The sequence below is a fragment of the Nicotiana sylvestris genome, chromosome 3 (assembly GCF_000393655.2).
Source record: "Nicotiana sylvestris chromosome 3, ASM39365v2, whole genome shotgun sequence".
NCBI classification, from domain to species: Eukaryota; Viridiplantae; Streptophyta; class Magnoliopsida; order Solanales; family Solanaceae; genus Nicotiana; species Nicotiana sylvestris.
The window spans coordinates 1,685,511-1,757,599 of NC_091059.1; the positions used below are offsets into that span (position 1 = coordinate 1,685,511).

Genomic DNA, 72,089 nt, shown 5'->3' on the forward strand with positions numbered 1-72,089 from the left:
ATTCCAAATTTTTGAATCAATTCCTTCGTATACTTGGTTTGGCAGATGAATATTCCACTTTTCGGTTGATGGATTTGTAGTCCAAGAAAATATTTCAGCTCTCCCATCGTACTCATTTTGAACTCACTTTGCATAAGATTCGAGAAATCCTTGCACAAAAGAAGATTAGTACTACCAAATATGATATCATCTACATAAATTTGAATAATGAGATTACCTTCAGTAGATCTCTTGATAAATAAAGTAGTATACACCATACCTCTGATGAACCCATGATTAGTTAAAAAGGAACTCAATCTTTCATACCAAGCTCGAGGAGCTTGTTTGAGTCCATAGAAAGCTTTAGCTAGCCTATACACATGATAAGGAGATTGTGAGTTTTCAAAGCCAAGAGGGTGTTTTACATATACCTCCTCATCAATAAAATCGTTTAGAAAAGCACTTTTGACATCCATTTAAAATAGTGTAAAACCTTTGAAAGATGCATAGGCAAGCAATATACGAATTGATTCCAATCGTGCTACTAGTGCAAAGGTTTCATCATAGTCAACTCTTTCCTGTTGTGAGTAGCCTTGAGCTACTAGTTTGGCTTTGTTTCTTACTACCTTACCTCCTTCATTTAGCTTGTTTTGGAATACCCACTTTGTTCCGGCTACAGTAGCATTTGTTGGCTTAGGTAATTCCCAAATTTGATTTTTGTCAAATTGATCAAGTTCATCCTACATGGCTTATATCCAGCTGGAGTCTTTTAGGACTTCATCAACTTTCTTTGGTTATACTAGAGATATGAGTGCAATATTTGCTTTCTTTTTGAGAGACCCTATGGTTTTCATCCCTTCGTTTGGATCCTTTATGATGAAATTTTGAGGATATTTAGGTTCGTTTCTCGATTCATTTGGTCGGGTTCCAACTGCAAAAGTAGTCGAATCCTTTTGTGGTTCAGCAGGATTGATCACAGGTTCATTAGCTGACTCCGTGACTATGACAGGAGTATCATTCGACTTTTGTGGCTTATTTGTCTATGATATTTCTTGGCTGGTATCTTCATCACCTACAATGATTTCTTTCTCGGCCATAGAGTTATTTTCATCGAATATAACATGCACTTATTCTTCTACAGATAATGTATGTTTGTTATGAACTCTAAATGATCTACTATTAATTGAATAACTAAGAAAAATATCTTCATTACTCCTTGGATCAAATTTTCCAAGGTTATCCTTACCATTATTGTGAATGAAGCACTTACTTCTGAATGGGTGAAAGTGGGCAATATTTGGCCTCTTACCTTTCCATAATTCATATGGCGCCTTCTTTAAAATAGGTCTTATGAGGCACCTGTTGAGAATATGACATATTGTACTAACTACTTCAGCCCAGAAGTGATTTGGCAATGAATGTTCTAATATCATTGTTCTTGCCATATCTTGTAGAGTTCTATTCTTGCACTCAGCTACTCCATTCTTTTTGGGTGATCTTGGGACTGAGAAGTTATGGGTATACCCTTGATCATTATAGAATTTTTCAAAGGATCTGCTTTCAAACTCTCCTCCATGGTCGCTTTGGATGGTTGTGATAAGATACTTCTTTTCTCTTTTAATTCTTTTGCAGAAAATCTCAAAAAAATTCAAAGCTTCATCTTTATGAGATAAGAAAATTACCCAAGTAAAATGTGAGTAGTCATCAACAATAACAAAAGCATAATGTTTACCTCCAACGCTGGCAGTTCTAGTGGATCTAAACAAATCTATATGAAGCAATTGTAAGGGCTTGGTAGTGGACACAATGTCCTTGGTTTTGAAAGAGTTTCTAGTTTGTTAACCAATATGACATGCATCACATACATGATTCTAGAAAAGTTGAGTTTTGGAAGACCAATAACTAAATCATGCTTGGACAGTTTTTTTAATTAGATGCATGCTTGCATGACCAAGTTTTTTATGCCAAGGCCATGAATCATAAGAAATGGATGTTGGACAAATATGACTATCCAGATTTTCAATGCCATCAAGAATATAAACATTTCCATACCTTTTTTCCTGGAAGAATGATTTTACCTATTTCATCTTCAATGGTGCATCATGTTTTCTTGAATTTTACTTCATATTCCGAATCACATAGCTGACTTATGCTTAAAAGATTGCAGTTGAGTCCATCTACAAGATATACCTCTGTAATATCACAATTATTTTCAAATGGAATTGTACCGGTACCAACTATCTTTCCTTTTGAATTATCACAAATTTGATATTTCCTCTATTTATTTTTGTGACTTCTTTGAACAGATTTTTGTCACCCGTCATATGACTGGAACACGCACTATCTAAATACTATTTTACTTTGCAGCTCTTTATGCGGTGTTCCTGCAAAATAGAATTGTCACCTTTTTTTAGGTGCACAGGCTTGCTTGGGTCCTTGCTTGTTAGTTTTATTGAAATCAGGATTGTTTTTAGGTTTCTAAATCCATCCTGAAATATTAGATTTACAAAATCGACAAAAAGAATATTTATATCCAACTTTGTTACAGTAATGACACATAGGGGTTAATTTAGTTTTTGATCTACCACTTGTGTTAGTACTTGTGGACTTAGTTCTAACCAGTCCTTTTTCAGTTGACTTGTAAGTCGCCTACTTAGACTTGACTGAACTTTGACTGGTAGATTTGCACATGCCATTAAGTTTCATGTGCAATTCCTGAACTTCATCTTGAAGTATGACTCTTTCAATTTCATAGACTTCAAGCTTAAGTTCTCAGTCTTTCTTTTCCCTATTGAGTCTTCTTAGTTCATTCAATATCTTTTGAGACTCTTTCAGGGCAAGGTCAAGAATATCCTGCAATTAATGAATTGCCTCGCTTGTTATAGGATCTTACCTCGCTTGTTTCACCTCGTGCCATAAAATAGTTTTCAGTATCTTTCTTGCATTCATCGTCTGATGTATCTTCATCAGTCCAGCAACCAAAGTATTTGTTCATGTCATTTTTTAGGATGATCATGAATCATAGATTTACCATTTCTTCGTGTTCTGAACGATCCTCATCATTCTAACTTTCGAAGGATTTTTTTTCTGAACCCTCTTGAGACTTTTCTTTGAAAATCTGGGCATTCAACTTGAACATGCCCATACCTTCCATACTCATAACACTTCCCGTCATACTTGTCTTGTTTATTGTATCGCCCGGTTCGCCTAGATGGCATCCCTCCCCTTCTTGTGTTTTTATACCTTCTCATTAACCCATCCATGTTTCTTGATACCATGGCAATTTTTTCTTCAAGAGTTTCTGGATCATCATCAATATCATTCTCAAGTCCTTCAGTTGTAGATTTGAAGGCAATTGTTTTCTTTTTTTTCTTCCTAACTTGTTTTCTTAAGATGGATTTTCTCGAATTCTATAAGATCTCCTCTTAGTTCATCATATGAAAATTTGTTTAGATCTTGAGATTCGAGTGCAACTACTTTTGTCTGCCAAGTGGTAACTAAGCTCCTTAGGATTTTTCGAACTTGATCACCACTTGAATAGGATTTACCAAAAGGTTTCAAATCGCTTATGATTTTGCTGAATCTTGCGAACATTTCCTCAATGGATTCTCCTTCTTTCATCTGGAAAAATCCATAATCATGAACCAACATGTTTATCCGAGTTTCTTTCACTTTGTTGGTTTCTTCATAGGTGACTTCCAGTATGTCCCATATTTCTTTAGTTGTATCATAGCTTGAAATCTTCTCATACTTTTCTCCACTTATAGCATTACACAACAGGTTCCTTGCCTTAGCATTAACCTGAACAACCGATATTTGTTCGTCCGTGTATTCATCTATATCTTCAGAATCAACGGGTGGTTGAGCTGCTACTAGTAGTGGATAGTTTTCCTTTTTGATAGCGCCATACTTTCACATCATAAAATTTTGCATAAATTTCCATTCACTCTTTCCAGTGAGAAAAGTGTTGTCCATTGAATTATGGTGGTCTGACTTGTGACGTTCCTTCTTGAAAGAGTGCTCCAATAGTTATTTTATTTGCCATAATCTTTTCTAACAAGTTGTTAAGCAAAAAGTGTAAGACCTGCTCTGATACCAATTAAAAGTGCAAGAGAGGGGTGAATTGTAATTTTTCTCTTCTTTTTCGAGGTAGTCAACTAATTTGCGTTCTAGTCGACTAGACTTTTCAGGAACAGAATGTAAAAGATAAATTGCAGAAAGTAGATGATACAGTATGTTTTTATACTTGTTCGAATTAAGAGTGAATCCTAAGTCTAGTCCCCTTGGGTTGCAAGGGTGATCTCTTTCAAGTATGAAGTAGCTTAGTACAGATGAATTGATGTTGTTATACACCAACAGCTTTTGTCACTTTGTTCTTCTCTCTATAATTGATACAATGTTTCACCAGTATTCTTTTCTCTCTCTCATGTCTTCTTTGTTACATAAGAAATCTATAGCAAACTATATTGTTTTGTTTGAAGTAGAACAAAAAGAATGAAGTTGGTTTGATCAAAGTATATCTTTCCAAGGTTGGTGCAGTAGGTATTTATACTTCTCAAGGCCTTCAAGTCTTATGCATCTTTTTGAGAGATTGCGAACCCAAGGGAGTTGTATTCAGAGATTGATTCTTCTGTTGACTTGTCTTGACTCGCTGATTTGAATTATTTCTTCCTTAAATGAGAGAATATTCCCGTTGTCAAATCCCTTGATTGATGCTTCGATTGATGTCTTTATGTGGGAGAATCTTTAGCGAATGATTTCGTACGGTCAATCTCCTTTGATTGAGATCCTTCCTATAATATCTCTTTTAATTGATTTTGCCATCTTCCTTGATTGATTTTTTCTCTTCTCTTTCCTTTTTTTCGTTTGATCGTTTTTGCCTCCATATTATTGCTCAGAATCTGTTCCCGGACATAAGGAGTAATTGGTTATTTTGTATCATTTGAAGTTAACTGAGATCTAACATATACATATCTGCATTTATACCATTCAAATTATAATAATCATCCCCCAAAATATTGCTATTGTATTTGTTCCATTTTATCTGACTATATTCCTACTGAGAAAATCAAATGGTCTTTGAATTGTTTACGGGGTTTTTTCTTCTTTGCTGAAGTTGTTTACTTTTTATCATATAATTAATACTTACATTTTTTCTAAATTTAGTATTTTTATGTGGTTTTCATATATATATATATATATATATATATATATATATATATATATATATTATGGGAACATTGGTGTAATTTATGGAAACATGTAGATTTTATATTTGAGGATGAATTGGCTTTTGTAAAATGAATGGAAACAAAGCCAATGACTTCGACGATTATTCTTTAGGTGGATAACAAGCAATTGATAGAAACGCTTCACTTTAACGAAGAAAGAATAGTTTATCTCAGCTTATAATTAAGCCAGTCATGTGGCATTTCGTGTTAATTTTTTGCTTAAATCAATTTCTGTAGTCGTGTCACTTTTATGACATTGGTAGCCAAGATTTTCACATTGAACGCTCAAAAAACAAAAAACAAAAACAAAATTAAATACGCGAAGAAGTCCAGGGGATTCAACATTTTATATATAAATGAAAAAAATTACCTTATATACGCAGTATAATTTTTTAACGAAGATGTTCGAACCCTCTTTTTGTTCCCTTATTAGCTCCGCCACTGCTTGGTAGGAAGATTTTTAATTCATATGTTTGTGAAAAAAAATTACTATCAGTATATTTTAATCCACGTTATGCATGTGTGTTGTATATGTATTTCACGTGATTATGAAGAAATTATCTTATGAAAATTATTATTCAAAATGATCGGATATAATTTGAACTTGTAACTTTAAAAAAGAATATTCAATTAAATATTATATTGAGGGAAAAAAGATTAAACAGTATTGTGATATACTTTTATCACAATTCTTTGAAGAACAATTGAATGTCACAAACACAATGCATAAAATAAACTAAATTTTATCTTTAAAGTTCTGAAAAGACACTAAGAAATAACAACAATATATTTAAAAAAACGATGTATAACAGTATAGAACAATAAATTTACCATAATTGCAAGCATTCAGTAGCTCAAATCCAATGATCTCAGTGCTGCAGGGCAAACCAAAATACGATATTTTCACGGTAAATCTTACAAATATATTTAATACTATTCATCTTTTATAATATTTGCAAGCTTGTCATATGTATAAAATAGTTGGTCTCCTTATAATATTTTATGTTTTGCATGCTATCAGTTTCCTCTAGCAAAAGTGACCTTCAACTGGACAGACCTAAGTTGGCAACTGTCAAATGGTTTACCGTCAAAGGATGTGGTGCAGCGGATGGACTGTTTTTTCCTTAACCAGAGGTGTTTAGTTCAAGCTTAGGGTATGGAAAAATTCTTGGTAGATAGCGTTTCCCCGGAATGGGGCCCTACGCGGTGCGAATACGGATATAATCGAGCTCCAATGCAGGTACCGGACACCGAATGAGAAACAAAAACAATTATCAAATAGCTTTTCATAAGGTAAGATTTTAATAAAATAGTATCAACATGTACTGTGAAATTACAAAAAACAAAGCTAGATTGGATTACGTCAAATTCCTAAACGTTCTAGCAAATCATGCAAATTAAAGGCAGTATTCCCATCCTGATCATAAATAATAAGTGATACAGAAAGTTACAATTTAATCTGGATTTGCTCCTTTGTGCCTCAAACATCTTTTGTTCATTTCCTTCCAAATAGTTCATACTATGCATGAATAAAGACTCAAACTTTACACGACATCCTCTAATGTCCAACAAACATGTTAACAAGTCATGTACAATACATCGAATGGCATATGTAGTTAATATACATGAATGTAGCATGTAAAGTTACATGAATATGCATAAATGATTCACTTTAATAAAATAAAGCTTTCACCTTTATGCCCAAAATTTATTAATCTTATTCCATATCTCAAATGAACTAGAAACTCATCGATTTCTCACAAACCTGCACACGCACGACCCAATGTAACATGGGTAATCAAGTGAATCCGAAGGGATGGATCTAAATCCATGCCCCTCACAGCCCAACTCAACGTGCATAATATAATCTGCACTGACAACTCACGTGTCATAGTATAATTTGCATAGGCAACTCATATGCCATAACCATCTCAATCCGCACGGATAATTTATGTACCATAATCATATCAACCGCACGGACAACTCACGTGCCAAAACTTTAGTCCATATTGGAGAACCATATGTTGGGATGTGTGTATAACAATAACAACAACAACAACAACAACGACCCAGTATAATCCCACAAGTGGGGTCTGGGGAGGGTAATATGTACGCAGACCTTACCCCTACCCCGAAGGGTAGAGAGGCTATTTCCAGGAGACCCTCGGCTCAAAAAAGCAATAGAAGATGATATATTAGTACCATAAAAATGCGTAATAAAAATAACAACAATATATAAGAGATATGAAATATGAAATACAGAATACGAAATACGAAATACGAAATAGATGGCTGGTATAGTACAACTAGAAGGTAAAGCCCTGCATCAATAGACGACCAATGACATTCCTAGTCTAACTCCTAACTAGATAGTCTCCCTCTATTGTGCTGTAGAAATATTCACACTCTCCCCTAACCTACAACCTTAATGCTCGACCTCCATAATTCCCTATCAAGGGTCATGTCCTCAGTAATCCTAAGTCGCGCCATGTCCTGTCTGATCACCTCTCCCCAATACTTCTTAGGTCTTCCTCTACCTCTCCGCGTGCCCACTACAGCCAGTCGCTCACACCTCCTCACCGGTGCATCAGTGCTTCTCCTCTGAATGTGCCCGAACCATCTGAGTCTTACTTCCCGCATCTTGTCCTCCATGGGGGCCACACCCACCTTCTCTCGAGATAAATAACTATGATGCATATGAACAAAAGAGATAAACATGTAGGGATGTATGCATGTACGTAATGTATGACTATGGCTACAACATGTTACCAACATATAAATAGCACATCATATCCAAATAAGGTAACAAAAACCTAGATATGATCTCTAACATGAATGAGAAAGCTCAACTAATCATATAAATAAGTATAGCATATCACAAGCAGAACATGTACCTAACAAGATATAAAGAAGCCTAAAGTCTACCGCGAAATGGTATAACCTCGACCTCGCGTATACACTCGTCATCTTGCATATACGTTATCCCCAAATACGTAGCATGTACCACATAATTCTATTCTTGAAAATAATTTCCTCAAGTTAAGATTAAGCAAGATACTTATCTTTATCTAAGGCTAGCCCTATTTTCAAAATCCGCTTTTTCTAGCTCTAAATTTGTTAAGAGCCCAATCTAACCAAAAAATTAAACAGGGAAGTCAAATAAAATTTTAAAAGTCAGTTTCACATAATAAAGTCTCGATCTTTAATAAAATTTCAAAAGTTAATAAAAATCATTCCTGACCACTTGGTCTAAATCCGAACCCCAGTATATAGATTCCGTCAACCTATTCAACCCTGAGTCCAAATGGGGGTTCAAAATAATAAAATACACTTTCTTAGGTTTCAAGTCAAAAACCCTATTTTTCTAATTTGTTCTTTGTTTTCAAGAGAAAATTCAAGGTAGATTCATAATATATTTATAGATATATGTTAAAATCACTTAGCCAATATTGTTTTTGAAGATCTAGCTCAAAATCCTTCAAATGCGAGCTTTGATTACACTGTCATCCTTCATTAAAACAGTCATAACTCCTTGTCCAGATGAAGAATAGTTTGAACCGCTAGAAACTAGACTCAAAGGGATATAACTTTTATTGTATCTTGTTCTCCAGATTCTTTATAGATTAGGAGAAATACCCTTATACGATCATATTTATTTTATATTAACATTCCTTATCCTCTAACTCTTTTCAAACCACTCCAAGCTATTTGACTGTACAGTTAAGCATCCTTTTTTATAAAGATAACAAGTTATATATATGAGAAAAATAATTACAAGGATTGTGTACCACCACAACCAGAACCCAAAAAAAAAAAAAAAAAAAACATCTAGTCTATCGTTTACATTTCTTCTAGCAGATCAAGCAATGAACGTACATCCACCCTATAGCTCTTCTTACACAAAAAATGAAACAATAAAAAAATAATTTAGCTAATTTTTGGGTAAGACCTTTGCTTGTTTTCAAAAATTCTAGAATTTATTTCCTTTCCATATAGCCCACTATATGCAAGCAGGGATGCCTTTCCATCAATTCTTCTGTTGGATATTTGCCCTTCCATTGTTCCAGCTACTGAGAAGGTTAGCAGGATTGTTTGGTGTTGTCCAGGAAATACCAACTAGGCTTAAAAAGAAATGCCATAGTTGAGTAGTGATTGGGCAGTGTATGAAGAGGTGAAACACTGATTCCCCATCCTTTCCACATAGACAGTATTTAGCATGCAACTGCATTCCTCTCCTTATAAGATTATCCTAAGTTAAGACTACTTCCCTTGGTACTAACCATACAACAACAACAACAACCCAGTATAATCCTACTTAGTGGGGTCTGGGGAGGGTAGTGTATACGCAGACCTTACCCCTACCCTAGGGTAGAGAGACTGTTTCCAAATAGACCCCGGCATCCTTCCCTCCAAGAACTTCCCACCTTGCTCTTGGAGAGACTCGAACTCATAACCTCTCGGTTGGAAGTGGGGGTTGCTTACCACCAGAGCAACCCTATGAAGCATAAATGTCTAGACACCTTTCTAACCAGCATATTTCTCTTGTATCACCTTTCTGCATAAAGCATTTTCCTCCATATTATACTTCCACAACTATTTTGCTAGTAGGATATGAGCCTTTAAGTTTCAAATGTCTAGACCATCTACCTGTTTAGAGCATAAGAGAGAATCCCATTTGACTAGATGTATATTCTTGTTCTCTCTGCTTCCTTGCCAGATAAAGTTCTTTCTTAAGGCATCCATCCTTTTTCTTACCTTTGTCAGTATTGGAAATAATGACATTCAATAGGGGTAATGCATCTAACACATTATTCAGTACAGTCATCCTTTCACCTAGTGATAAAGTATTGTCTCTTCCACCTTGGCAGTTTTTTCTCACACCTCTCAATCACCTCTTGCTAGATTTCTTGTGACTTATTTTTTGAGCCCAAAGGAAGAACTAGATATGTAGTAGGTAGGGTCTTTACTCCACATTCTAGAATATTTGCAAGGTTCTGGATATTGGGAACTTCATTAACTTGATACAAATTGCTCTTTCCCCACTTAACATAAGTCCCGCAATAGCTTCAAATGTTGTTTAGATTAATCTGAGGTGTAACATCTCTTCTAGTTTAGATCCCACAAAAATGAGAGAGTCATCTGCATACAGGAGATGAGAAATTTCCAAGTTGCAATTTTCTCTATCTGTCACCTTAAATCCCCTGATCCAACCATTCAAACTTGCAGTGTTGATCATCTTTTTTAGCTATTCTATTGGTGTTAGAATAGTTATGTGAATATATGTAATTAGTCCTAGTCTATTATGTAATAGGAGTAGGTTATGTGTTATGTATACGTATAAATGGTTCTCATTGTAACATAGAATATAAAGTAATAATACTTTCTCCCGTGCTTTCTCACATGGTGTCAGAGCACCGGTGAGAAAAGATTGGTGTGCGTCATTCCAGTGACATCCAGGAAGAAAGAACTCAGTCAACGTGCAATTTTTCGATGACGTAAGTGACTATTTGGGTCAAAGTCACTAATTATCAGTGTTGTGCGAAATCCAACACCACCAAAAGGTTATCAAGAGATAGGCGACCAAACCCCAGAAAGATTCACCTGAAAAAGCTCACTCATGTGCCCCCACGCCCCTACCGGAGATATGCCACCGACGGCACGTCTGTCCCATACGCCGGCATGTGAGGGTTGTTCCGGCCAGAATTTGAAAAAGTTTCTTTTGGACAGTGTCATCGCCTTGTAATTCCAAGCCTACCCATCCAATTTAAACCAAATTTCGACCACTTTTATATTTTTTTCGGCGTGAACAGTGATTTTTAGAAAATTTCTGACTTCTCTAGCATTAATAGTAATTTCCAAAAGAGTTTCCAATTTTTCGGGCGTGAACATTATAATCATTCATATTAGAAGTTGTTGACTCAAAATTCGTTGAATCTAATGCATTGAATCCAATCCAGATGGTTTCTTTACCGAATTATACTGAGTTTCTTCAGTACAATAGATATCTTCAGGGATAGCCTCCATTATTTAAACAGATAGTAGCGTGACTTGTGTCTCCCAATCTTCAACCTCTGAGTCTTGGGTCATTGATTCAGGTGCATCTGATCATATTTCTGGTAACAAATCTCTTTCACTAGTATTTCATATTCTCAATCTCTTCCAACAGTCACAATGGCAAATGGGTCTCAAACCATGGCAACTGCAATAGGTCAAGCAAGTCCACTTTCTTCCTTACTTTTAGATTCAGTTCTTTATGTTTCCGGTAGTCCTTTTAATCTCATAGTCGTTAATCGCTTAGCAAAATCACTTAAATCTACTATTTTATTTCTTGATGACCTTATTTTTATACAGGAACACAATACAGGGCGAATCATTGGTACCAGACGTGAATCAGATGGACTTTATTACCTTATCCTTGCTAAATCACATGGACTCATATCTTGTCTTCCTTCAACTTGTCCCGTTACTGATTCACCAGATTTATTACATAAATTGTTGGGACATTCCAATTTGTCAAAACTTCAGAAAATAGTACCTGGCTTATCTCACTTGTCCACTTTAGAGTGTGACTCATGTCAGCTTGGTAAGTATACTCGCTCCCATTTTCCCCGGCGTCTTGATAATCGAGCAGAGTCACATTTTACTTTAGTCCATTCAGATATTGGGGTCCTAGTCGGGTCAGTTCTACCTTGGGATTTCGCTACTTTGTCAGTTTCATTGATGATTATTCCAGTTGCACCTGGATATTTTTGATGAAAAATCGATCTGAATTGTTTCCAGACCTTCCACACTGAAATTCAAAATCAATTTGGGGTTTCTATCCACACATCTTTTTGTGATAATTCCCTAGAGTATTTGTCTTCCCCATTTCAGCAGTTTATGAACTCCCATGGATTATTCATCAAATATCTTGTCCGTACGCATCCCAACAAAATAGGTTAGCTAAAAGAAAGAATAGACATCTTATTGAAACTGCTTGTACCCTACTCATACAATCTCATGTTCCACTGCGTTTTGGGGGGATGTAGTTCTTACATCTTGCTATCTTATTAATCGTATGCCATCTTCAGCTATCCACTATCAAGTTCCATTCTCTATCCTGTTTCCCCACTTACCTTTGTTCTCTCTTCCATTCTGTGTCTTTGGGAGTACGTGTTTTGTTCATAACCTTATTCCAGGAAAAGATAAGTTAGCTCACCGTGCTCTTAAGTGCATATTTTTGGGTTACTCGAGAATGCAAAAAGGATATCGATGCATTTCTCCTGACCTCCAGCGGTATCTTATGTCTGCTGATGTTACCTTCTTTGAAACTCAATCATACTTCACAAGTCCAGGTAATCACTTAGATATTTCTGAGGTGCTACCAGTTCCGTCTTTTGGAGATTCAATCACTATCTCACATTCATCTTCCTCCATGGATCCAGTTGTAGCTCCACCACCTATAGCTCTAGTTCCACCAACTATAGCTCCAGTGCCACCACCTAGTCCAGTTCAACCTTCTACAGCTCCACCACTCCTAACTTATCATCATCGTCCGCGCCCAGCATCAGGCCCAACTGATTCACGTCCTGCACCTGACCCTGCTAATACTGCAGACTTGTCTCCTCTTAGTCAACCGATTGCATTACGAAAAGGTATACGGTCCACACTTAATCATAATCCCCATTATATAGTTTAAGTTGCCATCGTCTATCATCATCCCATTGTGAATTTATATCATCTTTGTCCTCTGTTTCCATCGCTAAGTCTATAGGTGAAGCATTGTCTCATCTAGGGTGGCGACATGCTATAATTGATGAGATGTCTGCTTTACATACGAGTGGTACTTAGGAGCTTGTTCCTCTTCCTTCCGGTAAATCGAGTGTTGGTTTCCATTGGGTTTATGTAGTCAAAGTTGGTCCAGATGGTCAGGTTGATCGACTTAAGGCTCGTCTTGTTCCCTAAGGGTATGCTCAGATATTTGGACTTGATTATAGTGATAATTTCTCTTCTGTGTCTAAAATAGCATCAGTCCGCCTTTTTCTATCCATGGTTGATGTTCGCCATTGGCCTCTCTATCAATTGGACATTAAGACTTTTTTTCTTCATGGTGACCTTGAGGATGAGGTTTATATGGAGCAACCACCTGTTTTGTTGCTCAGGGGGAGTTTAGCGGCCTTGTATGTTAGTCGTCGGTCCCTCTATGGTCTAAAACAGTCTCCTCAAGCCTGGTTTGGTAAGTTCAGCATAGTTATTCAGGAGTTTGGCATGACTCATAGTGAAGCTGATCACTCTGTGTTTTATCGGCATTCTACTTCAAATCTCTGTATTTATCTAGTCGTTTATGCTGACGATATTATTATTACCGACAATAATCAGGATGGTATTAGTAAGTTGAAGCAACATCTCTTTGAGCACTTTCAGACTAAGGAACTGGACAGATTAAAGTATTTTCTAGGTAATGAGGTCGCTCAGTCTAGCTCAGGTATTGTGATCTTACAACGGAAGTATGCCTTAGATAAAGAATGACAGGTTGTAGACCTGTTGACACTCCGATGGATCCAAATTCTAAACTTCTTCCAGGATAGGGGGAGCCTCTTAGCGATCTTACAAGATATAGGTGGTTGGTTGGTAAATTAAATTATCTCATAGTGACTAGACATGACATTTCCTTTCTTGTGAGTATTGTGAGGTAGTTTATGAATTCTCCCTGTGATAGCCATTGGGATGCAGTTGTCCGCATTCTTCGGTATATAAAATTAGCTCCAAGCAAAGGTTTATTGTTTGAGGATCGAGGCCATGAGCAGATCGTTCGATACTCAGATACTGATTGGGCAGGATCACCTTCTGATAGATGTTCTATGTCCAGATATTGTGTCTTAGTAGGAGGAAATTTGGTGTCTTGGAAGAGCAATGTGGTTGCTTGGTCTAGTGTAGAAGCAGAACATCGAGCAATGGCTATAGCGACATGTGAGCTAATTTGGATCAAACTAGGGTTGTTCATTTGGATCGAATATCCAAAATTCGAACCGATCCATTCAATATCGGATTTCGAATTATGTTTATTAAAATTTCAGATTTCGGATCGAATTCGGATTGGTATATTTTAATCAAATCCGATCCAAAATTCAAAATTATTAGGGCATGTATAAATACTACACTTTAATTTGAGATAATCAGCACTTCCTTTATATCTTCCTCCAAGTTATTACCTTTACAATTGCTAGATTTAGCTATATTAACACCATAGTACTCTCATAATTACATAAACATGAATTTTTCTTAAAGTATTGCCTCTTTTACAAAGAAAATATACATATTAGTTTGCAACTTTGAGCCATAATAATACGATCCGAAATCTGATCCGATCCAAACTTTAAAATCTGATACGATCTGATATATTTCGGATCGGATTTGAATTGCATTTTGTAGAATCCAAAATCCAAATCCAAAATGTGTTAAATCTGATTTGATCTGATCCGTGCACAGCCCAAGATCAAACAGTTGCTCAAGGAGTAGAAATTTGGTGATATTAGTCAGATGTGACTTGTGTGTGATAATCAAGCTGCTCTTCATATTGCGTCAAATCCAGTATTCCATGAGAAACTAAACACATTGAGATTGATTGTCACTTTGTTAGAGAAAAGATACTCTCGGGAGATATTGCTATAAATTTTGTGAAGTCGAATGATCAGCTTGCAGATATTTTTACCAAGTCCCTCACTGGTCCTCGTATTAACTACATATGTAATAAGTTCGGTACATACGATTTATATGCACCAGCTTGAGGGGGAATGTTAGAATAATTATGTGAATATATGTAATTAGTCCTAGTCCCTTATATAATAAGAGTAGGTTATGTGTTATGTATACATATATATAGGGCTTATTGTAACATAGAATATAAATTAATAATGTTTTCTCCCATGCTTTCTCACAATTGGCATGAGAAACATGAATAGGGATAAGGGATCCTTGTCTTAACCCCCTTTCTGAAGAGAAGAAACCTTGAGGAGATCTATTTATTAGGATTGAGAATTTAATAGTGCTTATATAGGTGCGGATCTAATTTATCCACTTAGAATCGAAGCCCATATCATCCATTGGTCTAAGTAGAAACTTTCAATTAACATGGTCATAAGCCTTCTCTATATACAGCTAGCATAGAACACCTAGCAGCCTGCTTCTGATTCTGTAATTGATCACCTCATTTGCTATTAGTAAGGAATCCATGATCTGTTGACCCTTTATGAAAGCCATTTGGTGACCTCCAATGAGTTTGCTAATAACAGTCTTCAACCTTTCAACTAAAACTTTGGCTATGATTTTGTAAACACTCCCATCAAGCTAATTAGCCTAAAATATTTTAGTGCCTTAGCTTCATTCTTCTTTGGTATGAGAGACACATAGGACTCACTTAGGCTATTTTCAAAGTACTCATTGGTATGAAATGTTTTCAGTGATAGTCTGCCCTTGTACCTTCAACTTGTCTATATAATTATACCTCATGTGAAGATTTTTCATTTTGTAGAAAAATTTTGTAATTTTATTTTCATATTCCATCCATAATATTCTAGACCTTTGTCTTCAAGATGTTTCTTGATGTTTGGCTAGGTCTTGAATTTCTATCATGAGATAAGCTTTTCTAGTAACTCTCCTTCAGAGAGTCTTCTACTTTCTTAAATTTGATCAACCAATATGATTTTATTCAGAACTATCTTCTTTCTCTTTTTTGGAATGCCATAGTTTTCTCTATTCCACTCTTATAGTTTAGATTTGGGAAGCTTCACTTTGTTGGCTAGAAAAAATTAAGTCTACCTACAATCACAATGAAATTTCACTCGGTGTGTACTTTTCTTGTAAATTCTTCAACATCCAACCATTAATTTTCAAACTTGAAGTGTGAGTTTTTTAGGCCTCGTCCCCACATTTCAATAAGATTGGTATATGATCAGAGATCACTTTTGGAAGAAGATACTATTTGATATTACTAAATTCCTCATCTCACTCCATAGAGAAAAGGAATTTGTCTATTCTTAATGCACATGTAGAGTTGTCACCTTGGTACCATGAGCATATACCCTAGTTAAAATTTCATATCACTAGAGATCTTGTCTTTCCACTCTATGAGCATATACCCTAGTTAAAATTTCATATCACAACACTAAAATTGCGGGTAATAAAGAATCTTCCACCTCCACTCGACCCTTCAGCTTCTAGTTTGAGATGGTCAATCCACCTGCTGCTACCCAATTGTTTGGCTATGGCATTACAATCCCCCTCAATGGTTCTTGCAAACAATAGATATTTGCCCTCCACTTTTTGAAAGCTAATTTAATTAACTCCCCCCCCCCTCCCCTACATTTAAGCCCCTTACATTCCAGAAAATTATATGTATCTTCATCAAATTTTTATGTTGAGTAATCTCCCTCTATTTTTAGGAATTCCATCCTTGAAACTCATTACAAACTTCAAGTTCTTCCTCTCGTGAACTCTTTTTAATTTTGGTGAGGTACTAGTATTCTTGTTTTTCGTTCCCATTGAAGCTCTCATCTCCTTCTTCTTACTGTATATCTTCAAAAAAGAGGTCATAGCTTCCCATTTGCAGCCTTTAAAACTCACACATATTCTCTTGCTCATCTTCCTTATGTTTCTTTTGATCCATGCAGGGATATCAAGGTCACAGTTTTATAGAAGTATCTCGATAGGTTCTATCACATCAATTTGTTGATGATGAGCAATTGCATGTTACTATCATCATTATCTTTTTCAGAGAAATATTAAGAACAGTTTGTATTTCTTCTTCATCTGCATTAGCTTGTAACCAGTTAACTAGAGATAAATGAGATATTATATTATCCCTCGCCGGCCTTTCTTGTTGCTCCGTCCCTAAGGTTGACGGAGCACTTTTAGATGGGATTAAAATATTCTTGAGAGAGAGAGAAGCATTTTTTCCTAAGCTAAAAGTTGAACATCCATTTTCTGCTACTCTTCTCTGACTGTTTGTGCAATTAGTTATTTGATTTGTGATAGCAAACTCTCGAGATTACCTCATATGGCCTTTAAATTAAGAGTCACAGCACTATTTTGTTTAAAAGGACTTGGTTTGGGATTAAGAAAGCCTTTACTCTTACACACAACATGTCTCTTTTGGGTCCATACAAAGATGGCCCAACAACTTCTCATGCCCCCACGTGCATCTCACGTACGTCAATTATATGAACACTCACACCCATATCACCCTCAAAAAACCCTCCCTGTTTTAAGTCTAATTTTAAACTGGACTCAGCTCTGGCCCAAACTCCATCGAAAAATCCTGCCCTATTTTTTCTATCTACTCGATCCGTAAGGACCCTTTTGGTCGGCGAAATACTATTAATGAAGCTCTCAATATGCCTTGAATTTTCATTCCACACTATATTTATTACGACTTCTGGTAGAATAATTACAACTCCCATGTGACGTTGTACCGAAATTATGCATGTAAATCTACCAAATTTGTTGTGTTTTTAAGGAACCATAAATGTTTGAGATATGGTCCCTACTCCTCCAGGTCTTAAAGAACCCTCCCTGAACATTGATGATTCTTTAAGAAATTGGCAGACCCGCAGAGACAGCTTCCTACTTAGCATCAGCTTCGGAATGACATACTTGCTACTTTCCACCTATTTGAACCAGGTCTCGGCACCTTCGCTATAAGCTCGATTACAAATGATTTTCCCCCTAATCGAAAACAAATTCTATGATCAATGAGCAGTTCAATATTGACCGGAAAAAGGTGAAAACTGAAAGATGAACTAAAAGAAGTGCCACCCTCCATTGACCGACGCTGGATTTATCTAAGAGCCCATAATGGACATTTGGAGTTTGCCTCGTGAATCGTGCCTGAGAGATAAGAGAGTCGGTACACTTAAGCATCCTTATGACCTTCCAAGCTATGTTACAACCATTTTCTCATATACGAATAATATCATTCTAATTCATAGTCATAATCGGCATGCAAACGATGTATCCAACACCCATTAGCGCACATAACGACTTAAAAGCTTGTGAAATTTCAACAATTAAGGCCAACTGACATGGCCATAGCTTTCTTTATATCTAGCCCTCATGCATAAGAGTTGGGCATGTCCTACTTTAATAATGCATAGGGAGTAAGGTCTTATGTCCCCTACCACTTGATATAGTTTATTTTGTTTGTTAATATAACCACTCAGAAAAGTTTGAAACTGGGTGGTTCCGTAAATTTTAGATAAAAAAAATATGTGAAAAAATTTATTTGTTAGGTCAATTCTTTTTTGTAATACTCTTGCGTAGATCAACCTGCTCTTATATCCTAAACTAACAGATATTTATACTAGGTAAGGATTATTTTATGCTAAGATGTTAACCACCTGTCTGAATACATAACATTAGATCTTTTTATCAAAAACTTTATTTATTAATATGAAAACTTGAGTATTCCAATTCAAAGTCTTAAGATATTAGTCAAAGTTCTACTTTTATAAATTTGGAAAAATTGAAATAAAAAAATTTAAAACTTTGAAAGGGAATTTACTGCATTCTAGTTTTTTTTCCCACCCGGTGTCCGATGTTCGGTACCCATACTAGAATCCGACTATATCCGAATTCGTGCTGCATAAGGCCCCATTCAGGGGGAGCGCTCCCCACCAAAAAATTTTCCATACTGCATTCCATTTATAGTCAAAGTTTTACATAATTTAGAAATTCCATAAATGCAATCCAAAAATATGTACCAAATTTATGCACTAAATAGTATACATCCTTAGATCCCGCGAACTTTACTCCGAGGAAATCTGAATAATAGATTAATGGACTGAAATGAGTAATTTTAAATTTTATTATGATATATAATGATTCTTAAGTCTTCGAGAATTCCAATTCTTTTTCTCCTTTGTTTTTGGGAACAATGGATTGATCTTTCATCCATTATCACAGCTTTAAGTGATGACTAGGGCTGTCAAATTTGGCCCAAGCCCAAATGACCCGCCCAACCCGTTCAAAGTTGGGTTGGTTATTGACTCGCTCATTTATTGAACTTAGCCCATTTTGATCCAACCCATCTCAATCCAATTAAAGTTGGGCTAATTTTTAGCCCAAATTGATCCATGAGTAAGTTTGTCAAAATATCTAAGAAATAATTTTATTTTTTGTTTAATATTTTAAATATGACCATAACAACAACAACAACAACAACAACAATATAGACCCAGTATTATCCCACAAGTGGGATCTGGGGAGGGTAATATGTACGCAGACCTTACCCCTACCCCGAAGGGTAGAGAGACTGTTTCCGGGAGACCCTCAGCTCAAAAAGGTAATAGGAGCCGATATATTAGTACCATAAAAATGCATAATAAATAACAGCAATATAAGGGATATGAAATACAAAATACGAAATACGAAATAGATGGCTGGTATAGTAAAACTATCAGGTAAAGCCTGCATCAAAAGACGACCAATGATAAATATGACCATAACAAAAGCAAAAAATCCTCATTTTGTAATTATACAATTTATAAGAAAATAACATATATTAATTAAAGTTTAATAAGAGTTAGGCGGGTTGAGTTATGACCCGATTTTAACCCATTTTGACCCAACTCATCTTAGCCTAAGTAACTTTTGGACGGGTCATTTGACCCGCCCAATTATTGACTCAACCCATTTTGACCCGTCCAAAATTGACCCAACCCGCCCATTTGACACCCTAGTGATGACTATGTTAGCACCAAAGAAAACTGAACCGAACGATACTGGATGGGATCCTAACCTCACATACATAGTTCAAAAGCACTCATAGAGAAGCTATAATTACTTTACGCCATTAAAATAAGAAAAGGATTTATTTTTTTTAAAATATTACTCGAGTACACAGTTCAATAAGGAAGGATTTTAAAGTCAAAACTTTAATTTAATTTCAAAATCCTAAATATTAAGAAAATAGTACAAAAATAACATTTTATTCAATGTAAAATATGTTTTAAAGGATAAAAAACCATCAACATTTTGTGTTGGAGTGCCATGCTTTAAAAATAGTATTGATGATTGTACCAAGTTGACTACCTTATTTTTTAGATTAGTAATTCCACTTATCTGTCTCCCGGAAACTGTCTCTCTACCCTCCGGGGTAGGGATAAGGTCTGCGTGCATCCTACCTTCCCCAGACCTCACTAGTGAAATTTTACTGGGTATGTTGTTGTGAAACAACCTCTCTACCCTCCGGGGTAGGGATAAGGTCTGCGTGCATCCTACCTTCCCCAGACCTCACCAGTGGGATTTTACTGGGTATGTTGTTGTAGTAATTCCACTTATCTTACAAAAATTCCTTACACTATTGAAATGCATCTCAAATCATGTTTGAAAATGCATCTCATTCTCGTCTTTAGAACGATCATCTTTATCCAGGACCTGAAAGGAATGAAAAATCATCATTTGCTTTCACTTTGGTGAAACATCACCTATGAGCTGAAAGATAAAACTAAAACATAGACGGTGTTATAAAATCCAGATATGACATCAAGTCATTAGGAAAGAAAGATATCAAACTGCACAAATTCCAGTACATGGTAAACAAAACACTCCAATCGAGTTGTTTTGAGTGTTCAGAAAATATTATTTAAGAAACAGGCATAACGCCCATTGTCGCCGTTGAAAAAAGAAAAGCAAGTACCATTGTATATAACTAAGCTAAAATGAAAGCTATTCAAGGCTTTAGAACAATCGGTTTTAGTCTTCACAAGAGCCAGAACTGATGCATTATTGTGGGGGCAGACACAAATAAGAAGATGATCTAGCCAGAAGCAGTTTTCTTTTGCTGGAAGACGACAGCATAAACTGGGACTATAACACCAATGGCGACTGCAGACCAAACACCAAGGGTCATCTTCAGCTTCTGATTAGACATCCTGTCTAAGTTGTACATGTGCTTCGCGTGAAGATAGAATGGCTCATCATGGCCATGTCCACCCATTCTTCTTACACTAGTTGAGTGGATTCCTCTGTTCACTGTTGAAACAAAAAGTTTCTAAATTTCAGCAAGGTGCGATGTATAAAAGCATGAACCTCTTTGGAACTTGAATGAAAGGTAGTTATAATATAGAAAGTCAGATGCAAACACAATGAGCATTCAAACTTCAACGCTAAACTAAAGGGAGTTGCAAGGGACCAAAACAAATGAAACTACTATTAATACAAGTCTAATGACAGAGTATGGAAAGTTCACATAATGCACGGAATGCAGCAATACACAAAGGCATTTGATGCAGAATATTACATAAAATCACCTTATCAATACGCAAAGGCATTTGACGTAGAATATCACATACAATCATCTTTCTTTTAGCCAAAACCCAACATACTATCATCGTAAAAGAGGTGCGGTAAAAGACACATAAATAGGGAAATGAGCTTCTAATTTGCATGAAATCTGAAAGTGATTATTTTGGAGCCTCAACTTATAGACTGTCTGGCCAAGCTTCTTTTCGGCCAAAAGTGCTTTTTTTCCAAAGTTAAATGTTTGGCCAAGCTTTTAAAAGGAAAAAAAGTGCTTTAGAGTAGGAGTAGAAGCATTTTTTGAGAAGCGGAAAAAATTAGCTTCTTTCCAAAGAAGCTTTTGTGAAAAATACACCTAGAAGCACTTTTTAAAGCCTAGCCAAATACTAATTGTCGCTCAAAAGTGTTTTTCAAATTAATTAGCCAAATACAAATTGTTCCTCGCCAAAAGTACTATTTAAAGTACTATTTTGATTAGCACTTCTGAGAAAAGCACTTTTCAAAATAAGTTCATTTTAGAAGCTTGATCAAACATGCTATATAGCTCTTTACTTATAGATGTTTATCGATGACATAAGACGGTTAGAATGGCAGTTTTTCAAGCAATTGTTCAGTGGCAACTTAGAAAAACTTCAGCAAATGAGATTCCATCTTATGCTAAAAAAATTGAAATATTCCATTTGATATGAAGTTGCTTAAATAATTTTGAGAAATTTCTTTGTTTCGGCCACCAGATTCCAATGTGATTACAAGTTAATAATGTCCAATGTAACATAACAAAAAAGTCAAAGTTCTAGCATGGGAAAAAGTTATTGTAGGAAAAGTTTACTCAATTCTATCAGCAAATAATCACGTCCAGTCAAAATTACCCCAAGTACAGCTGCTACCAAAGCATGAAAAATCACATTGACTAATACACATATTAGCGTATGTAAACGTTGCCAAACGTTAATGAATGTGTATATGCCCCATCAAGTCATTTAAACGTGTTTCCAAACAAGGCTTTTATATGCTTCAAGGTACGTGATAGAGTGCTATGAAGAATTCCAGAGGATATATTCAAAAGAAAGGCCCATATAATCTATTTTTTCATTTCTCCCCATCATTTTCCTCGTACTCTATCCATCTCCGTCATGGATCTTGTTGCAACAGGTTTCCCATGACAGTTGGAAGAGAAACAAGAGGTGTGAGACACAACTTTTCTCACAACCAGGGCACAAATTTAAAGATTTATACTGCAACAACTAATCCACCAATGATGATATTTTCGGATTTAGCTCCTCTCCAATAACCTATCCCTCCATTTCCTCCAGTTTAGTCTCAAAGTCAACACAAGCGTTCCCTTAACAAACTAGTGGTTCAAATTTGCTTGGTAAATCCAAATACTTTAACTGTATCTCTCTTCCTCTCTCTCTGCTCTGTAGCCAGAAAAGAACCCCTTCCACTTCCTCCCAAATCTTTCAAGCAAGAGAAGATGAACAGTGTTGGATCATGAACGCAATTTTGTCAAGAAAGTTTCGAGTCGTCTTCGCTTCTTTTGAGAAGAAGGCTATTCAAGCATAAGGTCATCGTCTCTTTTCTTTCTTTTGTTTAATTGGTTTCTTCAATGGAGGCTTATGGATAGAATTGAAAGGACGGTGAGGATTGTTCCTAGAATCATAGGGGAAATGAATCTCCATTTCGAACTAAACAACCAGCGCGCTTGTTCCTATTTCATTTTCTTCTTCCAAGTCCTTGCCCTGAGTTACTTACAGAATCTCAAATCTTGAGGCGCTTGTTCCTATTTCATTTTCTTCTTCCAAGTCCTTGCCCAGAATCTCAAATCTTGAGGCCGGGCCTCAGATGGATTATTCAAAGATTCAAGAAAAGACCCTATAATATCTTAATGATCAAAAAAATGACCCTATAATGCCGTTCACCCTTTAATAGGCTAAAATGAAAGTAGATACATGTTGAAATTTCACGCGGTACTATCATCTTTACAGATGGAATTGCTCACAGCCTCACAGTACAATCCACAGTTCACCATAAGGATATCCTCCTACAAGTTTCTATAAGACTGATTATGTTCTCTTGGAAATAAAAACCTGCTTTTCTCTATTTTAGACTTGAAAAAAAAGAGAGGAAAACGGCAAAATTTGGTTGCCGAAGAAATGAAGACTAATGCAACTTCCACCAACAAGGCTCCATAGTTAAATCTCAATCGAAGTGAAGGAGCCTCAACTTGAATTAAGAACCCAAATAAGCTTGATTTTGCACCCCATTACAGACCTGCCCGCCATGGAAGCAATTTCAGAAGCTCATTTCACCGACACTGCAAAAATCTTTATCGACCTCTTTCTCAAAGGAAGCTCTTTCTCAAAGGAAGCCGCTACTTTTGGTTTGACTTGGTGTTAGATTTGTTTACATGCAATTCTTTTGACACATTTCGGAGGAAAGGAAGGGATACTTTCAGGCAGTGGAAAAGAGAGAGAACTTTGAACTAGGTCAAAACATTGGGCCAAAGAAAATAAATCCGAACCATTAATTTGTTAAGGGGACACGTGTAATGAATCTAAGACCTGACTAGAGGAAACGGAGAGATTAGCTGCTGGAAAAGAGTCGAACTCAATATTTACGAAACCAAAAAGACAAAAGACATGACAGCCCCTTTCATCATCATATTTATTTTTATGAATGGTTAAGAGATCAACTCCTTTCACCTTCATATTATGTGCAGAACAAACTGTACACATCATATATTTATGATCGTGCGAAGGTTAATCACTAAATCGGGGATTTCAAGTCAAAAAATTTGTACATGTGTGCTGAATTAAAAGAGAAAGCTATTTACAAAACCTTATAGTATTGCCAAATACATCACTTTATGTTTAATAATCCGAACCACCTCATCTAAAAGTTTAACATATAAGAGATAAGATACTGTCTTTAATTAGTCATTACTTTATTAATTTCTTCTAGGTGACAGTGACGGAACACAGCTCTAGTACCATGTTGAATCGTGTGAATCACATCATTGACAAGTTTAAGCTATCAGAGAGGTGACGCTTTTAATTAGTTATACTAGGCCAACAGCACTTTTTAAAAATGACATTTTACGGTTTACTGCAAGTACCAGAAGTATGTAACTTGCTATGTGAAAATGTACTAAGGCCACCAATCCTCAGAAATAGGAAAAAGGGAAAAAGAAAAAGGTGTCATTAAACCATGGCACTTCCATTATAGTAATAAACTAAGCTTAGCTTCAGACCAGTGTTGTGAAAAGCGCTCGCTTCAGCGCTTTAAGCGTGACGCGAAGCGAGGCAGCCACTGTTTCGCTTCTGTAGGGTGAAGCGTAATAGGTAGGTTGAAGCATCCGCTTTTGCCAAAAAGGCGAGAAGCGATGGAAGCGCTCGCTTCTGTTTTTTAAGTCACTGACAAATAAAAAAACTCAAAATCGGCGATAAGCAGAGCAAGCAGCGACTAGGGTTTCAATTTTCAAGCCCAGGTATATTTTCTTCTTCTTTTCAGTGCTTAAAATAGCAGCGAAATGCTGCCAAATTTTTTTCCCCCCTTCAGTTCTTCTTATTTTTCTCATTCTCTTCTTCTTCTTTCTTATTTTCGTTTCAGACCTTAAAATTGCAGCGAAATGCTGCCAAATTTTGTTTCTTCAGTTCTCCATCTTTTGTCCTTAGTCTCATTGCCAATTTTTTAGTATTGGCATTTACATTTGTTGTATGTGGTTGCATGTGTAACATGTGTTGTCTATGCAGTAATTATTTTAGTATTTTTTTTAATTCTGCTTCACTTCAAAAAGGCGAGCGCTTCGCTTCTTGCTTCATGCTTTAAGCGAAAAGAGGCTTATCACTTTTCCTCGCTTCACGGAAAAGCAAGGAAAACAAATTTGTATAAATTGAACTAAATTTGACCAACAGCTCCCTTAATCCAATTTGTATAAATTCATTATAACAACATTATGCTGGAGTAAACATATACATATTGGTCAAAACAAATTATTTTCTTTCGCTTGCGAGAAGGGGCAGCCGAGTGCACTAAGCTCCGGCTATACGCAGATTCAGGAAAGGGTCGGACCACATTGGTTCTTATGTAATATATATGCAGCATTAACTTGCACTTTTGCAAAAGACTGCTTCCATGGCTTGAACCCGCGACCTCCTGGTCACACTGAACCAACTTTTACTGTTGGCCAAGAAATGTAGTTGGCCAAGATACCTAATAAGCCTAACCAGTTGAGTTAAACCTCATTGGCCTAAGATTTTCTTTTGATCCCTGGTTCGCAAACACATGTCAATAGAAATGATAGGTGCGATGCATAAAAAGAATTCATTTTTCTCTTTTGGGTGGGGTTCGGGTGGGGGGTTCACAATACAATCAAACAGATCTAGAAGAAAATAAAACCATGAAAATACCCGATTCGATTCAAGGGGCTACAATAAAACCGATAGATTTACAGAAAACACCCATCAAAGTACATCCAATAAAAATCAAAATAGATTAAAAAGAACACAAATTGATAATAAAATGGAAAAAATGAAGGAAAAAAACACAAATTGAGAATAAATGGAAAAAATTGAAGAAAAAAACCATGAATGAGTAAGCAGAGGTAGGAACTGACCGGCGTTGGAAAGGAGGGATTGGGAGGAGTTGATAAGCTTGGATGCACTCGACCTCAAAGCCATCGCCGCTCTGTGTGTGTGTGTGTGTGTGTGTGTGTGAGAGAGAGAGAGAGAGAGAGAAGAGTTCTATGGGTTTTTTTTACCTTCCTACGGGGTGGTCAAAATCTGAGCTTTTGCATGTTCAAATTTATATAGTGAAAAAAAAAAAAACTCGATTTTATAGGGAAGTTTTATCTTTTTCCTTTTCCTTTTTCTTCTTTTTTGGTTCTTATTTGATTTATTAATTAAATGTATAAAACAACAACAACCCAGTATAATCCCACAAGTGGGGTTTGGTAAGGGTAATATATACGCAGACCTTACCCCTACCCCGCGGGGCAGAGAGGCTGTTTCCAGGAGACCCTCGGCTCAAGAGAGTAACAAGAGACAATATATTAGTCTTATCAATAGACTCATAATAAATAACATAAAATATATAACATAAAATAACAAAATAACAACAATATAAGAAATACGAAAAGGATGGAAAAAAGGATGTAAGGTATACTAATATCCAACAGATACAACCCTGCATCAGTAGCTGATCAGTAGCATCCTAAGAGTAACTCCTAAATGGCTAGTCTCACTCTAGTGCGTTGTAGTAATATTCACAAAATTCCTCCTAACCTACAACGTTAATGCTCGACCTCCACAATTCCATGTCAAGGGCCATGTCCTCAGTAATCCTAAGTCGTGTATATATATATATATATATATATATATATATATATAAGAAAAGAAAATATTAAAGGTTTTATATCTTGTTGGAAAACATATATATTTATGTACTGACACAACAACAAATAAAAAACTTGATATAATTCTTTTGAAAGAATCGTCATTTAGTAGTAGTTATAAGTTTATTCCATGTGACACTAGAGTTAAATAAGTTTTTTTTTTTGCCGCGATTTTCCATATTTTTTTATATTTTTTATTATTTTAACTTATAATTTTTTTTATGTAGTCTCTAGATACATTAAAATTTTAAAAACATTGAAGATTTCATATCTGAATTCACCAAATCATGTCATATAAATTAAGACGAATGGAGTATACATTATATATTTTTTCTTTTAAAAAAATTATTGTCTATGTTCAGAGTACACTTTCCCTATTGTGATTCACATTATTTATTTTGGTGATATAATAATAATATATCAATCAAAACATACATAATACTAGAATCATATTTACCAACAACAACAATAACAACGACCCAGTATAATTTCACAATTGGGGTCTGGAGAGTGTAATATGTACGCAGACCTTACCCCTACCCCGAAGGGTAGAGAAACTGTTTCCAGGAGACCCTCGGCTCAAAAAAAAAAGCAACAGGAGACGATATATTAGTACCATAAAAATGCATAATACAATAACAGCAATATAAGAGATATGAAATACAGAATACGAAATACGAAATAGATGGCTGGTATAGTAAAAACTAGCAGGTAAAGCCCTGCATCAATAGACGACCAATGACATTCTTAGTCTAACTCCTAACTGGCTAGTCTCACTCTATTGTGTTGTAGAAATATTCACAACTTTCCCCTAACCTACAACCTTAATGCTCGACCTCCATAATTCTCTGTCAAGGGTCATGTCCTCAGTAATCCTAAGTTGCGTCATGTCCTGTCTGATCACCTCTCCCCGATACTTCTTAGGTCGCTCTCTACCTCTCCGCGTGCCCACTACAGTCAGTCGCTCACACCTCCTCACCGGTGCATCAGTGCTCCTCCTCTGAATATGCCTGAACCATCTGAGTCTTACTTCCCGCATCTTGTCCTCCATGGGGTCACGCCCACCTTCTCTCGAATATCTTCATTCCTAATCTTATCCATCCTTGTATGCCCGCACATCCACCTCAACATCCTCATCTCGAATAGAATCATATTTACCAAAAAACCAAAAAAGATATGAACAATATCTAAAGCCACAAGTTTCAAAATCAAATGTTACAAGAAACCACGTAAGATAACCTTCGGTAACAACAGCACTTGTGTTTACAATCTTTCTAAGGAAGATGATATGGTAAAATAGTGACATTAATATATAAAATAAAATAAAGGAGAGGACTAATCCTGGAATTCTATACTTTTGGAGTTTTGGTGATGGTGTCATTGGAACTTGTCTTCCAACTTGGGCCTTTGAGATCCTTTGGGCTACTATGTTTGGGCTTTATGTGTATAAATTAGGGGAATTTTTTCGTTCTTATACAATATTTGAAATGTTATTATTAAAAATGTTTACGTTTAATTATTTATCCGATTTAAACAAGTTTTAGCTATAAAATATATATATTTGTTTAAACTAGAATCCTTTATGCGGTAGTCTTCCTTATTTAGACGCTGGATTTTGGGATCGTGTATATTTCAATCAGAGATTTTACTAACGTAATCATCGCACCTTAATAAGCCAATGTATTTGTAGAATCCTGCTATTACGGTGATTCTCTCTGATTATCATCGCATCATAATCAAGTTTTATTCTCTGGTTTTCTCTGTTTCCTTTGGTTTTCCATAAACGAATGTTTTGAAAAAAAAAATTGCAAATAATTAGCTACAATTGTATTAAATTTCGTGACATAATGTCAAAATTAGCGATTATGCGTCAGCTAAATGGTCACTGGGATAGCGTTGGGAGATACAAAGATTTTGATGTTAATAAAATTGTAGTCAAAAGATTCAAATTATAGTCAATTGAAATCCGCAATTACAGAGCATCTAATGATCGATACCTACGCAAAAATCATCGAAATCAAATACACTATCAATGAACGTTGTTCTCCAATTGAAATTCGGGACGATATGGGAGTTCGAGTGTATACGGAGACTAAAAAGGAAAATAAAAACTTAGGAGTATATCCGTTATGTATAACAGCGCGTGATTTCGATTTGGAATGCATTATCTCTAATTCGAGCACAATTGGAGGTTTGTTTTTTAAGTGCTGATATTTTGTCAATTTCATGTGTTCTACAATTTTACTATAACTTATCTACAATAATACTACAGAACAAATGTAGTTCAATTGTTATGTCTCTTCAAGTATTCTGTCAAATACTAAACACTTGAATATACAAAGGTCTGAATTACTATACTTTTAATTGAGTGCAGGTTCATCTGATTATCGTATGTCTAACGTGGTACAATTGTGAAGTTGGTTGATAGGCCAACATCTCCGAAAATTGTAGAATATAAAGTATCATCATAACAGAACATACACCAAATGTTATTGAAGCAGGCCAAGTTTACCAATACAAGCAAACTATTGTCAGTGCAATGAAACACTATTCTATCATGAATAAGTTTTAATTTAGGGTAAAAAGGTCTAGTGCAAGAAGACAGGAATATTTTATTTGTCAAATTCATATTTTGTATAAGTTGTAGTTTTTTTTGTATACAAATTGTTTAATATAAGATTTTGTGCTTAAAACAACCTCGGATTTTGTGGCTACAATTTTCATAACATTTTTTGAATTGTTTTTATTCTGTAGTTACAGCCTCGTATGTGTTGGGGTTAATTGTACGTGTCACTTCAAGTCCACCAGCATAAACAAATCAGCATTGTTCAAGGTCCAAAAATTCAACAACACGCATGCTCTTTGATGGACAACACATACATACAACCGCAAACCTACTGCTATGGTAGTTGGCAGCATGGTGATGCCAAAATATACGGATCCTAAAACAATATACACACCAAAAGACATACAAACTGATGTGTTGTCGAATCATGGTGTGAACTTAACATACATGCAAGCTCGGAGAGCAAAGGAAAAGGCTTTGGAATTTTTGAGAGGTCATCATGCTGATTCCTACAGTCGTTTGCCGAGTTATTTGTATATTTTGGAGAAGACTTATCCGAAGTCGGTAGTGAAATTGCAGAAGACTAAAGATGACTGCTTCTTGTACGCATTTGTCGCAAGTAGTACGTCCATCAAGGGTTGGGAGCATTGTAGGCCAGTTGTAGTAGTTGTGGCACCTTCTTGAAACCGGCATATAGGAAAGTCAAAGATGAACAGATCGACATGCATGTTAAATCACACTTATACGATATTGGCTATCACAGATGGTCTCGGGTACATGCTACGGTGAACAAAACGTAGACGATGACATCAAACATTGTAGAGTCATTAAATCTGGTAACCAAACATGCAAGAGAGCTACCAGTAGTATAACTATTAGAGTACACGAGGACTCTTCTTGAACGTTGAACTAATGAAAAGTTATTGAATGCAAAGGGTACGTTCACATACCTTGCTAAAAAAATATAACAAAGAGTTGGAGGATAACAGGAAATTATCGTAGAAGATGAGAGTAAGATATAGCCAATAACATCAGATCATTAATTCCATCAAACTAAATACATGTTGTTAATTGTAGAAAAGTTATTGTATAATTGTATTTATTTTGTCTTGTATCTGTTGCTGACAACTTGTTGTGTGTTTGTAATGAAATTGTAGGTGATGTCTTCAACATATCACATCCATATTGTGATAAATGGTGTGAAGCGCTTCATTATTTGCCTTCAAAACAAGAGATGTAGTTGTGGACAATTTCAGCTTGATGAACTTCCTTATGCACATGCTTTGGCAGTTTTGAGGCACAAGACAAATCTTATGAAAATTATTGTTCTCTGTATTACACGAGGGATAGCCTTTTGCAGAATTATGAAATACTAATAGACTCGCTGCCTGACAAAAGCAAATGGAATGTACCACAACATATAGCTGAAGAAGTTGTAATGTCACCTACCGAGAAAAGATAGTCGGGGAGACCTCAAAAATAAAAATACAAACCATATGATGAAGTAAATGTAAAAAAAAGTACAAGGTTTCATGTGGCAATTGCGGACTAGAAGGGCGTAACAAAAGATCTTGTAGGAATGCTCCCAAAAGAAAATAAAAATTGATACAGCTTAAAGAATTTTTTTTCATGCGTATTGTTGATGATAATCTGTCCTTTTAGACATATGAAGTTGTATTTGTTCTATTCTGGAGAATTAAGCTGTGTTATAATTGTGTTTCTAATTTGAATAAAGATTGTCTCCTATAATGAATGTTTGATAAACAGATTTCAACTCCTGTTGCAATTGGTTTGTAGTTGTTTTGTTCAAATATTATATTTGTTTATTACTTTTCAGCCTTTCCTAACAACGTTGCTTAAATTGAATAGATTATGTATTTTTTGTATAGTAGTTGTAGACATAATTATAGTTAAGTTGTAAAGAAATTATATAGTAACAATATCGAGATCAAGTGCTAATAACTTTCAACCAAAAAAGCCACAAATATTTTCTATTCTAAGGAGTAGATTTCTCGACAAAATAACAAAACAAAAGGTAAAACAACTATAGCACAAATCTGCTATAAATAAAGTACAGCTGACTTGTTCTTAATAATAATTTGTCTACAACTTTACTACAATCCAGCTACAACTAAACACTTTAATTACAAACTTTCTACTGAAAAGGGCAACTCGTTCTTCTTTTTTCGGACATGTATTCTCTCTTTCACAGCTGGTGCACATTTTCTTCTTGCTAGTCTTTCAGTCACCTCACTTTCACTAATTGCACCAAGATCTTGCTTTTTTATAGCATAATCCCAAAGTAGTGTTCCATAGCATTTACAGTGTTGATCAATATCAGAAATGTCTTTCTTTGAAATCAATAGTTTTCCAATGCTGACATATTCTGCAAATGTCGCCACATATACACCACAATCACTGCAAAAAATAATAGGGGAAAAGATTTAGCATTCAATGTAAAATACAATTGGTTAAATGGATAGAAGGAAAAGCAGCACATATAGTGACTCCTCTTTTTATTGGGGTATCTCGCCGACCAACCATTGAATGTCAAGAGGGTCAGTAATATCTTTTTCAATGTATGCCTCTGTGTTCTTGTATTTGATGTATGGACCCTTGCCATAGAAGTCGGTGCATGACAAGTAGAGAGGGATCACAACAGCAAACTTGTCGACAACAGATTCAACAAGTTTGTGATTGTGTGAAGAGACAATAGAATCATAAACATATAGAACCCTATCGGTAATGTCAAACACAACCAACAGCCAATGAAATTTCTTCACAATATTTATGGGCATAATCACAAAATTAACTTTGTCCCATGCAACATTTGCAAGTAATCGGTACCCCAATATGTATTCTGATATGACGTCCTGAGGTTTGACAACAACAAGCTTCTTATTGGCATGAGCATTAATGTACCACTCATAAATTTGTTCAATTCTAGTATTGAACATACAGTCAGTGGTTGTAAATCGTGTTTTGTTTTGAGGACCATACTTTCCTCTCTTCCTCAAATAGTATAAAATAACATCAATGCGTTGAAAAAAAAATAGATTTCATTATTTCTCAATGCCTCATATAATTTAACTACAATTTTCAAACAAAAAATCTACAGATTTCTAAAATAACAGAACATTACAACTAATCACTAGATTCTGCCAGGGTATGTGTGTACCATGTTGTCGAGGACATGCCCGGAATGTGCCAAAGTATAAACCACTCCTTTTTATCAACTTTTTCCACTTCAAGATCAAACCACGACTTGAGTTGGTTATCATTTAAAGAATAAGGCGTCTTCCTCCTATTTAAACACATAGCAAGCACAATTGTTATGTAGTTTCAATTGGAAATCCATAAATTATATGCCCTCGATAATATAAAAAAAGTATAGAATCTAACCTCTTTCAAACATTGTCAATACCTAAATAAAATCACTTATTTATTTTTTCCAACAAGTCAAGATCAACACTCTTGCCAATAACCCACTAAATGTATGCTTAATGATGAAAATTGGAGGAAGTCCAGCAGAAGTGCTTCCCCCAGAACTGTAATAAAGGAGAAAGAGAGATCTGGCATGCTTTCTAGGCTGCCTTGTTCTTCCTTGATGCACAGGGATTGTTTCATCTTCATTAACCTCGTCGTACTTAATAATTTGTAAGAAGTTATCTGGCAACTCAAAATCATCAAGTGTTACTTTTCTTTTTCCAGACCTGGAGTCATTGTCCGAATCACCTACATTGATGTAGTCGACTGGTTCACCTACAAAATTTAACACAAAAGAACAACATTGTAAGTTTGTTGCGTCAGTTCTTTTGGGAAAACTGAAACTTATATGAAACCTGTTGTTTTTTTCCTACAATTATATTGTAACATATAATACCACTGAAATCTTCACATCAATCGTCTCCTTATTATATAATGTTTGCTTATTGAATGGGAGATTGCAAATACATAGTCTCCTTCTCCTCATTTAAATGTTCTCCTTCTGTGCCAACTTTTGCATCATGTTTTGGAGAGTCCACATGTAGCAACACCTTTGGAAGGGTGCTACTTAGGAAACAAATCCAATTTACTACTTATAAAATAGGTTAAAAAGATATTAGTTAAAAATATTAAGAATAATTTAGTAGCGGAAATAGGCCCATGCGAAAAGGTTCAAAGTGCAATATTTCTTTTTTTTTGAAAATACACTTCATAATTTTATTTTAAATTAAATACAATGTCAAAATATCAACATAAGTGATATAACCCTTCTTGAACAATCAACAAATTAAAGCAACTTCCTAACAAATTTATATTTTCATTCAACATCACTGCAAGTTTGTATTGTACATAAATTTCAAACTATCGGGTATAAAAAATGAAACTAGTTTTCTCCTTTGTATATATTTACAAGACAAAGTGTAAATTCATCATATTACAAGACTTGAGTTTTTAACACACCCTAAAACAGCAAACACAAGTTACCAAATTTAAGTTACAAGATTTTGGTCTTAAAATCCAACAAGCCTCCAAATAACATACATAAATATGATATAAATATATCATGTACATGTCCCAAAACTATGCAAAACCAAGGTGTGTATGCAAATGTGATCTCCATAAGTGCTCCCAAAAGACTACTTCATAATGGTCATCTTCAGATTTCATCCTGTACATTACCTACGATAGAAAACAACTATCGCTAAGCATAAAGCTTAGTGGCGTATAAACTTTGGGCTTGGAGTCATTAAATTCTTCAATTCCCCTTCTTTATCATAGTTAGCTCAATTTAACATAATTTAAAATAATTAACAAATATATCAAATATATCAAATATCAAACTTTAAAGTGTTTCCAAATATTAATAACAATATTCAAGAGTCGAGAAAGCATATACTATCAATCCAAGAGAGTTTACCAAATATCCATTTTTCGCCCAATATGTGTGTCATGCCATCACACTAAGCATAATCAAATATCACGATGGACCGAAGCCCCAAATCAAGTAGGGTCAAAACCCAATAGTCAAGAGAATCAAGAACCATATTAAAAATGGCTTCTCAGTTCGTACTTAACACGGATAAGTTCCATAATTTAAGACGAACTACAAATCCAAAGTCAAGATAGCAAAAGATCAAAATCAAGAGGCATGCCAACAGGAGTGACAAAGTCACTGCCACAAGAAGGATATAGTCCCAACAAGAATGCAAAATGATTAAATAATCCGTACAAATGGGCGATTTAGTAAATATTTAACAATACTTGATATAATACGAATATAACAATATAAATTGAAGAAAAGAAAAATAAATTTTAGGTTATTTCAAAATATTTCAGCAAGCAAAAAGAGTACAAAGTTTATACACAAACCTTGGTGTTTTACCACAAAACAGTTCAATCACAACTTGGGGACATTCGAATCGTCTACGCCGTAAACAAACCAAAACCATCCACTTCCTCAAACACTTTCCCTTTGATTTTTCAAGGGTTTATATACCTTAAATACATAATCAAATATCTAAATAAGTTAAGTGATTTAACATGTCAAACTAAACATGATATTGGTGAAAATTACCCAAAAATATTTGAAACAGAAAATCTGGACAGTATCACTGTTTCATGTTGTGGCTCAATTTTGAAGATCTAAACGGACAAACTAGACTATATAATCTTCATAAAAGTTGTATATATATGTCTTAGAGTTTCATAACATATTGAATCACCCCCATATATATTTTGTACAGAAAGTTATGCTAAAATTACTAACAGTAGTACATGGAGTATTTCCAAAACTGAAAATCTGGGCAGCACCTGCCCTGTACTTTTTGATTCCTTTTCAGGTAAATACCAGCAAAACTAGATTTTGGTACCTTTATAAGAGTTATATATATATATGAAATACCTTTCCAAAAAGTCCCGGATCACTTAAATCGGAGCTTTGTACAAAAACATATGTAGAAATCACTGATAGCTATCTAGTGTAAAAACGAGTTTAGAAACTTACCACAAAAGAGAGGAGCAACTTAATCTTCACCAAAAAATGAATTTTGTTGGTTGATTTAGTAGAAATTTATGGTGGTTTCATAAAGTTTTCAGAGGCTAAGAAGGAGAGAGGGTAGGTGATTTTGTTTCTTTGTCTTGCAAGAATGAAACAAGAAAGAAGGATATAGAAAGGCAAGTCTTCCAAAGTAATATCTAAACTTTGGATAAGTATGAAAAATGTGGCTGCCCAAATTACTATTATCTTTAGATAAATACAAAAGGTTGGCAGCCCAAAAACTTAATTATATAATATATATAATAACAATTCATCAAAATAATATTAAATATTACACATAGCAACACCATGAAGCTTCTTTGTCAATATTAACACAACCTACAGTAAGAAATTTTCATATATTGTCAATTTTACGTTTAGGAAGTGCAAAGTAAAATATCTCCTCGTTATAAAAATGCTCAATCAAGAATGCAAATATTATTAAAATTTTGAGGTGTTACAACTCTCTCCTCCTTAAATAAATTTCGGCTCGAAATTTCCCTTGTACTAGTCCCGAAACAAATGTGGATATTGAACTTGCATATCCTCTTCTCGCTCCCAGGTAGCTTCCTTGCCTGAATGATTTTTCCAAAGAACCTTCATTAAGGGGATTCTCTTATTTCTAAGCTCTTTTATCTCATGCGCTAAGATTCGGATTGGTTCTTCTTCATATGTCAAATCAGGATTAACCTCAATAGACTCAATAGGAAGAACATGAGATGGATCTGGGCGGTATCTTCGAAGCATAGAAACATGAAAAACATTGTGAATCTTGCCTAATTCAGGTGGCAAAGCTAGCTTATATGCAACTGGACCAATTCTCTCAAGTATTTCATAAGGTCCAATGAATCGAGGACTAAGTTTACCTTTTTGGGCAAATCTCATAATCTTCTTCCATGGAGACACTTTTAAAAATACCTTATCGCCCACCTGATGCTCAATTTCACGCCTTTTAAGATCAGCATAAGACTTTTATCTATCTGAAGAAATTTTCAAACGATCCTTGATAATTTTCACCTTATCTTCAGTTTGTTGCACAATCTCCGGACCCACCAATTTTCTTTCACCAACCTCGTTCCAACAAATAGGTGTTCTACATTTTCTCCCATATAAAGATTCATAAGGAGGCACGCCTATACTTAATTGGTAGTTATTATTGTAAGCAATTCTATCAGGGCTAAGCGTTTGTCCCAACTACCCTCAAACTCGATAATGCAGGCTCGAAACATATCCTCCAAGATTTGTATTACCCTCTCAGATTGGCCATCTGTTTGTGGATGGAAAACGGTACTAAAATTCAACCTGGAACCCAAGGCTTCTTGCAAGCTAGACCAAAATCTGGATGCAAACCTTGGATCTCTGTCAGACACAATAGAAATAGGGATTCCATGCATCCTCACAATCTCATTAATGTATAATTCTGCCAAACGTTCCAATGAGTAGTCCATTCCGATTGCCAAGAAATGAGCACTCTTAATTAGTCTATTTATAATGACCCAAATTATATCATGATTTCTTTGAGTGCGTGGAAGTCCAGAAACAAAGTCCATCGTTATCCTTTCCCATTTCCATTCAAGTATTGACAAGGGTTGCAGTAAACCAGCTGAGACTTGATGTTCACCTTTTATTTGTTGACATACCAAGCATTTAGAAATAAACTCTGCAATGTCTTTCTTCATACCACTCCACCAGTAGTGCTCCTTGATGGTCTGGTACATTTTAGTACCTCCAAGATACATTGCATAAGGTGAACTATGTGCTTCAATTAAGATTTGCTTCCTCAATTCATCATCATTAGGAACACACAACCTATTTTTATAGAATAAGGTACCATCTTTCTTTAATGAAAAATCTTATTCTCTTCCATTTTGGACTTCTTCAATCCATTTCACAAGCTTCTCATATAACTTTTGCGCTTCTTGGACCTGCTCAAGTAATGCTGGCTTGACTTGCAAATTAGCAATGATAGAACCATTAGAATTAAATGAAAGGCAAACATTCATGGCTCTTAATTCAAGAAGCAAAGGCAAAAAACTTAGAATTAAACTTGCAAGGGAATTGCGACTCAATGCATCTGCAACCACATTGGCGGCTTTACCAGGATGATAATTAATCGTGCAATCATAATCTTTGATGAGTTCAAGCCATCTAAGATGTCTCAAGTTTAACTTTTTTTGTGTACCTTCAAACTCTTGTGATCAGTAAATATGTGACACTTCTCTCCGTACAAGTAATGCCTCTAAATATTTAAGGCAAAAACAATGGCAGCAAGTTCAAGATCATGACTGGGATAATTCAACTCATGCGATTTCAACTTTCGAGAGGCATAAGCAATTACTTTACCTTCTTGCATCAAAACACAACCCAATCCATGGTGAGATGTATCACTGTATATCACATAATCTTTCCCTTCAGCTGGCAAAGAAAGTATTGGAGCTTGTGTCAACAAGGATTTGAGATTTTCAAAGCTCTCTTGACACTTGTCATCCCATAAAAACTTGGTATCTTTTCCCAAAAGTTTGGTCAAAGGAGAAGCTATAATAGAGAAGCCCTTCACAAACCTTCTGTAGTATCCTGCTAAACCTAAGAAACTTCTTATCTCAGTTGAAGTTTTAGAGAGTTTCCAATCAACAATAGTTTGAATCTTACTAGGATCAACCTTCACACCTTCAGTTGATACAATATGCCCCAAAAAAGTCACTTCACTCAGCCAAAATCACATTTGGAAAGCTTCGTGTAGAGTTGCCTCTCTTTCAGAATTTGCATGACAATTCGGATATGCTTATCATGATCTTCTCTATCCTTGGAATAGATTAAAATGTCATCAATAAATACCACCATAAATTGATCAAGATAAGGTTTGAACATACGGGTCATTAGATCCATAAATGCAATAAGAGCATTTGTCAAACCAAATAGCATTACAAAAAATTCATAATAGCCATACCTGGTCCTAAAAGCAGTTTTAGGAACATCTTGCTCCCTCACGTGCAATTGGTAATATCCAGACCTCAAGTCAATTTTTGAGAATAAGTTGGCACCCTTCAATTGGTCAAACAAGTCATCGATTCTAAGTAGTGGGTATTTATTCTTTATTGTTACCTTGTTCAGTTGTCGGTAATCAATGCAAAGCCTAAGAGTGTCATCTTTCTTTTTCACAAATAAAATAGGAGCTCCCCAAGGCGAAATACTAGGACGGATAAAACCTTTCTCAAGAAGTTCTTGCAATTGAGCCTTCAACTCTTTTAATTCAGCTGGAGCCATCCTATACAAAGCGATAGAAATAGGAGTAGTTCCAGGGACAAGATCTATATGAAATTCAATCTCTCTTTCTGGAGGCAACCCAGGAAGATCATCAGGAAATACATCAGGAAAGTCGCACACGGTTGGTATGTCCTTAAGACTTGGACTCCCTAACCGTGTATCGACTATATGAGCAAGATAGGCATCACAACCTTGACAAATCATCTTTCTTGCCAAGACCACAAAAATAATATTAGATGTCAATGATCTTTCTCCTTGAATTACTATGTATGAATATGTATGAGTTCTAAAAGTCACTTGCTTCAACCTACAATCAACTAATGCATGGTGCCTATGGAGCCAATCCATACCAACAATAACATCATAGTATTGGAAGGGCATTTCAAGCAAATTCGCAGGGAAGATCAGATTTTGAATCATGAAGGGGTAATCTCGGTAAATCCTATTAACAACAGCCTGATGACCTATTGCTCATGGATTACTGTCCACTTTATTTTTACTAATACGAGGATGATTTAGGTCAGGCAAGGGTTCCTAATATGAAGGTGAGGTGGAGCATCATAATAGGCGTGACTTTCATCAACGGATTCACTAGCTCTATTCGAAGAGGAGGCCATATTAAAATTCCTTTAAAAGATAAGATCACACTGTATTAGGGACATGTATATGATGCATATGCACAAGTAATACAACAAATTACATTACACAAGTATGCAAAAATTTATAATCTCTAATGTATTTTCAAGAAAGAATATAACAACAATTACTAGGTACGATCACAACAACAAAAAATCCTTGAAACACAAACCTAGGCTCTGATACCAAAACTTGTAGCAACCCCTTTGGAAGGGTGCTACTTAGGAAACAAATCTAGTTTACTACTTATAAAATAGGTTAAAAAGATATTAGTTAAAAATATTCAGAATAATTTAGTAGCGGAAATAGGCCTATACAAAAAGGTTCAAAATGCAATATTTTTTTTTTTAAAATACACTTCATCATTTTATTTTAAATTAAATACAATGTCAAAATATCAACATAAGTGATAAAACCCTTCCTGAACAATCAACAGATTAAAGCAACTTCCTAACAAATTTATACTTTCATTCAACATCACTGCAAGTTTGTATTGTACATAAATTTCAAACTATCGGGTATAAAAAAGGAAACTAGTTTTCTCCTTTGTACATATTTACAAGACAATGTGTAAATTCATCATATTAAAATACTTGAGTTATTAACACACCCTAAAACAGTGAAACAAGTTACCAAATTTAAGTTTCAAGATATTGTCTTAAAATCGAACAAGCCTCCAAATAACATACATAAATATGACATATATATATATATCATGTACATGTCCCAAAACTATGCAAAACTAAGGTGCATATGCAAATGTGATCTACGTAAGTGCTCCCAAAAGACTACTTCATAATGGTTGTCTTCAGATTTCATCCTGTACATTACCTACGATAGAAAACAATTATCGCTAAGCATAAAGCTTAGTGGCGTATAAACTTTGGGCTTGGAGTCATTAAATTCTCCAATTCCCCTTTTCTGTCATAGTTAGCTTAATTTAGCATAATTTAAAATAAGTTAACAAATATATCAAACATATCAAATATCAAACTTTAAAGTATTTCCAAATATTAATAACAATATTCAAGAGTCGAGAAAGCGTATATTATCAATCCAAGAGAGTTTACCAAATATCTATTTTTCGCCCAATATGTACGTCATGCCATCACACTAAGCATAATCAACTATCACGATGGACCGAAGCCCCAAATCAAGTAGGGTCAAAACCCAATAGTCTAGAGAATCAAGAACCATATTAAAAATGGCTTCCCAGTTCGTACTTAAAACGGACAAGTTTCAGAATTTAAGACGAACTACAAATCCAAAGTCAAGATGGCAAAAGATCCAAATCAAGAGGCATGGCAAGAAGAATGACAAAGTTACTTCCACAAGAAGGACATAGTCCCAACAAGAATGCAAAATGACCAAACAATCCGTACAAATGGGCGATTTAGCAAATATGTGACAATACTTGATATAATACGAATATAACAATATAAATTGAAGACAAGAAAAATAAATTTTAGGTTATTTCAAAATATTTCAGCAAGCAAAAAGAGTACCAAATTTATACACAATCCTTGATGTTTTACCACAAAACAGTTCAATCACAACTTGGGGACATTCGAATAGTCTATGCCGTAAACAAACCAAATCCGTCCACTTCCTCAAACACTTTTCCTTTGAGTTTTCAAGGGTTTATATACCTTAAATACATAATAAAATATCTAAATAAGTTCAGTGATTTAACATGTCAAACTAAACATGATATTGGTGAAAATTACCCAAAAATGTTTGAAACAGAAAATCTGGACAGTATCATTGTTTCGTGTTGTGGCTCAGTTTTGAAGATCTAAACGGACAAACTAGATTGTATAGTCTTCATAAAAGTTATAGATCTATGTCTTAGAGTTTCATAACATCTTGAAGTACCCTCATATCTATTTTGTTCAGAAAGTTGTGCTAAAAGTACTAACAGTAGTACATGGAGTATTTCCAAAACTGAAAATCTGGGCAGCACCTGCCCTGTACCTTTTTATTCCTTTTCGGGTAAATACCAGCAAAACTAAATTTTGTTACCTTCAGAAGAGTCATAGATCTATGAAATACCTTTCCAAAAAGTCTTGGATCACTTAAATCGGAGCTTTGTATAAAAAAGATATGTAGAAAACACTAATAGCTATCCAGTGTAAAACGAGTTTAGAAACTTACCACAAAAGAGATGAGGAACTTAATCTTCACCAAAAAAACGAAGTTGTTGGTTGATTTAGTAGAAATATATGGTGGTTTCATGAAGTTTTCAGAGTCTAAGAAGAAGAGAGGGTAGGTGATTTTGTTTCTTTGTCCTCCAAAAATGAAACAAGAGAGAAGGATATGAAAAGCAAGTCTTCCAAAGTAATATCTAAACTTTGGATAAGTATGAAAATTGTGGCTGCCCAAATTACTATTATCTTTAGATAAATACAAAAGGTTGGCATCCCAAAAACTTAATTATATAATGTATTTAATAACAATTCATCAAAATAATATTAAGTGTTACGCATAGCAACACCATAGAGCTTCTTTGTCAATATTAGCACAACCTAAAGTAAGAAATTTTCATATATTGTCAATTTCACGTTTAGGAAGTGCAAAGTAAAATATCTCCCGGTTATAAGAATGCTCAATCAAGAATACAAATATTATTAAAATTTTGAGGTGTTACACCACATGCATAATTTCCTTAATCTGTTACAATAAATGTGTACAACTTAATAACATTGTAGATAATTTATAGTAAACAGGAACAACACTGTAGATAAATTGTATTTTAATTATAGTAAATCTATTGAAATGATGTCATGTTGATGATATGCAATAGTTATTTGAAATATGTTGATAAAATGTACTAAATCATACCTGCAGTTTCTTCATCCAATGCCCATTGAAATTGGGAAGAAATCAACACCTCTAGAAACATTCTCCTCATTTTGAATGTCATTCGTGTGTCATGTATCTAAGAAAATATTTGAAAATATAATGTAGATTATTGTTGGTAATGTAGGCTATATGTAGCTATAATGTAAATATAATGTAGATTATAATTTTAACAATTGTGTTAAAATTGTTTAAATACTTGTTTTACTGCTGCTGCCCAGCACTGGTTTAGCACTACTGCCAAGATTGTGTTGATTATTTTTTTCTTTGTAATGCTCATCATTTTGGTAGAACTGCCAGTAAATGCAAGCATAATTTGTTAAGCTATATACTTTATAAATGCTAATAGAAACATAAGCATGGTAAAAATTGTTGTCCAATATGAATATATTTCGAATAAAACCTTCGCATCAATATTAGTATCCTTTTGACTATTTATTGCCTGTAACACACACTTGATGGAATCATTGAGTAGCAGTCGAATGGTACCCCGTTCTTCAAAAACCTAAAGAACAAAAAATTGTTATAACGTATCTGACAATTAAAGGCTTATACACACACACACACACACACACACACATATATATATACACACACACGTTAAGATGTTACCTTATCAACATCTTTTCTTAACTTTTTTTAGTTTTTTCACAATATCTTTGTTGTCATCTATTCCCATTCCTGCTTATGTCCAGATGGAGATGGAGCATTTGTCGGATGCTCGACCGTTGTTTCAGCTTCTTCAAAGATGTATTCAACTTTGTCTGGTAAAGTCATTCTTGAAAGCTCTCCTGGGGCTTCAAGCATGCTGGTGAACTGAGTGGGAAAAAATGTGAGTAACCTGATCATAATATGTATAAAATATGTATATAATTGTATTAAATTGTCTGTCCAAAAGTGAATAATATTTACCTTGATCCATGATGGTTTGATCATTCTATCTTTCAATGCAGATATCCATATGTTATCCTTACCAGTTGTCCAATTAAGTATGCGGGAGATCGCATTACCAACCCTTGTAGCTACATCAATGTTGACTGTAGATCAACACTCATACAACCATATTTGCATAGAGAGTGCAAATCTCAAATGAGATAAAAATGCACAGAAGGGTTGAACTTATGCCTAACAGATAGAAGCAATTGTGCATAAGCTTCGATACCCCATGCGAAATTCGCATATTGTCCCGAGTCCACCAAATAGAACCTAAAATGGTCTATCAAACCATTTTCTTTCTCTGAAGGACAGAGGAAGAATTCCATCACATAGAGAGTATACAACTTGATTGCATCCTCATCATTTACCCAACTAAAGCTGGTTACAATTTGTTTCAAGTATGACTTCTCAAATTTTTTCTTGTTCGAAAAATAGCTCCTCATTATTTTACTATCATACTTAGTTGTGTAACCAAAGTTAGTCACTTCTCTAAAAAATCTAAAGCCAGTGATAAGGGCAAACTCCCTCAACCCAAAGTTCAGCCACTCACCCTTTATCTTTGCCGTAGAAAAACCAGAACCGTATGCGTTCAATTCATACTTCATGAGAAGGTGAATTGCCTAATTTTGGATACATATTTTTGACAGGGAAAGAAAATACCCAAAATATGTCTTCTTAAAAAACTTTAACCCATTTTCAGACAATAACATCTTGATTTGGCCAGGAACAACAGGGTCGGATAATGTCTGGAACCTAGTGATGCCATAATCAACATCATGTGGTGCAAAAAATATTCGATTCTGCACCAAAAGAAACTGTAAGTTAATAAAACCTGCTTGAAGACAAAAACAAATACACTTCTACTACAATTTAGCTACAATCTAGAAGACATTAATACATTGCATACAAGTAAGTTACAAAATTAGTAAACATATATAAAAACTGACTACATTAACGCTACAAATACACTGATAAAATTATGTTTAAAGCAAGAAATTAGAAAGTAACAACTAGACATAAAGTATACCATTTCTTTACAGAAAATGAAACTAACATCTACAAAATAGAGCAAATAATTACCAATGATATTCCCTAATAAAATGATGTCGAATAATATACAAGAAATTTACAATTCCATGAGAAATGTAAAAAAGTTGACAACCAACAACAAATATACAAAATGTAGACAAATACACACACACACACACACACACACACACACACATATATATATATATATATATATATATGTGTGTGTGTGTGTGTGTGTGTGTGTGTGTGTGTGGTCATGAGAATGAGAACAAGTTTTGTAACTTAAAAATAAAAAAAATTATAACTACTAAAATTTTACCTTCTCCAATGACTGTTGGGTATAGTTTTAGGTGATTTTTGAACCTTTTTCTTTGTTGAAGGTTTGACAGTAGGAGAAACTTTGATTTTTTTTTGCATGTTTCGGGGTAACTTCTTCTTCGATGAAATCATAATCACGAGCAATTTCTTTGCACGAAAACCCTTCGTGTATCCGGGCAAAGAGGGGCAGCTGTAAGCACGTGATTTTTGCCCTATATGAGAATTACTCCCAAAAAATCCAAAAATAAAATGATTTTTCTTTGGTGTGCAATTTTGTGATATTTTGTGATATTTTGAATAATTATTTGTATTTGTCTGTGCGTGTTTATTTGATAAATTAATAAAAATACAAAAATATGTCGCATTTTACATGTAGGATTTAATTCTATAGTTGTTAGTAATTAAATTTGTTTTACAAAAATTAAAAAATTACAAAAATAAGCATCGTTTGCATTTTTAGCATTTAATGTCCAAATATACAATTTTATGCTTAATTAATACTTAATTGTGCGTTAATTGTTATTGGGAGTTAATTTGCGCTTTTATAACTTAATTTAATTCTTAATAATAGTTTAAGTATTTTTATAATTTAGTTTTAGAGAAATAAAAGAAGAAAAGAGAGCGAAAATATAAAGAAAGTCGGAATTGGGCCTCTTCTTCGATTTCAAGCCATAGGCCCAAAAAATGGCCCAATCTTCCCTACGACCCAGTCCATTTCGAACTGGGTCGACCCAGTCCATAACCCAAAAGACCCAATACCCCTATCTTGCATTTCAAAGACACAAAACAAAACAAAAAAAAAAAAAAAAAACCCAAAAACCCTAAAAATGACCTAAGTCATCCGCCCCCCCCATTCTTCTTCTTCTTCTTTTCTTCTTCTTCTCCTTCTCCAAATAGTGAGCTGCCATGGCTACCCAGCAGCCACCCCCCTTCGTCGAACACCACCCAAGCACCGTCCAAACACCACCAAATGACACAACCTCCTTCGCGTTCAAACGACCCCAACCCTATCCGCCATTGATGAAGCTCGGCGAGCTCAAGCTCGTTGAGCTCGACGTCTATGTCGTTGTTGTTTCTGTCTCAACCAAACAACCAAACGAACACAGCCTCGATGAGTCAGCTGCTGTTCGAAGCTCCCATCGCCGCTGCTCGTCACGACCAAGCTCGCGCGCTGCCATCGGAAGCAATCCATTCCGCCATGGACGTCGTCGACAGTTGCTGCTGCTCGCTGCTTTGGACTGTTGCTGCTTCACGTCGTCTCCTTCACTGCTGTGTACTGCCATCGACGACCCCAGGAGTCTTCCGTTTGGTTGCTCACCATTGCACTGTTGTTGACGACGCAAGGCAGTCCGGTTAAAGTCCGGCAAAAGTTCGAGGGTTTTTCGTCAAGTGAAGATCCTATACGTCGTGAGTTCATCGTCAAGTTCGTTGTTTGTTTGGTCGTTGTTCGTCTTTCGATCCGGTTAGTAGTTTTTGAGTTTTATTTTGTCCGTATTTTGTTTTGATATTTTTCGAATTTAAAATCGGCAAATGTTTGTTTTATTCATGTCTATGGTTAGATATTTGATTTTTGGTTTTGTTCATGTTCATGTTGTTTGTTAAATTAATTTTCAGATTTCAAAATAGAAGTTTAATTAGTTGTTTTCATGTTTATTTCATGTTTGTATTATTGTTTAAGTATGTATTTGTTAGTTTGATGTTTGTTAGATTCAAATTGAAATTTAATCAACTATTTCTTCAATTTGTTTCATGTGTTTATGTATTGTTAGAAATTGTTAATATTGATAAGTTCAAGTTTAAGTTCATAATTGTTTCTTCGTCGATCTTGTTATTTGTTTAAAGAATTTAGTTGTATTAAAGGAATATATTGTTTTAATCGTTTAATCCGTCATGTTTGTTGTCTTAAAATAGATTCATTCATGTTCATACTTTGTTTGGATGATCTTGAATCCGAATTTTGTATAGTTTGATTTCTTGTTTACCATTTATGATTATTGCTTGAATTGTTCTCATAATCTTGTTTAAAGTTTAATATAAGAATTGTTTGTTGTAATGTTGTTAGAGTTGATTTTAAGTTCAATATGATTGAATTTAGAAATCTTCATACTTTGTTTGTTGTTGTTGTTGAATCCGAAAATAGGATTGTTTGTTGCTAAAATATTGTTCAATCAAATTTTAGTTATTCTTGGTTGTTCAATTTGTGTTCATATGATTTGTTGTTGAAATGTTGTTAAAATCATGTTCATATGATATTGTTGTTATGATGTTCATCCGTGTTCATATTGTTGTTTGAACATTGTTAGAAATTGATCATATTGTCTATATTTTGGTTAAGTTTGATTAATTGATGTGTTATAGCTGATGGGTAGTTTGGTAAATTTGTAATACGTTCAGGGGTAGTTTGGTAATTTCAGTAAGATCGGAAGGGGTAGTTTAGGAATTGTACATTTTGTAATTGTTTATTTGAAGCATGGGGGACAAAATGAAATGGGGTGGGTTGTGATATGATTATTTAATATAAAGGGGGGACAAGATTTAAATTAAAGGGGGATCTTGTATTATTTTAAATAAAGCATGGGGGACAAAATATAATGGGGTGGTGTGATATATTTATTTAATGTAATGGGGATGAGTGGGAAGATAATGGGTTTGGTAGAGAAAGGGATTGATTTTAATTGATTTATGGGATGGGATATATATATGTGAAGTCTTGAACACAAGAAAAAAGATATACAGACAGAAAAAAAAAGAGAGATTGAAAAAAAGCTGAACATTTATTCCGAAAAAAAAAAACATTGAAACTCTCAAGAAAAGAAAAACATACAAAGAAAAAAAAAAGTTGAAAATTAGAAGAGAAAGTAGTACACACATGATAAATATTCTGGTATACAGGTGTATAAATTAAGGGTTGAAGATTAACTAGCCTGTCAAAAATCTGAAAATTTCCCTTGGTTTCTGTCCGTTATTTTCGGCATTCCTGGATTTTATTTTGAATTTTTCAAAGCTGTCACTGGGATTTTCGTTGACTGGTTATTGCTGGTTATTGTTGTTGTTGCTGTGTTACGTATTACGTTGCTGACTTTCTTCTTCTTATATTGACAATATCAGGTACACAACTGTAATTTTGGCATTTTGTAAGCTGAAATGAAGAATGGAGTGTTAAATTTTTAATTTAGTTTAATTTAATTTTTGTATTGTATTTAGGTTATTCATGTATTATTATTCTGTAAATCACTGTCATCGGCATAACTAGGCATATTATAGCGACATATTAAATAACGCCTTTACCAGATTATTAGGAAATATATTTAAGCCTGATTATTAATTAAAACTGTTTAATAAAAAAAAATAGAAGAAATAACGTAAAAATGACGTTATTGAATCAGTTTGGAAAAAATTAACTAAGTTCCTTATTCATAAGGTTTTTCGTCAACGATAAGTTAATCCGAATCATGTAGTCAATTTCAGTTATAACATGAATTAGTTTGCAAACAAGTATTAGGACATGATGAATTAAAACAAAGTTAATTAATGTTAAATTGTTTAATTTTTTAGAAATATGATTTAGTACTCAAGTTTTTATTTTTATTTCTTTCAATTTTCAGTATTTGTAAATAATTAGTTTCAATAAGCTTAAGTCTTACTAATAATTTGAATTTTAATCCAACTATGGGATAATTAGTTTTTTTTTATTTTTATTTTTTACTTTTCGATAATTCCATGTTGTATCTATGATTATAATTTTATTACTTTCTGCTAATATTTGTTTTTCTCTTCTATTTAATATGTCATTTTCAAGAATGTAGATATTGATTTTATATTTATAAAAAAAAACTTAGTAATAATAAAAAGGTAGTCATTAAAGGATATTATTAAAGGATTTCGCTAAAAATAAATAGATGTAAATAATACAAATGTATAGGATTCTCCAATCTCATTTATTTATTTAATTAAAAAAAATTACTTAGAATTTGGGATGGATTGTTTAGTGAATTTCACTTCCTTCCCCAAAGATAATGACGCGTTAAACTCTTTAGGCGCGATTTAATTAATTTTACCTTCTTAAACTCGGATGCGCATTTCATGCGACCCAAATCTAAATCCTAAAACATCAAATAAAATATGTTTCGTATTGTGGGTGCATTTCATGTGACACAATCCAAAGATATGTTTTAAGCGATGTTCATATTCCTAAAAAATAATAATTATAATAATAAGGCGGTAAAAGATAAAATTTGCACATGGTTCATAATTGTATTAAAAATCAGATAAATAAGCCGAATATAACAGTTGAGCGACCGTGCTAGAACCACGGAACTCGGGAATGCCTAACACCTTCTCCCGGGTTAACAGAATTCCTTATCCGGATTTCTGGTACGCAGACTGTAATATAGAGTCATTCTTTTCCTCGATTCGGGATTAAAATTGGTGACTTGGGACACCCTAAATCTCCCAAGTGGCGACTCTGAAATAATTAAACCAATCCCGTTTCGACTGTCCTTTAATTGGAAAAAACTCCCTACGCACCTCGCGGTGCCGGAAAAAGGAGGTGTGACAGCTCTGGCGACTCTGCTGGGGAACTTCTTAACCCAGAATCTCTGGTTCAGGGTTAGAAATTCGAGCTCATATAAATTGTTATATTTGGTTTTATCTGATTTTTACATGTTTGAGCCTAATGTGCTAAATGCTGCTTTTACCGCTTTGATATTACATGAACTGTGTATAAACTGTGCCGAAACCCATCTCCTCTCTGAGTCTTCTAAATCATGAAGAAGGGTGTACTTCGTACGACTTCTTTTCTGTATAGTGTAAAATCCCAATTTAGAACGAGGTTCGGACAAGTTGCTAAGCCGGTGAAGCTTCTGTATTCCCGGTACGCTACCCCCCCTCGGCTCGAGCTGTCCGCTCGGGTAAGCCAGGTCTAGAACAAACACCCAGGTTCTGAACCTAGTATAACAAAACCACATGTCGGATCCCTAGTAGGAACGTTTGTTTGCATCACGTGCATCTGACTTTGGAGGCTCAACACAGGGGTTGGGTCTGTCTAGGACAGGTGCACCAAAAATGAAAATGACCATCCTGATGCATCTTATTTGTTTTATGTGCATTTATTTGCTCGGTCTTGCATGTTGACCGGCTTCTGAGTCTCGGGAGTGTAAAAAATAAAATAAAATAAAAATAGCAAGTGAAAAGTTATTTGATTAATTTAGAAAAAATCAGTGTCCAAGTACTGTCGAAGTGCTGCCGAATTTTTTTAAAAAAAACATATATATATTTTTACTTTTAGAATTGTTGGTTTGCCTAGAAAGCAGAAAGTGTGTAGGAATAAGTCTTTTATTTTAATTTGCTTTATTTAAAAAAAAATGAAAAATGAAAATAGTTTTTTTTATATAAAAGGAAGTGGAAAAATTTGTTTGTTTTCAAAAAAAAAAAAAAAATTAGTTAGTTTATAGCCTGAACTACGCGGGTATGATTCTCACCGGATGTGAGATCAGAGGCAAACCTCTTTGGTTTCGGCTCACCATATTCAAAAAAAAAATCCAAAAATATTTAACATTACTCACTTCTTTAGAAAGTTTTTCTTTTAGACCTCAATTTTTTTTAAAAAAAAAAATATATTTCCTTTTAATCTCAAAATCCCAATTATTTGTTTAAAAGATATTCAAAATAAAATTCAAAAATATTTTTTCTGTAGTATTTCTTTCATAAATTCAGAATATTGGTTCAAAAATATTTCCTTTCTCCTTAAAAGTTTTTTTCAAGAAATTAAAAATTATTAAAATCCAAAAAATATTTCTTTAGAATATAGATAGTTTTTAAGTCAAATAAAAGTTTTTCCTTCTTTAATCACTATAATAAATGTGCAGGATGAGCACAAGTCAAAATGAACCATTCTCAGTGTGTAGCGAGGTCCCTTCGCAACTCTACATGTGGTGGAATGATATGGGAAAGGATAGTATAAAGATAGTGGAAAGAGTTTTGGGAGGTTTTGTCGATCTGTTGAATATCAAGCCAAGGACAGATATCATCGAGGCTCTAATACCGTTCTGGGATCCAACACGCAACGTGTTTCGTTTTGCTGACTTTGAACTTTCACCTACACTAGAGGAAGTCGCCGGATATGCGGGGTTGAATGGGAAACTAAGAGGGCAGTATTTACTTTCACCAAGACCAGTATCTCCGCACGCGTTCTTGGATTTGCTAAGCATTAGTCGGAAGGTACAGAATGATGATTTGTCGAAGGGATGTTGTACTCTCCAATTCTTGTATCAACGGTACGGAATTCCTCAGGGTTTGGAAGAACCAAACCTCGGATTAATTCACACTGGGAACAGAATCAGGTGGGAAGCAAGACGTACTTTGGCATTTATCACAGCATTTCTGGGAATTGTGGTCTGTCCCCGCAAAGATAAAAAAATAGAGATAGGCCTTGTAGGGATGGCCGATGTTGCAATCAAAAGAACCGACAGTACTGTGGTTCCTTTGATTTTGTCTGAAATCTACCGAGCTTTAACTATATGCCGAGAAGGAGGCAAGTTCTTTCAGGGATGCAATCTGTTACTCCAGTTGTGGATGCAAGAACACCTCCATCACCGAGTGGGATACATGAACCACGGGTTGACTGAGAAAAACTGCATTAGCGGCTTTGAGAAACGAATGACAGGCGTCATATTTCCCGAAGGCGTCGAAGCATGGCTTGCACAATTGAGGTCAACAACAGCCGACCAAGTTGAATGGGCATTTGGGTGGTTGAATGATACTGAGGTAATATACATGGCGGCCGAGGAATGTCATGTTCTTTTGATGGGACTTCGTAGCATCCAACCATATGCTCCTCATCGGGTACTGCGCCAACTAGGAAGATTTCAGGTAATTCCCACTGATGAGGATCTAAGCAAGCACGCCATTGAGTTGAGTCCAGGAGTCGTGTTCCCCGAAGGAAAAATTAGAAAGTTGTGGCACGAATGTAGATTCCTTGAACCCAAGACTATGGTTCGAGAGCTGGCTAAGGGTGAGGTAGACCCAAAATACGATGTTTGGTTCGGGAAAAGGTTCCAGATTCGTCAGAGGCCTGCCAAAAGAGCTCACGTCCAACAATTTACGGATGATTCGCAGGAACAGTGGGGCTGGTTAGTGAGAGAGGAAGGCTACCGGGTTGAAATCGGGAAGCTGAAGCGACAAATTGAAAGACTTATGTTTGAAAACAACGTTCAGGTAGCCTCAGAGCAGGGTGAGAAGAACAAATTAGCCAAAGAAAACCAGGCACTGAAAGCCCGAATTCGCCAAGTCAGTAAGAGTGATAGCGACCGACAGAAACGTCGCTCTGATGAAAGGTTGATAGCGGAATTGAGAAATCAAGTCAGCCAAAGCCGAGAAGACTTGGAGAGATCCCAGGCTTGTATAACAAGAATGCGGGTCAGATGGGCTACAGTTACAACATCACGGAGAGAGCACCTATGGCAAGTAAAAAGGGACTACGAAATGAGTGTTGCGACATTGAGAGAGATAAACACCATTCTCAATAATCGGGTCCTCAAACAAGCCCAGGATGCTAGAACATATAGAGAACACTACCATGAGTCGATAGCCCGGATGGAAGAACAAATGGAGAGGTTCCAAGAGCAGCTCATTGACAATACTCGAATATTGGGACTAAAGAATCAACGGATAGAACAACTGTGCATAGAGAGGGATAGAATCAGGGGTAGGATCAATGATATAGGGCGCTATATCACCACAAAGTGCCTAACATGTGAAGAGATGCCTCGTGATGCCCTATTTGCCTCAATCATGGGCTATGTCCATCAGATCATGGAGGAACTAAAAAGCTTGCAAAGAAGCCTGGCCCCCAAGCCCGCGGAAAGGCCGAATGATGCCTCGCGGGCACCAAAATTCAAAGCTTTAATGTATCCCTAGTTCAATCTTGCACTTGTTTGTTTTTCGAGTCTGTTGTCTACCCATATGTTTTTTCCTTTTCTTCAAACATTCTCAAAAAAAAAAAAAAAAAATATATATATATATATATAAAGTCTGTATTTTTTGTTTTTTGTGATGGCTTGTAATAGCATTATTTTTGAGCAATAAAAAAAAAAATATTTGGTCTTATGGCACGAACTACGCTTGGTCTGATTCGTGCGGGGTCACGATACGTAGGCAATCTCTATAGGATTCGACCGTAATTAAAAAGAAAAAAAGAAAAAAAAAAGGAAGAATATATATTTGTCAGAGCAAAAATAAGCCGGGATGATGCATACGGTCGGAGCAAAAGCATGTTAGAAATGATTAACTGCCTAGGAGCATTGCATCCCCCTAACGTGCAATTACAATATCTGTTAAGACTCTAACACTGACAAGTTTGTTGTTTTTCCAATCAATATCAGTTAGTTGTTAGAGCGTACTGGCACCGTACCATTATCAGACAAGATCAAAAGGTCCTATACCAGAAAGCATGACTGGGTCAGACAACAGCGTTGAGTCAGAAAAAACGGCCAATCAGATGCTGAAAGAAGCCCTGGAGAAAATGGAAAAAATGAGGCTAGAAATGAATGAAATGCAGATAGCCTTAGCTAGAGCCCAGAAGGGGCAAGAACTACCCGTTACTCCTACCCTCCAACCAACACACACGCCGGAATACCCTTCTCCCGGTCCTTCAACAAGTTTCCCAAGCCATCACTATTATCAGGGAAGAGAGGCTTATGATTCCCAAGCTCCACCACCCACTCAAAACCCTCCTCCACCAAATGTTCCCGTCTTTGTGGCACCTCCCCCAGCCCCATTGCACAGATCATCTAGTGAGCCACTGTTTCAGGCTCACGATACACAATACTACCCCCCTGAACTCACATTCAAAGCACCCGAGCCACATACCTATAATCCCCACTTTGAGGTCCCGGCGGAGATTGAAAAGCCGGCTAAGAGCCCAGAGCAGGACGAGGTGATGCGGAAATTTAAAAGCCTGGAGCAATCCTTCAGGAACATACACGGGTTAGGTAACCAAGTCAGCGTGGCATACAAGGATCTATGCCCTTTCCCTGACGTTCAATTACCAGCAGGGTTCAAAATGCCCAAGTTCGATTTATACGAAGGGCATGGTGATCCTATGGCACATCTACGAGGTTTTTGTAGCAAAATGAGGGGAGCAGGGGGCAAAGATGAGCTATTAATAGCTTACTTTGGCCAGAGTTTGAGCGGGTCGGCGTTAGAGTGGTATACAAGACAAGATCCGAGCAGGTGGTACACCTGGGATGACTTAGCACAGGCTTTCGCAGGACATTTCCAATACAACCTTGAGATAGTCCCAGACCGTCTCACATTGCTAAAGCTCGAGAAGAAACCCGGAGAGAGCTTCCGGGAATTTGGGTTCCGATGGAGAGAACAGGCAGCCAGAGTTGATCCCCCAATGAGAGAAGGAGAAATGGTGGATTACTTCTTACAAACTCTCGAGCCAACTTACTTTGGTCACTTGGTGACGTCAGTTGGCAAATCATTTAATGAAGTTGTGAAAATGGGAGGTATGATAGAAGAGGGACTTAAGTCCAATAAGATCCTGAGTTATTCAGCAATTAAGGCAACAACTCAGGCCATTCAGAGCGGCACGGGAGGTGCGCTAGGGAAGAAAAGGAGAGAGGAGGTCACGACATTAGAGGCCGACAATTGGTCCAGATCTAGAGGTCCTTCCCCTCATTACCAACCCAGACCCCATCGTCTAAACTACCCACACATTCCAAATTACCCTCCACAACCCTACTACCAACCACAAGAACAACATTTCACCGTCCATCAAGCCCAGACATACACCCAACCTCCGGTTCGCCCACAATGGCGCGCGCCGGTTCCCCACAGTACATACCCACCTCCACATAACACATACCCACCACCACAAAACACCTATCCACCACCAAGAGCCTACAGGAACCCTCCAGGGATGGGTTTCAGGGGAAATCCGGCCGCCAGAAATGAAAGATTGCAGAGGCAAAGAACTTTTACTGAGTTGGGGGAAACTTATATTGCCTTGTTCCACAAATTGAGGCAGTTGGGTTTATTAAATCCTGTTGAGCCTAGATTACCAAATCCCTTACCCCAAAATATGGATCACTCGGTAAGATGTGAATATTGTTCGGGAGCTCCCGGACATGATACCGAGAAATGTTGGAGGCTGAAACATGCGATACAAGATCTTATTGATACCAACAAGATCGAGGTACAGGCACCGGAGGCACCTAACATTAACCAGAACCCATTGCCAAAGCACCCTGAAGCCCACATGATCGAGCTTGTGCACGAAGTAGGGGAGCCGAAGAAACCCCCACAGACAGTGATGATGATCCGTGCCACTCCAAAAGAAAAATCGATCAATGAGGAAGCAGGGGTACAGTTGAAGGGGGAAGATGTCAAGCCAGTGGTGATATTGGGGAAGAATCCATCTGCCGCTACAAGGAAACCAGAACCAGCCAAGTTGGTAATAACGGGAGCATCATCTACACCCGTGGTTGTTGTGAAAGGGGTCTGCAGGGAACTGGTCATCATAAAACCAGTAGTCCAAACACCAATGATTGATAGCAAGGCTGTGCCTTGGAAGTATGAGAAGGCAGTGGTGATGTACAAGGGACAACAAGTGGAGGAGAATAGTTGTGAGGCGCAGGGACTGACTCGATCAGGACGGTGTTTTGCTCCGGCGGAGTTGAGAAGACCCAATCCAGCTGCAATAAAGAAACCTGTGTCAGAAGAAGAAGCTGAGGATTTCTTAAAGAAGATGAAAGTGCAGGATTACTCCGTGGTCGAACAGTTGAAGAAAACACCGGCCCAGATCTCACTGCTATCATTATTAATCCATTCGGATGAACATCGTCGGGCCCTGATGAAGATACTGAATGAAGCTCATGTGCCCAATGAAATTTCTGTAAATCACCTGGAAACGATTGCCAACAAAATTTTCGAGGTGAACAGGGTAACATTTTCAGATGATGATCTGCCAGTGGAGGGCACGGAGCATAATAAAGCTCTCTACCTAACTGTCAAATGTGAAGATTCGGCAGTTACTCGGGCATTAGTGGATAACGGCTCAAGTGCCAATATTTGTCCATTATCCACCCTGAACCAATTGAAGATCGACCACGGAAGAATCCAAAAGAATAGCATTTGCGTCCGAGGATTTGACGGAAATGGAACAGCCACCGTGGGGGATATTATACTTGAGTTGACCATCGGTCCAGTCCAGTTTACCATGGAATTCCAGGTATTAGATGCTACGGTATCTTATAACTTTCTGTTGGGACGTCCGTGGATCCATGCAGCCAAAGCAGTGCCATCCACCTTGCATCAGATGGTCAAGTTCGAGTGGGATAGACAAGAGGTCGTATTGCACGGCGAGGACACTGCGTGCACCGTAGGAGGCGCCATTGTACCCTTCATAGAGACTAATGATGACAAAGGTCCCTGGGTCTACCAGATTTTTGATGCAGTGTCGGCAAACAAGATCCCCGAGGGTGAAATCATTCAGCATCCTAGGATAGCTTCCGCAACGGTTATGATGGTTTCAGAAATGCTAGGTAATGGGTTTATGCCAGGAAAAGGCTTGGGAGCTGAACTTCAGGGAATTGTTCAACCTGTTTCCTTGCCCAAGAATTTGGAGACCTTTGGGTTGGGGTTCAAACCGACTGCGGCAGATGTAAAACGAGCTCGGAAAATGAAGAAGAAAGTTTGGTTTCTTCCCAAACCTGTGCCACGTCTCTCAAGATCTTTTGTTAGAGCAAGCGCCAAGGGGTCACCAGTCCCGAAAGTTCTCGGGCGATTGATTGGGATTGACGGGGATCTGAATCAGAGTTTCGAAAGATTGTTCACTAATGTCAATATGGTAGAAGTCGGAGAGGGTTCCAGTGGAACAGACATACAGTTTATGGGGCCTGAAGCCAAAACCAACAATTGGACGGTTACTCCTCTTCCTACTCGGGGAGAGTCCTGGTAGTAGGCTTTGATTTTTGCTTTTTTATTTTTCGGATTATTCAGGGTGTAATCCAAATCTCATTTTATCTTGTAAAAGTGTGAACCCTGTTATCCCGCATTTTAATAAAACTCTTTTCTTGTCTCATTTTAATTTTGTTTTATTCTTTTCTCTTTCTGAACAGTTCTCTTTTTACTGGTTCTAATGACATGGCATGCACGACGGATCTTCGACCTAGTCTAATAAATCAATCTGACTCTGATTTAATGATACAAGAGATCGATTATGAGTCTGAATATGATGAGGATAAAGCCTTCGAGGAAATAAACCGAGAACTATGCCAATTTGAAGAGAAACCCAAGCCTAATCTGAATGACACCGAGGCTGTAAATCTAGGGGATGCGGATAATGTCCGAGAAACCAAAATCAGCATCCACATTGAGCCTGGCATCAGGGAAGAATTAATCAAAGCACTCATTGAGTTTAAAGATATTTTTGCATGGTCATATGACGACATGCCGGGTTTAAGCACCAAGCTAGTGGTTCACAAATTGCCCATTGACCCGGCCTGTCTTCCTGTCAAGCAGAAACTGAGGAAGTTCAAAACAGATATGAGTGTGAAGATTAAAGAAGAAGTAACCAAGCAGCTGCAAGCAAAGGTTATTCGGGTCTCTCGATATCCTGATTGGTTGGCTAATGTAGTGCCAGTACCAAAGAAAGATGGGAAGATCAGGGTATGCGTCGACTACCGTAATCTGAACAGGGCAAGCCCAAAGGATAACTTTCCATTGCCCAATATCCATATCTTGATCGACAATTGCGCCGGGAAAGAAATCGGCTCCTTTGTGGATTGCTACGCTGGGTATCATCAGATTTTGATGGATGAAGAAGATGCAGAGAAAACAGCTTTCATTACGCCATGGGGGACTTATTGTTATCGGGTAATGCCATTCGGTTTGAAGAACGCTGGGGCAACGTACATGAGAGCAATGACTACTGTGTTCCATGATATGATACATAAAGAGATCGAAGTGTACGTAGATGATGTGATCATCAAATCCAAGCGTCAGGAAGACCACGTAGCAGACCTTAGGAAGTTTTTCCAAAGACTTCGAAGGTACGACATTAAGCTCAACCCAGCCAAATGTGCATTTGGTGTTCCATCTGGAAAGCTGTTAGGATTTATCGTCAGTCGGCGAGGCATTGAGTTGGATCCGTCAAAGATCAAATCCATCCAGGAATTGCCGCCACCGAGGAACAAAACAGAAGTAATGAGTCTGTTGGGAAGGTTGAACTATATCAGCAGATTCATCGCTCAGCTCACAACAACTTGTGAACCCATCTTTCGATTGTTGAGGAAAGATGCCGCGATAGAATGGACGGCAGAATGTCAGGAGGCATTTGACCAGATCAAAGGTTATTTATCTAATCCACCTGTATTGGTTCCACCTGAGTCGGGGAGGCCATTAATCCTTTATCTAACGGTCCTGGATCATTCGTTTGGTTGCGTGTTGGGTCAACACGACATCACAGGAAGAAAAGAGCAAGCCATTTATTATCTCAGCAAGAAGTTTACAGTCTATGAGAATAAGTACACTCAACTTGAGAAAACATGTTGTGCTCTAACTTGGGTAGCACAGAAGTTTAAGCATTATCTGTCGTCACATACTACATACCTTATTTCACGTCTGGATCCATTAAAGTATATTTTCCAGAAGCCTATGCCCACAGGAAGATTGGCAAAATGGCAGATATTACTCACAGAGTTCGACATTGTCTATGTGACGAGGACGGCCATGAAAGCTCAAGCATTGGCCGATCACTTAGCTGAGAATCCTATTGATGAAGAATACGAGCCTTTGAGGACGTATTTTCCTGATGAAGAAGTGATACATATAGAGGAGTTAGAACTGAATGAGGAGCCAGGGTGGAAGCTTTTCTTTGATGGGGCTGCTAATGCAAAAGGAGTTGGAGTAGGAGCAGTACTTATTTCAGAAACAGGACATCACTATCCTGTTACAGCTCAGCTACGTTTCTATTGTACTAACAACATGGCTGAATATGAGGCATGTATTTTGGGCCTACGATTGGCTGCAGACATGGATGTTCAGGACGTCTTGGTCTTGGGAGACTCGGACCTCCTAGTACATCAGATCCAGGGTGAATGGGAAACACGGGATTTGAAGCTTATACCATACCGACAATGTTTGCACGATTTGAGCAAGCGATTTCGATCAGTGGAGTTCAGACACATCCCGAGAGTTCACAATGAGGTTGCCGATGCTTTGGCCACTTTAGCATCGATGTTGCACCATCCAGACAAAATCCATGTTGACCCATTGTATATTCAGGTTCGTGATCAGCATGCCTACTGCAACATAATAGAAGAAGAAATGGATGGCGAGCCATGGTTTTATGATATCAAGGAATACCTCAGGATGGGGATATACCCGGAGCAGGCAACCGGAGATCAAAAGAGGGCCATTCGACGACTGGCAAATGGATTTTTCCTCAGTGGAGGAATGTTGTACAAAAGAACCCCAGATCTGGGATTGCTGAGATGTATTGATGCAGGTCAAGCCACGATAGTGATGACAGAGGTACATGCTGGAGTCTGTGGGCCCCATATGAGCGGATATGTGTTGGCAAAGAAGATTCTGCGAGCGGGATATTATTGGCTCACTATGGAGCATGATTGTATCAGTTTCGTACGAAAATGCCATCAGTGTCAGATACACGGAGATCTGATTCATTCTCCACCAATGGAATTGCACACAATGTCCGCACCATGGCCATTTGTAGCATGGGGCATGGATGTCATTGGGCCTATCGAGCCGGCAGCTTCGAACGGTCACAGGTTCATTCTGGTAGCCATCGATTATTTCACTAAGTGGGTTGAAGCCAAAACTTTTAAGTCTGTAACCAAGAAGGCAGTGGTGGATTTCGTCCATTCCCATATCATTTGTAGATTTGGGATCCCAAATATAATAATCACGGACAATGGTGCTAATCTTAACAGCAACTTGATGAGAGAAGTATGTGAACAGTTTAAGATTACACACCGTAATTCCACTCCGTATCGGCCCAAGGCGAATGGAGCAGTTGAGGCAGCCAACAAAAATATAAAGAAGATATTGAGGAAAATGATTGAAGGATCCAGACAATGGCATGAAAAGCTACCATTTGCGTTGTTAGGATACCGCACTACTGTTCGTACTTCAATAGGTGCGACTCCTTATTTGTTGGTATACGGAACCGAAGCAGTAATACCAGCAGAAGTTGAAATTCCTTCCCTTCGAATTATCGCTGAGGCCGGGATTGACGATGATGAATGGGTCAAAACCCGACTAGAGCAGCTGAGTTTAATGGATGAAAAAAGATTGGCAGCAGTATGTCATGGCCAGTTGTATCAAAAGAGAATGGCAAGAGCATACAATAAGAAGGTGCGCCCCAGAAAATTTGAAGTAGGGCAACAAGTATTGAAACGGATCCTCCCACATCAGATTGAGGCAAAAGGCAAGTTCGCCCCGAATTGGCAAGGGCCGTATATTGTGACCAGAGTATTATCCAATGGCGCTTTACGTCTGATGGATGTTGAAGGAAGATGCGTCGACATGGCTATCAATTCTGATGCAGTCAAAAGATATTATGTGTAATTTCTTTTGTTGTTTATTTGTTTGTTTGTACTTAGTGCTTATCGGATAATGAAATGACGGAGGCAATTCTTTCTTCTATCCAAACACTTTTAACCTTTGCTTTACCCCTTTGAGCCATACTTATCTTTTTATACCCCTCTCTTGGAATCATTAATGAAAAAATGTATGAAAAAAAAACTTTGTGAAGGTCGCAAGAAAACAAAGGAGTCAGTGAACTACGTTCGACCTGATTCCTCAAAGAGGATACGTAGGCGCCTCACGGCTCGGTCATAAGGTAATAAAAAAAAAAAGGGAAAAAAAAAAATCAAAAGAAAAATCCCCAAGTAAGAAAACTGGGGCAGAAATTATGTTTCTAAATTTTGAAAAAAAAAAGAAAAAAAAAACGAATTTGATTCCAAGAGTTGTAATACTTTACCCATCAAAGTTATTTTGAATTTTATATCCTTTTCTTCTAAAACCTATATTGATATCCAAAAAAGACCTCCCGATCAGTATCCGAGAGGTGTTAAGATAGGCAAATGAAAACCAAGAATAAAACATCGGTCCCTGACTGAATGAGGATCATGAATTGAAAGAATTTATAGCCAAAAGAATTCCCGGCAGAGATAAATCTTATCGGCAACACTCCAATCCCAAGCTGAGAAAATAAGATGAGAGAGTCTTATCGGCGAAAACCTTCACAGGCGCCATAAGGCGACGTAAGCTGAGAAATACAAAATGAGAGAGTCTTATCGGTGAAAACCTTCACAGGCACCATAAGGCGACGGGAGTTGTGAGAAATGAGAGAGCCTTGTTAGTGAAAACCCCGCGAAGGGCACTATAAGGCGACAAGATAGATTGACGGAAAAGATCCGTATTTTGCGAAGAATTGGGCACCTATTTATCCCCAGCAAGTGAAGACATCAGAAAGTTTGATCGACACAAATAGACTGGGTTGATTAATCCGGAATGCACAACATGATCATTGGAATCGGTTGTATCACCCAGATAAGTTCATTTTTTTTGTTCAGAAAGATTTTCTCATTTTTCTATCTTTTCATTTTGTTGTTTAAAAGAATTTTTCTAGAAATTTATGTTTTAAGGAAGGTCTTTCAGAGCTTACTACCAGTTGCCAAAATGGTACAACATAAAAAGTGAAAAGGGCAGGCAAGAGACAAGGCAATAAGGCAAAAGACGTTGGTTGCTAGGCCGAATAATACTGTCCTAAAATGGCAAGGAAAGTACGGGGAAGAGCCGAAAAAAAAAAAAAAAAAAAAACATGTTGAGGAAATTGTAAGCCAAGTTCCAAGACGATCCCCAGAGTACTCCGACCGAATATCGACCAAGCTACGAGGTGGTCGGACAACACAGAAGGGGAAGGGAAGAAAGGAAAATTCATCTTCGGCAAAATAACCTCCAGAAATTTTTGAGATACAAAATGGTGAAGGGATAAATGGAAAAACCATCCCCAGCAGAATGTTATCTCCAGCAAATAACATCATCCCCAACAAGTTTTGAGAACGCCGAACAAGAATAAGGGAAAGGGAACAATCATCCCCATCAGGAGTGACATGACCACTCGCCATATTTCAAAAAAAAAAAAAAAAAAAAAAATAACTAAATTTTCTTTGATTTGAACAGGAAAATAAAGTGTTGATGATGGCCTAAAGATACGCCATAAGAAAGATCGCCAGAATTGGGGCATAAAATTTTCTGCCACAAGTGGAAATTTTCTCGAAGAATCGAGGAAACAAATTCAAATTATTCTTTACCAATTAGGCGCCCACCAGTATAATGCGGGAATACTTTTCAGTTCTAGGTCGCCCACCAGTATAATGCGGGAATACTTTTCAGTTCTAGGTCGCCCACCAGTATAATGCGGGAATACATTTCATGTTCTAGGTCGCCCACCAGTATAATGCGGGCATACATTTCAGTTTTCCATTTCTAGGTCACCCACCAGTATAATGCGGGTATGCATTTATGTTTTCATTTCATGCTCTAGGTCGCCCACCAGTATAATGCGGGAATACTTTTCAGTTCTAGGTCGCCCACCAGTATAATGCGGGAATACATTTCATGTTCTAGGTCGCCCACCAGTATAATGCGGGCATACATTTCAGTTTTCCATTTCTAGGTCACCCACCAGTATAATGCGGGTATGCATTTATGTTTTCATTTCATGCTCTAGGTCGCCCACCAGTATAATGCGAGAATACTTTTCAGTTCTAGGTCGCCCACCAGTATAATGCGGGAATACATTTCAGTTCTAGGTCGCCCACCAGTAAAATGCGGGAATACTTTCTGTTCTAGGTCGCCCACCAGTAAAATGCGGGAATACATTTCAGTTCTAGGTCACCCACCAGTAAAATGCGGGAATACATTTCAGTTCTAGGTCGCCCACCAGTAAAATGCGGGAATACATTTCTGTTCTAGGTCGCCCACCAGTAAAATGCGGGAATACATTTCAGTTCTAGGTCGCCCACCAGTAAAATGCGGGAATACATTTCAGTTCTAGGTCGCCCACCAGTAAAATGCGGGAATACTTTCTGTTCTAGGTCGCCCACCAGTAAAATGCGGGAATACATTTCAGTTCTAGGTCGCCCACCAGTAAAATGCGGGAATACTTTTAAGTTCTAGGTCGCCCACCAGTATAATGCAGGAATACTTTCTGTTCTAGGTCGCCCACCAGTAAAATACGGGAATACATTTCAGTTCTAGGTCGCCCACCAGTAGAATGCGGGAATACTTTTAAGTTCTAGGTCGCCCACCAGTATAATGCGGGAATACATTTCAGTTCTAGGTCGCCCACCAGTAAAATGCGGGAATACTTTCTGTTCTAGGTCGCCCACCAGTAAAATGCGGGAATACATTTCAGTTCTAGGTCGCCCACCAGTAAAATGTGGGAATACTTTCAGCTATAGTTCGCCCACCAGTATAATGCGGGCATACATTTCATAATTTTGCATTGAAGCAACTTTTTAGTCTTGTATTACAGAGTTTGGAATCAGTAACCCCACCAGAAGGCGGAAGGTTACAACAGGAATCCCCAGCAGTAAACAATAAAATCCCCAGCACCGGGAAGCAGAAGGTTGCAACAAGAGGTCCCAGCATAAACTCAAGTCCATGTGTCAAAAGGAAGAAAAGCATCGGAAGAAAAGCACCAGAGGAAACACAAGCCGACAAGAAAGCAAGGCAACAAGAACAAATTTTAGTCTAGCCTAGCTTCTTGTTTTCTTTTAAGCACGGTGTAACAAGGAGATCGGTAAGCAGTGATAACAGCATGCAACAGCAGTAACATCGCAGTCTCACGGTAGTCCCAGCTACCAAAAACTTCCCGAACTACATTGACCTGATTCCTGTTTAGCCCAGGATATGTAGGAAACCTTTGAAGCAAAGGTTCGGTCAAATCTTTTTCAAAAAATGCTTCACACGGAGTACTCGGATGGGCAAAAATCGCTCGCTTTATCTTTGCACGAAAACCCTTCGTGTATCCGGGCAAAGAGGGGCAGCTGTAAGCACGTGATTTTTGCCCTATATGAGAATTACTCCCAAAAAATCCAAAAATAAAATGATTTTTCTTTGGTGTGCAATTTTGTGATATTTTGTGATATTTTGAATAATTATTTGTATTTGTCTGTGCGTGTTTATTTGATAAATTAATAAAAATACAAAAATATGTCGCATTTTACATGTAGGATTTAATTCTATAGTTGTTAGTAATTAAATTTGTTTTACAAAAATTAAAAAATTACAAAAATAAGCATCGTTTGCATTTTTAGCATTTAATGTCCAAATATACAATTTTATGCTTAATTAATACTTAATTGTGCGTTAATTGTTATTGGGAGTTAATTTGCGCTTTTATAACTTAATTTAGTTCTTAATAATAGTTTAAGTATTTTTATAATTTAGTTTTAGAGAAATAAAAGAAGAAAAGAGAGCGAAAATATAAAGAAAGTCGGAATTGGGCCTCTTCTTCGATTTCAAGCCATAGGCCCAAAAAATGGCCCAATCTTCCTTACGACCCAGTCCATTTCGAACTGGGTCGACCCAGTCCATAACCCAAAAGACCCAATACCCCTATCTTGCATTTCAAAGACACAAAACAAAACAAAAAAAAAAAAAAAAAAAACCCAAAAACCCTAAAAATGACCTAAGTCATCCGCCCCCCCATTCTTCTTCTTCTTCTTTTCTTCTTCTTCTCCTTCTCCAAATAGTGAGCTGCCATGGCTACCCAGCAGCCACCCCCCTTCGTCGAACACCACCCAAGCACCGTCCAAACACCACCAAATGACACAACCTCCTTCGCGTTCAAACGACCCCAACCCTATCCGCCATTGATGAAGCTCGGCGAGCTCAAGCTCGTTGAGCTCGACGTCTATGTCGTTGTTGTTTCTGTCTCAACCAAACAACCAAACGAACACAGCCTCGATGAGTCAGCTGCTGTTCGAAGCTCCCATCGCCGCTGCTCGTCACGACCAAGCTCGCGCGCTGCCATCGGAAGCAATCCATTCCGCCATGGACGTCGTCGACAGTTGCTGCTGCTCGCTGCTTTGGACTGTTGCTGCTTCACGTCGTCTCCTTCACTGCTGTGTACTGCCATCGACGACCCCAGGAGTCTTCCGTTTGGTTGCTCACCATTGCACTGTTGTTGACGACGCAAGGCAGTCCGGTTAAAGTCCGGCAAAAGTTCGAGGGTTTTTCGTCAAGTGAAGATCCTATACGTCGTGAGTTCATCGTCAAGTTCGTTGTTTGTTTGGTCGTTGTTCGTCTTTCGATCCGGTTAGTAGTTTTTGAGTTTTATTTTGTCCGTATTTTGTTTTGATATTTTTCGAATTTAAAATCGGCAAATGTTTGTTTTATTCATGTCTATGGTTAGATATTTGATTTTTGGTTTTGTTCATGTTCATGTTGTTTGTTAAATTAATTTTCAGATTTCAAAATAGAAGTTTAATTAGTTGTTTTCATGTTTATTTCATGTTTGTATTATTGTTTAAGTATGTATTTGTTAGTTTGATGTTTGTTAGATTCAAATTGAAATTTAATCAACTATTTCTTCAATTTGTTTCATGTGTTTATGTATTGTTAGAAATTGTTAATATTGATAAGTTCAAGTTTAAGTTCATAATTGTTTCTTCGTCGATCTTGTTATTTGTTTAAAGAATTTAGTTGTATTAAAGGAATATATTGTTTTAATCGTTTAATCCGTCATGTTTGTTGTCTTAAAATAGATTCATTCATGTTCATACTTTGTTTGGATGATCTTGAATCCGAATTTTGTATAGTTTGATTTCTTGTTTACCATTTATGATTATTGCTTGAATTGTTCTCATAATCTTGTTTAAAGTTTAATATAAGAATTGTTTGTTGTAATGTTGTTAGAGTTGATTTTAAGTTCAATATGATTGAATTTAGAAATCTTCATACTTTGTTTGTTGTTGTTGTTGAATCCGAAAATAGGATTGTTTGTTGCTAAAATATTGTTCAATCAAATTTTAGTTATTCTTGGTTGTTCAATTTGTGTTCATATGATTTGTTGTTGAAATGTTGTTAAAATCATGTTCATATGATATTGTTGTTATGATGTTCATCCGTGTTCATATTGTTGTTTGAACATTGTTAGAAATTGATCATATTGTCTATATTTTGGTTAAGTTTGATTAATTGATGTGTTATAGCTGATGGGTAGTTTGGTAAATTTGTAATACGTTCAGGGGTAGTTTGGTAATTTCAGTAAGATCGGAAGGGGTAGTTTAGGAATTGTACATTTTGTAATTGTTTATTTGAAGCATGGGGGACAAAATGAAATGGGGTGGGTTGTGATATGATTATTTAATATAAAGGGGGGACAAGATTTAAATTAAAGGGGGATCTTGTATTATTTTAAATAAAGCATGGGGGACAAAATATAATGGGGTGGTGTGATATATTTATTTAATGTAATGGGGATGAGTGGGAAGATAATGGGTTTGGTAGAGAAAGGGATTGATTTTAATTGATTTATGGGATGGGATATATATATGTGAAGTCTTGAACACAAGAAAAAAGATATACAGACAGAAAAAAAAAGAGAGATTGAAAAAAAGCTGAACATTTATTCCGAAAAAAAAAACATTGAAACTCTCAAGAAAAGAAAAACATACAAAGAAAAAAAAAGTTGAAAATTAGAAGAGAAAGTAGTACACACATGATAAATATTCTGGTATACAGGTGTATAAATTAAGGGTTGAAGATTAACTAGCCTGTCAAAAATCTGAAAATTTCCCTTGGTTTCTGTCCGTTATTTTCGGCATTCCTGGATTTTATTTTGAATTTTTCAAAGCTGTCACTGGGATTTTCGTTGACTGGTTATTGCTGGTTATTGTTGCTGTTGCTGTGTTACGTATTACGTTGCTGACTTTCTTCTTCTTATATTGACAATATCAGGTACACAACTGTAATTTTGGCATTTTGTAAGCTGAAATGAAGAATGGAGTGTTAAATTTTTAATTTAGTTTAATTTAATTTTTGTATTGTATTTAGGTTATTCATGTATTATTATTCCGTAAATCACTGTCATCGGCATAACTAGGCATATTATAGCGACATATTAAATAACGTCTTTACCAGATTATTAGGAAATATATTTAAACCTGATTATTAATTAAAATTGTTTAAATAAAAAAAATAGAAGAAATAACGTAAAAATGACGTTATTGAATCAGTTTGGAAAAAATTAACTAAGTTCCTTATTCATAAGGTTTTTCGTCAACGATAAGTTAATCCGAATCATGTAGTCAATTTCAGTTATAACATGAATTAGTTTGCAAACAAGTATTAGGACATGATGAATTAAAACAAAGTTAATTAATGTTAAATTGTTTAATTTTTTAGAAATATGATTTAGTACTCAAGTTTTTATTTTTATTTCTTTCAATTTTCAGTATTTGTAAATAATTAGTTTCAATAAGCTTAAGTCTTACTAATAATTTGAATTTTAATCCAACTATGGGATAATTAGTTTTTTTTTATTTTTATTTTTTACTTTTCGATAATTCCATGTTGTATCTATGATTATAATTTTATTACTTTCTGCTAATATTTGTTTTTCTCTTCTATTTAATATGTCATTTTCAAGAATGTAGATATTGATTTTATATTTATAAAAAAAAACTTAGTAATAATAAAAAGGTAGTCATTAAAGGATATTATTAAAGGATTTCGCTAAAAATAAATAGATGTAAATAATACAAATGTATAGGATTCTCCAATCTCATTTATTTATTTAATTAAAAAAAATTACTTAGAATTTGGGATGGATTGTTTAGTGAATTTCACTTCCTTCCCCAAAGATAATGACGCGTTAAACTCTTTAGGCGCGATTTAATTAATTTTACCTTCTTAAACTCGGATGCGCATTTCATGCGACCCAAATCTAAATCCTAAAACATCAAATAAAATATGTTTCGTATTGTGGGTGCATTTCATGTGACACAATCCAAAGATATGTTTTAAGCGATGTTCATATTCCTAAAAAATAATAATTATAATAATAAGGCGGTAAAAGATAAAATTTGCACATGGTTCATAATTGTATTAAAAATCAGATAAATAAGCCGAATATAACAGTTGAGCGACCGTGCTAGAACCACGGAACTCGGGAATGCCTAACACCTTCTCCCGGGTTAACAGAATTCCTTATCCGGATTTCTGGTACGCAGACTGTAATATAGAGTCATTCTTTTCCTCGATTCGGGATTAAAATTGGTGACTTGGGACACCCTAAATCTCCCAAGTGGCGACTCTGAAATAATTAAACCAATCCCGTTTCGACTGTCCTTTAATTGGAAAAAACTCCCTACGCACCTCGCGGTGCCGGAAAAAGGAGGTGTGACAGAAGCTTCACCAACATTTCCGTCATGCTTAAGTTTCTTCGAGCTTATGCCCTAGCTTCACGAGGGGAAAGCTTGAACTTTGTCTCTGATTTTGCATGTGCCGATTTCACTAATTTTTTGAGTGAATTCAGTGAGAAAACATCCAAATCAAAAGTAGAAATATCACAAACATTAGCTTTTTTAGGGATATTCTTCAAAACTCCTTTCTTCTTCATTGTAAAAGAAGAAAAAATTTAAGCTGCTTAGAGCGAGAACTCAGAAAGATTCAGAGATTATAAAAGATTTTTGAAGAAAAATGGAAGAGAGCGTTAATGTAGGGAGAGAGTACAGAATTGTGGGGATATGAAAAGAGAAACGTAGGGGGGGAGTGAGATATGTAAGTTAGAGAGATTATAGGAGTTAATTGATTCTCATTAAATTCCTAAAATATATATAATTGGTGAATTGTATATGCCTATGTAATTAAATTGAAACTTGAGTAGGGAGAGTAATAAAGTTTCAATTAGTGTATAGGAAAGTAAAATCCCATAATAATATGCATATTATTGATGTTCATAATTACTAGGTACTTGGATTATTTGAGACTCAATTTTTGGTTCTTTAATTTTAGGGATCCTTACACATAGTTGGTCATATTCATTGTTTACTTTTTCTAGTCATATATATAGATTATACGCAATTATACGTCTATAATACATAAATTGTGTATGTAATATATATTCACTGGCTATTTAATTTAAATGGTTAGGTGAGCGCCTATTTAGGTTAGTTCTTCTTAATTTTTTATCTTCTTATCAAAAACTTTATTACTTGCATGTTACAATGAAGGGATCAAGAGCAAGAATAAATTTTTTTATCCAACTTAATGTCACGACCCAAAAATCAACCCGGTCGTGATGACACCTATCGTGAAACTAGGCCAGCCGACACAACTCCCGAATCAACCATTATTCAATAACAATTATTTTTATACCATTTATTAATCAATAATCTCGATGTAAGTTTAAATGAAAGGTGCAGAATAAATACACAAGTCGAACATCGGGGTGTCACTAGTCATGAGCATCTACTATAACTGTCTAACAACATAAAGACCAATATGGCCGAGAAAAATTACAAGAATATATAAGGAAGAATAAGGAGGGAGAAAAGCAGGGTTGCGATCGCCAAATAGCTACCTTGCTAACTCCGATGAACCTACCACCGAGCTCAGAAATACTTGAATCTGCACACAAGTGCGAGGAATAATGTGAGTACGCCAACTTAGTAAGTAATAAAAGTAAATGAATATTGAGCAGTAAGAAATCACGTAAACCACGTCACAACACCACAATGATTACGGTATGTTCCCAAAACAGGATACAATTCAAATCATTTCGTTAAACTTCCAACTTCACTAAAATCCTTTGGAAAATATCTTTCTAACCTTTTCAATAAAGGTTTAATAAAATATATGTAGTGAAAGTGATAAAAATCATAATCGGCCCCTCGGGCAAAACATAATTTGTATACAGCCCCTTGGCAAAACATAAATTCATAACCATTTCATTACTTAAAAACTTCAATTTAAATGAAAGTTGTTTAAAGCATTTGTTCAACATTTTCAATAGAGGTCGTGTCTAAAGATGAGTGAAAGCAGTAATTAAATCAACATATTTAGAAGAAACTCACTTTAAGGAGGAGTGAAATCAGGAAATTCATAAATAGGCCCCTCAAGAAAATCATCACTCGTATACATGTATATATAGCCCCTCGGGCAAGCCTCTCAGTCACTCATGACTCAACTTTTATCAATCAACACTCACACTCAATAGGTACTATATAATAACCGTTGCGGTGTGCAGCCCGATTCTTATATCGCTACGACGTGCAACCCGATCCATATATATAGTCGACTACGCTCACAAGGGGTTTGCAAGCTCCAGAGGGGCTTCTACAGGCCAAGCGTTATATTGATGTGGCACGTAGCCCGATCCAACATATCGCTGCGGCGTGTATCCGATCCATATATCGCTGCGACGTGCAGCCGATCCATATATATATATATATATATATATATATTGTTGCGGCGTGCAGCCCGATCCATAAATATATAATCCTCACAGCCAGTCCCCCGGCCTCTCTCAGACATCAACCTCACAAGTCACTCGAACTATCAGTAAAACAGGGTGTTCAGCTCAAATATCATTTATAGTGCCAAATTTTAGTAAATAAGGTTGAGTTAGGAAATTACAAAAATGCAGCATGACTGAGTACAATTATTAAGTCAAAACAGTGATGAAAAGTAGTAAAAGTCCCACAAGGGTCCAAAACAGTCGACACGGGGCCCAAACATAGCATTTAGCCCAAAACATGTTAATAACAAATAGTTTTCAATCAAATACGCAGTTAAACAGTCATACGGGACGGACTAAGTCACAATCCCCAATGGTGCACGATCCTACACTCGTCTTGTAGCATGTGAGTCACCTTAAAATAGCACAACGATGTGAAATATGGGGTTTCAAACCCCCATGACAGTATTTACAATCATTACTTACCTCTATCCGGAACTCTAGCCTGCGATGCTTTTGCCTCTCGAATCAGTCTCCAATTGCTCCGAATCTAACCAAAATCGGTTCCACATCATTAATACATGCTAAAGGAACAAAGCCCAAGTGAAAATAATCGAATTAACTCAAAAATCCCAAAATTGATCAAACTCGACCACCTGACCCACGTCTCGGAATCTGACAAAAATCACATCAATAGAATCCTCATCCTCTCACGAGTCTATAAATATCAAGAACATCAAAATCGGACCTCAAATGACCCCTCAAATCCCCACTCAAAGGTCTCCAAATCATAAGGCCTAATTCCCCAAATTTTGGGTTTAAATCACACTAATTTCAGGTTTAATTACTTAGAAATCAACATAGAATCGAGTATTGAGTCTAAAAATCCTACCTCCAAGTGTTTACCCTTTGATTCCCTCTTTAATCTCTCTCAAAAGCTTCAAATCCGTCAAAAAATGGCTAAAAGTCGCGAAGGTGTCTTTTTAAACTTTCTGCCCAGGTGCCCCTTTACCTCAGTGCGTTCGCGTGAAACACCACGCGTTGGCGAAGCACTGACCAAACTCCCTCTACGCGATCGCGTCCATGACCCACGCATTCGCACAGAACCACCACGCTGCTCTCTCACGCGCCTCAGACCCCTACGCGATCGCGCACCTCATCCACTCGATCGCACTGCACACATGCCCTACCTTCATGTGATCGCGACCACTCTAAGGCGATCACATAGAACAAAATTATGCTGACCCCAAATAGCCCTATGTGATCGCATTCATACCCACGCGACCGCATAGAAGGACACCAGAACTGAACACCAGCAGCATTTCTGCAATCTTTCCAAGTCCGAAATGGTCTGTTTACCTCCTGAAACTCACCCGAGGCCCTCGGTACCTCAACCAAACATGCCAACATATCCCATATCATCATTCAAACTTGTTCCAACCTTCGGAACTCTCAAAACAACATCAAAACACCAAATCATCACCTAATTCAAGCCTAAGAATTCCAAAAACTTCCAAATTTCGCTTTCGATCAAAAAGTCTATCAAACCTCGTCCGAATGACCTGATATTTTACACACACGTCACAAAATGACACAACAGACCTACTCAAACTTTTGGAATTTCATTCCGACCCCTATATCAAAATCTCACATATCAACCGAAAACGCCAAAATTCTAATTTTGCCAATTCAAGCCTAAACCTTCTACTGACCTCCAAAATACTTTCCAATCATGCTCCTAAGTCCAAAATCACCTAACGGAGCTAACCAAATCATAAAAATTCCAATCTGAGATCATATAATAACAAGTCAAACTTGATCAAACCTTTCAGATTTTAAGCTTCAAACTAAGAATTGTTCTTCCAAATTCATTCTGATTGCCCTGAAAACCAAAACCAACGATTTACATAAGTCATAATACATCACACGGGGCTATTCATGCCCGAGAACTAGTGAGCGAAGTGCAAAAGCTCAAAATGACCGGTCAGGTCGTTACATCCTCCCCCACTTAAACATACCTTCGTCCTCGAACGTGCCCAGAGTTGTTCCGAAAACCATCAATCGCTGAGTAA

The 72,089-nt window shown here is 36.4% G+C and overlaps 1 protein-coding gene and 1 long non-coding RNA gene across 2 annotated transcripts; both read right to left on the minus strand.

The window, feature by feature from the left end:
• Positions 1–20,686: 20,686 nt before the first annotated feature.
• On the minus strand, positions 20,687–26,271 carry LOC104225005 (uncharacterized). The gene is made up of 2 exons (XM_009776750.2): positions 26,101–26,271; positions 20,687–21,218 (listed from the first exon to the last, which is right to left on the minus strand). Exons 1-2 carry the CDS (start codon positions 26,162–26,164, stop codon positions 21,004–21,006), a joined length of 279 nt encoding a protein of 92 aa, XP_009775052.1. The 5' UTR covers positions 26,165–26,271; the 3' UTR covers positions 20,687–21,003.
• A 7,529-nt stretch (positions 26,272–33,800) lies between these two features.
• Positions 33,801–41,650, minus strand: LOC104226525 (uncharacterized). Its single transcript, XR_710863.2, has 2 exons — positions 41,520–41,650; positions 33,801–34,108 (listed from the first exon to the last, which is right to left on the minus strand). It is a non-coding gene; the product is annotated as an uncharacterized lncRNA (long non-coding RNA).
• Positions 41,651–72,089: the final 30,439 nt, after the last annotated feature.

Excerpts from the sequence above, each read along its gene's own strand:
- LOC104225005 (XM_009776750.2), bottom strand. The coding sequence starts at position 26,164 with ATGGCTTTGAGGTCGAGTGCATCCAAGCTTATCAACTCCTCCCAATCC. Across the intron at positions 21,219-26,100 it reads ATCCCTCCTTTCCAACGCCG|TGAACAGAGGAATCCACTCA; the intron begins GTCAGTTCCTAC and ends TTGTTTCAACAG.